Raw genomic sequence first — 65,355 nt, forward strand, 5'->3', positions numbered from 1 at the left:
TAAAGACAGGATAAAAAGGATGGTTATTAAGCGATGAAATTTTTAAAGCATAAGGTAAGTCCACGTACGTCCGTTGGTTCTCAAGGCTCCACTTATTACACTCGGCATACAGACTCTCGACAGGGCTAGTGCGAAAAGCACCCGACGCAAGCCGTAGCCCCAAGTGTAGCACTGGGTCAAGCATTCGCAACGCTGTTTTAGTTGCCGACCCATATACCACACTGCCATAGTCTAAACGAGACCCAACCACAGCAGTATAGAGCCGTAGTAGGAGTTCTTTGTCGGAACCATACGATTGATGGGAGAGAACCTTAAGTATATTCATTGTTTTCAGACATTTATGTTTAAGTTTCTTGATGTGTGGAACGAATGTGAGTTTCTGGTCAAACAAAACACCTAAGAACTTGTGCTCCTTGTTCACAGGAAGCGACACGCCATTCAGAGTAATGTCTGGGTCCGGATGGACCCCGCGCTTCCTGGAGAACACAACGCAGGAACTTTTTGCAGGATTCAATTTAAACCCATTCTTGTCTGCCCAGCCGGCAAGCTTCTTGACACCAAGCTGGACTTGACGCTCGCATATTGACATATTACATGATTTAAAAGATATTTGCACGTCGTCTACATACATAGAATAAGAGATTGTTGGTGGCAGTGCCTTTCCAAGAGAGTTCATCTTTACGATAAAGAGAGTGCAACTCAACACGCCACCTTGCGGCACGCCATTTTCTTGGACGTGAACCTTTGAAAGTGCACAACCAACTCTTACTCTGAACGCTCTCTCCGACAAATAACTAACAAGGGTGTTCAACATATTACCCGAAACACCGAATGACCTGAGGTCACTAAGGATCCCATAACGCCAAGCGGTGTCGTAGGCCTTCTCGAGGTCGAAAAAGACAGTTAAGCAGTACTGCTTATGCACGAAGGCATCCTTGATGTATGAGTCAAGTGCAACCAGTTGATCGTTCGTCGATCGCCCCACCCTAAAGCCTGCCTGGCAGCTCTCGAGAAGACCATTGTACTCGAGGAAGTACACGAGCCTGCGATTGATCATCTTCTCGAAGAGCTTGCACAGGCAGCTCGTCAGGGCTATTGGACGGTAACTTGAGGGGGACGACGGGTCCTTTCCCGCCTTCAAGAAAGCCACTACAATGGCCTCCCTCCAAGAGTGTGGAATGTGCCCGGAAAGCCATATTTTATTATATAGATGTAGAAGTGCTTCAAGTGTGTCTGCGTGTAGGTGTTGTATCATTGTGTATGTAATGTTGTCTGGGCCTGGAGCTGAGGGTTTACACGTGCTCAGAGCAGCCCTCAGCTCATGTAGTGAAAACAGGGAGTTGTAAGAAGTCTGTGATTTGTTGTTGTCGTGTAGGGACTTCTTTTCACAAGAGGCTTTATACTTCAGGAAAGTGTTCGTGTAGTGTGCTGAACTGGACACGTGTTGGAAGTGTTGTGCGAATGTGTCAGCCTGGTCTTCCAGTGTGTCCCCTGTTGTACTGACCAGGGGAAGGCTGTGTGTATGTTGTCCTTTGAGTTTGCGTATACGTGTCCATACCTTGCGCGTGTCTGTGTATGAGTTTATAGATGTTATGAATGAGCGCCAACTCTCTCGTTTTGCCTCACGGCGCACACGTTTTCCTAACGCCTTGGCCCGTTTGAACAAAATGAGGTTACCCGACGTGGGGTAAGGAAGGGCACCCCACGCCTTGTTCGGGCCTCTCGCGCCCGCCTACAGTCCTCATTCCACCACGGCCTCCGCTGGTTGCGCGGGGCACCAGAGGCGTGGGGAATGGACTTTTCGGCGGCGTCGAGGATGTGCGCCGTGAGGAGTTGTGCGGCTTCATCTACGTGTAGGTGTGCTATGGATGTGTGGTGTAGTTTCGATGTCTCTGTAAATGTGTTCCAGTTAGCTCGTGCTTCATTGAACCTATTATGGGAAGATGAACTGCTTGGGCCTTTACCTATATATCTAAGTGAGGTGGGGAAGTGGTCACTACCATATGGGTCAGTTCCCACACCCCACTCGAGAAGAGGAAAGAGAACTGCGGAGCCAATAGCCAAGTCAAGACATGAGTATGTGTTGTGTCCTATGTTATGATATGTAGGCTGTTTATTGCTGAAAAGGCATGTTCCAGAAGATGTCAGGAATTTCTCTATCAGGCGACTTCGGGCATCCGTTCTGGAAGAGCCCCAAAGAGAGTTGTGAGCATTAAGGTCGCCTGTAAGGATGTATAGTTCGGGCAGCTGGTCAACCAGCGCCTCGAAGTCGGAGCTCGTAAGTGCAACATCAGGAGGAATGTATATGGATCATACCGTTATCAACCTATTAAATATTATTGAGCGAACGGCTACAGCCTCAAGGACGGTTTTCAAGGTGACAGGGTGGCATGCTAAGGATTTGCGGGCGATTATGGCAACCCCGCCAGAAGAGTGTGTGCAGCCATCCCTGTCTTTCCTGTATACCAGGTAACTATTCAAGAAATTTGTGTGTTTGGAATTCAGATGTGTTTCCTGGACACACATTATACTTGGCTGATTGGCATGCAGAATCTCATACACGTCGTCAAGATTATTCAGAAGGCCTCTGCAGTTCCATTGAACAATATTTTCTCTTCCCATTATTATGTGTTCAGAGCTACTGGAGTGTGACTATTTATGTAGGGTCTTTTGGGGGCTTGCACTCTTGGGAGGGGTTTTCTGGCCTTCTCTACTGACCTGGACGTCGCAGCCCGTTCCTTCCGCTGCGATGAAAGCCGGAAGGGCTCGACGTCCATGTCGTCATCTGAAGGCAAGGGGGTGCCCAGCGGACTGGGCCCCCTTGACGTGGTACCCTTTCGGGTGTTCTTTGCCTGCGCTGCCAGTGCCGAAGGTGTGGGGAGCACCTTAGATGGCACAGGCAGTGAGGCGGGGGAGGGGGTCACTGCGACTGCCTCCGTCTCCATCTCGTCCGGGCCCTCGCGTGTGCTTCGGGCCGGTGGAGAGGGGGAAACGGTGGGTGCAACAGCATCCCCACCGGACGTGGATGCCACCACAGCCGCTGCTGGCTCAGCGAGCGGTGCGGAGGCGGGTTGGGCTGCCAGAGGCAACCCTGGGTGGAGCGGGGGCGGGACCAAGTCCGACTCGCGGTACTGGGTCCCCGCTGAAACCAGACGCCGCTCCGCCCCCCGGCGAGCTGCGTCGGCGTACCTCCCCAGGGGAAAAGAGGCGAACCTCTTTCGCGCCTCGGGGAAGGTGATGTTTTCTGTTACCTTTATGTTAATGATTTTTTTCTCTAGTTTAAACTTTTCACAGGCGCGAGAGTATGCTGCATATGGACCCTGGCAATTCGGGCAGGTAAGGTTGGTTGCAGTGCAGTTGTCGGATAGATGATCATGCTGGCCACATTTGGCACGTGTTGTTCTGCCACGACAGGAGTTGGTACCATGCCCGAACCTCTGGCACTTGAAACAGCGCCGCGGGTTCGGGATGTATGGCCGGACAGAACAACGGATGAAACCTGCGTTGATATGCTCGGGCAGTGTGCAGCGGTCGAAAGTCAGAATCAGATGTTTGGTGGCTATTTCTTTGTTATCTCTCCTAATGACGATGCGCCTTACTGCTGTCACGCCTTGATCTTTTAGGCCTTCGAGCAGATCGGTCTCTGTCTCGGTTAGGAGGTCTATCTCAGATATCACACCCTGGGAGCTGTTGAGGCTGCGGTGGGGTGTGACTCTGATATCCAGGTCTGCCATGCGGGTTTGGCTCATGAGAGTTGTGGCTTGCTTCTGTGAGTTAACCTCAACTAGGACCTCGCCAGTTCTTAGTTTTTTAGCATTGTATGTGTTGCCAAGGATAGATTCAAGAAACTTGGATACAAGGAATACAGATTGTGAGGAAAGAGGCTTGGATTTGTCAACCGATTCAACTATCAAAAAACGTGGGTAGTTGTCAGGTTTCGGTGAGTTGATGGCAGGAAGAGGTGGAAAAGATTCTTCGGTGCGGACCCTTTTCAAGGTCCGATCATGTTTGTGGGGGGGGGGGTTTACGATTTACCATATGGCATGTAATAGAAGCAGGGGACGGGGGTACTTTCTTCTCAAACCTTACCCTGATAGCCTGAGAGGTCCCGGAGCTCCCTGCCTGGTAGACAGACAGGGAGCCCATCCGCCGGAGCTTGACCTGGGCTCCGACGGCCACCGTTTGAGGCTTCTACCATTCACCTTTAAATACATCACCACGGTAGGTTACAGTTTATGTTGGGGGCTCGGGGTCCGCGGTGTCGCCAAGACCGTCACCATGAATACTCAAGGTGCCCCGTGCGGGGGTGACCCGACTAAGTTGTTTTAATCATCTCATGAGAAACTGCGCGCAAACTGACAACTGCGCGCAAACTGCGCTTGTGTGGTCTTCACGTGTTCCTGTCCCAGTCAATTAGCGCGCAGTTGTTTGTAAGATGGACCATTTGCAACTCGCCCAACTTTCAACCCTTGTATTTTAATCAACAAATCACAATGAACAACACTTCTAATGAAGTCATCAATAAATGGATTTTCATTTGCGGTAATAAATACAAGTTGGCGTGGAGGAGTAGGCGGGTTGCCCATTCATTCATCATCAATGAGAGCAAATGACTTCGGCTAGATAACTGAAAATTAGGCAGTACATCTATTCGTGACTAGAGATTACCAGGCGGAGTTTTTAAATAACCCAACGCTAGCGGTACGGCCAGAGCTAAAACGGGTTTTCACATACCTTCTATATTTCACACGCCCCTGAAGTAACCACAATGATTTTGCATTTACACGCAAAATCATTGTGGTTTTCTGAAGCTGAAATGATATATAGTCATTCTATAACCACTATTTTGTTAGCAACAAACCCACGCTCCCCTCTTGTAGAACTTTTTAGCGAACACTATACGTTAAAAGACCTGCTAGCCATTATGATCGTGGCTTTTCAGATAGCCAAGACGGGACAAATGCTTGCAGCGTCTTCTGATGTTTAGATAACATTTAAATGCGTTGGGATGTGGGCTCCACGAGAAAGTCTGTCTGTCTGTCTGTCTGTCTGTCTGTCTGTCTGTCTGTCTGTCTGTCTGTCTGTCTGTCTGTCTGTCTGTGCCGTCCATCCTCCCATCCGTCCGTGACGCTTGAGGCGGCACATTTTCGCCGCATAAAAAATGCTATGTATAAAATTCGTGGAAGCTTGCACTCACGCGCAAGACTTGAATGACAGGGGTGTTGTAGGCGAGCATTGCCTGACAAATAGTTAAGTTTGAGTGTCATTGCTTATTGTCATAGTTGCTGAGCTAGTAATCGTCGTCATATGCATCGAAGGGGTCGTCGTCTTATACGCGGTGAGTGTTGGATGCAAAGTCATCCTCAGCATTGTAGACTTCCACTTGCTCTTCGTCACGCACTCCAGACGTGATCTGCAAGTCGTCTCGGGAAGGATTGGCACACTCGTAGCCATGTCCCCAATTATCCATAATGGTTCTAGAGAATGCGGCGGCCGCGGTAACCTCTCCCAAGCAGGACGTTTTGTCATCATAAGCATTAGCCCTGGAGTGTTTTCTACGTGCGTGGTAGCGCTTGAAGGCAGCGCTGGAGTCTCCTGTAGTCGTCGTCATTTCACATGATACTAAAACACCGGGGCACTCGTTTTCCAACGCCTCGTGCTAGAAAGTTTCATATCCGTGAGCAAAAAACACGTACTTAAAGAACACACCGGGACACTCGATTTACAACGCCTCGCCCGAGAACGCTTCATGCTTCAAAGACAACGAGACTTTTACAGCAAAGCTGTATACCTCTACACCCCAGTGATTTTATCTCCTTGTGAAAAACGTCAAGGCGTCAAGAATACACTTATACACTGCATGCTTCGCCCCTTCCCAGGATTCACGTTAGTGGAGATGGCCCCGGATTTTCATTTACAAATACGCTGCTTGGGAAAGCGTGGGTGGCTCCGTTGCGCTTGCTCCGTTCAAATGTGAGAGGGGAGAGGTGGGGGAGGTTGATAAAAATGTATGCACTACGTGCACTGAAGCCGCTCTTCCTCGTCTTCAGCAGTTTTTTTCAACCACTGCTCACGAGTTTTGAACGCACTTTATCTCGCGCTTGAAGGCACCTAACCGGTTATGCTACTCGGGCTTTTACACCTGCCAAATCAACTACATCCTAGCACTTCCTCACATCTTCTCATCACCACAAACGCATTTATCCCCAGCCACCAAACCACTCTCACCGCATTCGACCCCACTCACTCATCTGCTCACATCGACTGACCAGCTCATCTAAACACCCCGCTCTCCTCGTTAGTGTCGACGGTAAGACGCCAAACTTCTTGGCCCTGGAGGGGGGGGGGGGGGTTGCGGGGGTGGAGAGAAGTTTGAGGCCCACTCATCAGTTGTGGTTATGGACGAGCTGGTCAAAAAACCGTGCGACGATGGCTGAACGCGAAGCTTTCTCGTGATGGATTCTTTCGTTGGCCAATCTAACACTACGAGTGTACTCTCGAGGTACGCACCACTTTTCTGGAATACCAACGGTAACTCTCGGTTGCACACTCCGTAGATCTAACGTTTGGGATTGGGGCGTGCGACGAAAATGGTAACTGTTGCTGGGCGTTCGCCGAGCCCTCACAAGCGCGTGACTCGCGGGAACCGCCGAGTCCCTGGCTCGTGCAGTGGCTCTGGTAAAAAAAAATAATAAAACAGCGTGGTCATGAAGTGCTACTGCGCATGTAAAAAAAGCACCGGCGACCGCTTAGTCCCCGGCTAACGCAGTGGCTCTAGCAAAAAAAAAAAAAACTGTAGCGTTGTCTTCAAGCGCTACCGCGCATGTAAAAGAAACTCAAGCGCTAATGCTAAAGAAGGTAAGACACTCTGCTTGGGAGAAGTCACCGCGGCCGCCGCCTTCTCTAGACGCCTTTATGGATAATTGGGGACATGGCTACGAGTGTGCTACTCCTTCTCCAGAGGACCAGCAGATCCCGCGCTGCCTCGAGTAGAGGACGAAGAGCTGGTGGAAGCCTACAATGCCGAAGACAACTTTGCATCCAGTACTCACCGCAAAGAAGACGGTGACCTCTTCGATGTAGATTACGACGAATACTGCACCGCAGCTATGCAAATAAGCAATGACACTGAAACTTGACTATACGTCCGACAATACTCATCAACAACAGTTCCGCCATTCAAGCCTTGCCTGTGAGTGCAAGCTTCCCCACATTTTAAAAATAGAATATTTTTGTCCTGTTTTTGCCCTCAACACGCCAGTTTCAAGGCCGGTCGCGTGAAACAGCTTCCATGTTTGAAAGCAGACTTCGTAATGGTTTCCGATCATATAACCGCCTCACATTTCCGGATTTTGAGATGTTCGTTCGTTCCCAACATATTTGCATAAAATTTTCGCTCCTTCTCCAAAAGAAAATTCTACCGTTTTCATCTGCATATCCTACGCCAACAAAACCTGCATTGCATCATCGGTAATGCGAAATGCGCGGATTACCTCCCAAAATTCACGCTGCCCACCCCGCTTTTATCAGAAACCCGCAAGCACCGCACGGAAGAACTGCAAAACGACGACTCAGTCGCACAAATTGCGGCGATTCCGTATGCACACCGCGTATTCCACATAATCAGAAAAGCAGCAGGCGGTGCAGGCGAATGTGCTGTTTTTTGGCATCTAGGAAGCTCTGCGGTATGTGCAGCTTGGTGAATGCGGGGGACACCGACGGCAAAAAAAAAATAGAACAAGAAGGGTGTCAATCGCTCCGGAGTATGTGTCGAGTGCTTGGTATATGAAACTGGGTTTTCGTGAAATGGAAGTTATGTGGAGAAAACGGGCCTTCGAAAGCACGCAAGCTCGCCTAGTACAGGCACAAACAGCAATTTGGTCATTCAGTGAGCAAAATTGCCTCTGCTCGTCGGCGTTTGATGGTGGTTGAGGTTCGACGTCTTTGGTTTGAGGCTTTAGGTTTAGTGCTGTGGGGCTTTTTGAGCCGCTCGGTAATATTTTTATTCTTTTTGTATGTATGTATGCATGTATGTATGTATGTATGTATGTATGTATGTATGTATGTATGTATGTATGTATGTATGTATGTATGTATGTATGTATGTATGCATGCATGCATGCATGCATGCATGTATGTAAGCATGCATGCATGTATGTATGCATGCATATATGTATGTATGTACCTATGTATGTATGTATGTATGTATGTATGTATGTATGTATGTATGTATGTAGGGTTGGCAGTCAAGAAAACCTCGGAAAGCAAAGGGGGAATGCGGTAGGCCGTACAAACAGATGAAGAATTTTTTGAGTCAGAAAGAAAGCGGGGAAAAATTGCCCGCCGGGTGGGTCGGAGCCCACGACCTCCACAATACCGGTGTGGTGCGATAACCACTACGCTACCGGTGGGGCTGTTTTCCCACCACTTTCTTGGGTTTTATGTCAAGGTATTTTTTGTTTTCTGCACTTGGGGGTGCTAGATAGCGCCACTCGGACTACTCGGGGTGAAAGGGACCTTCTTTTTCACCACTTCCTTTCTGACTCAAAAAATTCTTCATCTGTTTCTATGACCTATTGCATTCCCCCATTTGCTTTCCGAGGTTTTCCTGACTGCCAACCCTTATCCTGTTATAAATCACCGAGCCCCTCATTTCTCATTTCTGATTCGCTGTATGTATGTATGTATGTATGTATGTATGTATGTATGTATGTATGTATGTATGTATGTATGTATGTATGTATGTATGTATGTATGTATGTATGTATGTATGTATGCATTCATGTATGTAAGCAGGTATGTATGTAAGCATGCATGTATGTATGTAACGTATGTATGTATTATGTAAGCATGTATGTATGTTTGTATGTATGTGTGCGTGCATGTATGCAAGTATGTATGCATGCATGTTGCAAGCATGCATGCATGTATGTATGTATGTATGTATGCATGCATGTATGCATGTATGTACGTATGTATGTATGTAATGTATGAATGTGTGTATGAGCGCATGCAAAAATGTATTTAGTCGATTAAGTCTTTATACTAGCTAGTGCTAGGGGCCTGCACAGGTGACTTATAGTTAGTTGCCTTTGCTTCAGCATTATGAAGATTTCTCATTTTCAAAGTTCGAAGTCGTCATCTGAAACGTTACCGCCAGGAGCGAACGAGGGAATTTTTCGAGACCCCCCCCCCCAGGAATTCCGAAATGGTAGCATTTCGCTGGATATGTGCGGGATGTAGCTCTTAAACATTAGCTGATTTCACAGTTAAGGCGCGCGTTTTCGTTTCACTTGTTTTTTCTTGCACAAGTGTTTCTCCGTTCTTAATAAATGACCATCATAGGGATTTAACACGACAAAGCTGCACCTGGGCCATTAAGCGCGCCGTAGTGGAGAACTCCGTATTGATTTCGACCACCTGGGGATATTTAACGTGCGCCGATATGTCTAACACAGGGATGTTTCCTGTTCTCGCTTCCACCGGAAATGCAGCCACTGCGGCCGGGATCAAACCCGCGTCCTCGGGCCCAGCAGCATAACGCCCTGAAAGTAACAAAACGAGGTGGCTGTAAGCGTAGTGCATGTCTTTTCCTCCACCTACCTCGTTTATAGCTCTACTTCGTTGGGGCCACGGCAATTGTTCGAATCTTGTCCCCTTTACCCCATGACACTCGTTTTCCCTCAACTTCATACTTTTACCCTAATCATGCTCGCACGGATAGCAAAAGGGACCGATTTTATTCAGTACAGTCGATAAATCGATACTATGAGGAGGTAATTTTCTACGGACCAAGCCCGCTTCCTTTTTTCCTGCAAGCGGTAGCGGCCATGTGGACAACGTGATTCTCGGGTTCTTCAAATGCACTAATATATCACGCTTCGAGACTATAGCGCACTATAGGCCAATAATTATGTGCACATATACCAAAAAATGCACCTTTTGTACAGAATGAGTCGTCGCCTACCTTTACCATCTCATCTGGATGTGCTCGGCCTTTTCACAAGGCCGATCGGAAGTTCAAACACTACACTCCTTCGCATCTGATGAACAGGACCACATTCGCCGAATTCCAGCTGGCCCCGCCTTATTAGAGGCAATCGTAAAAAATCGGTTTTCATAATGGCCTCTATAAACCTCTCTGATTCGTTATTGTGTTAATCGTGAATGGGTCAGTCATGGTGCGGCTAGTGTCGAACGTACCTTATAGCGTTACAAAAGGAGTAGCAATAAGGTTTTGAAGACTTTTGTTTTCTAACCTCTTCCCAGTTTCATTTTCCCTTATTTATGACGTCCTTCAGTAAAAAGTCCTCAACTCTTAACCAAGTACCCCCCCCCCCCTCTCCCCCACCTTTTTCTTCTGTTTTCTGCGGATCACGAGGTATAAAAGCCCACAGGCTCGCACGTTTGGAATGCTGTGGTCTGATCTCACAGCCTTGAACAAAAATAACCTTGCATGGGACCTTACGATACCTGTTTCACTAGCGGCGAGATAAGAATAAAGCCGTAGTTGGCCGTAGATGACGCGCATCAACGCATGTTAGGGGCACAGTAGCGAGGAATGCCGGAGCCCTGCGAAGCGAACCCTAATCGCTTTAGAGAGCGCGCGACACTGGCCTACATCCTCGCGCCCGACATGTGCAGATCTCAAACGGAGCAGGTCGCCGAAATAGCACCAGCCCCGCACAGAAATACTCGCAGCCGCTGCCGCCGGAGAAGGCACAGCGCGGGGCGATGCCGCTGGTGCACTGTCGCGCTGCTGAACTCTGCCGCGATTTGCATGCCGCTGGCCCAGTGCGACTGCATCGATTCTGCGTCTCCGGACGGTGGGCGAGCCGCCTCACACTGTCACAATCCCCAACGAGTGCGTAAAATAGGGAGAAACCGGAAGAGAGAACGTAGAACGTTGTAGGTTCTCGTTTGAAGAGATAGTGCCAACTAACACGCGTTGCTGTTTCATGCCGTGACGTTGGCGCGGTATGGCGTGCCGTGGGCCGCTTAGCCCTTCTGGAGAAGTGTGTGGGCGTACTGATGCGTGCTTTGCATGTCAAAGAGGCAAAGTGGGAAGCTATTTCGCGACGTACACCTTGAACTTCACTCAGCGCCGTCACGAACTTCGTTTTAATGCCGCCGTGCCAAAAGACATCCGTTGCGCTTGTTTAGCAGCGGAGCTCTTGCTGCCGGCCGCAATGTGTGCGGTATCGTCAGAAAACCCCGGGTTATAGATCCCGCCGCGTACCGCGCACGTAAGCACGTGCTTTACAAGGAGCGCCCGGCGTCGTCTAGGCTTGCACGTGGCGCTCGCAAAAAAATTACAAGGAAACAGTTCACGTGCGTCCGTGTCTCAAGGGGGAGCACAAGACAGTTCGCGCTACAGACGCCCGTTTCTCGAAACCGGTTGCCGTTAATTCTAGCGCGTGCTGACGCTTTCCACTTTGAAAGAAATGTTAAAGCCTGCGGACAAAACGATCCGGGCCCGCCAGTCACGCATGAGGGAGACGACGATATAGATGGATATGACGACTACTGATACTACCACAGCGAAAAGCGTTGACGGAGCATGTAAATAGACAATTTAAAACCTAATGCACTGCGTGGTGGTGTGTCCTTCAGTGCTTACATACAAAGAAATCCTCCAGCTCTCCAATGGTTCAAGCCTTGTGCGATTTAGTGAGAGCTTCGCCATTTTTTTTTCTGTTAGATTACAGTGTAAATGGTAGTTTTTTTACCAATGCAGTTTATGGCAAAATTTTAACCCCACCAAGAACTTCTTCATTTTGTGGGAGGCGGCAGATGTTAGGTTAATATGGTTAGGTTAATATTCTCTTCCACGTAACAGTGACATTAAAAATTCTGTGGCATATTCCGACCGAAATACGGTACTATTTAACGAATCAAACCCCATAAATGAAACTTTCATTATAAATTTTGAGTTTATAGTAATGCTAGAGTTCATGATGTAGATTTCGAATAGTACAACTCAGTGGCGGAGCTACTGCAGAGGAGAAACCTTTATGAAGAAGTGTATCTTTAATGCCAGATGAGAGATAATCCTCCTATTTCAAGGCTAACCTTTGTGCGCTGTTTTCTTTTTTTTTTTTTTCTTGCCATGATTGTGAACCAACTAGCCTATTTTCGCCTTTTTGGTGCTCTTGACAGTTGACGGCCATATCAAGAGCGAGCTATGGCAGCGACACCGCTCCAGCGCCCTCCTCTTGTAGGTGGTCATGGTTAAGTCGGTGGGCACATGTTGCCCCCGGTGGACATTCTGCTTTGCGGAAATGGTGGCCCCACACACCTCGGCCCTACATGCAGATTTCTTCGCGCTGGGCGAATGCCAGCCAGGAGAGGTCTTCGCGGAGAAAGCAGAAAGGACGGTCGATATGGCGCAACCAGGGCACATGACCAAATTTCCGTTGGCCAATCGCGTGCACTTGCCAAAGTGGTTTCATTGTCTTTCAAATTAACGCCAAGGTTAGCCGACGCGGAAAGGAAGCAACTGCATTTGTCAAAGCCTGTTTTCGCGTCCATTTCGCGCCCGAGTGCCACAAGCTGCTGCTGCGCTTGCAAAAGAGTCTCCGCAGCGGGACCTCAGCCACCCGCTCCAGAGATCCAGGACCTCATTGTCACACTGCTGCTCCCTCCCCCCCATTGTTTGTTCCGGCGAGGCGAGTAGAGTGACTCGCGCATCCCTCGGGGTTTCAGAGAAGCCCGCACGACGAGGGGAAGGGGCCAAGCAGCAGCTAGCGCGCTACGCCTAGCTTGGCCTGCATTCAACGCAAATCTCCCTCTTCTTCTGCTCCGGGCCGGCGCTGCCCCTGGCGAGTGACGCCTGAGCTGCGCGACCTTCCACTCGCGGTTCCTCCTTCATCTTGGCACAAACACCAAGTCCTTGAGAAGAAGAGAGCGCGCCGGTGCTGCTATTTCAGCGCATCCAGCAGGTACCGGCCAGGAGAGCCCCGGCCTGGGACAGCCGGAGTGGCCCGCCCGCGGTATCAGCCGGCGCAACCCCCCTCCAAGCGTCTCCTTCTCCAGTCCTCTAAATACGTTCCTTATAGCTTTGTGCTGGCGAGAAATCTCGTCTGCTTCTCGTTTTGATATGCCCGCCTTTGCTGCCCAGGAATGGTGAGGGGGGCACCCGAGCGAACTGCTTCTACCGCGGCTGCTACAAAAGGATACACTGCCTGCATGCCGGAAGGAATTGCATCAGAATAATGGGGCAGGCCCGAATCATACGCACCAGGGAAGTCAGTGCAGCCACATGTGAAACGTCAAAAAAAATGCAGTCGTGCTTCTTAAGGGAACGCGGTTAAAAGGCAATATAACACGTGGTTCTTATGATGCTGGAAGCAGTACTGCCTGCGGAGCACTCTGGGGGCCGGGTTTGTCATCGCAGCGCGTCCGGGGTCACGGTATCTAACCACCGTAGTCACGGTGTCACGCACCCAAGCAGAGGCTCGGAAAAGATCGCCGCTTCCCTGGTCGGGATCGAACCTCAGTCACTCGAGCCACGCAGCAGATGGCAATCCAATTGCGCCACAGAAGCACACGTTATTCATATTCAAAGTGTTGGGGGTGACCTGCGCTGCGCCGCTGCCACGGAGGCTACCGTTGCTAGGCCGCAAATAAGTACACAATGATATAAAATAATGAAAACATCATGAACGCACGAATTCCCCCAAATTAATGAAAACTCAATTCAGTGTCTCTTTATGGGCATTTTCATGGGATGTGGCGCCCTCATCTGACTACTTTCGGTATCAACGCCGGGGTGATACTGAAACTAGTCAACAGAGGGCGCCACAGCCCCTTTGGCGAATCACTGCTCCGCATTTCCGATAGCTTTCACGTTGAGTGGAATATTTGAGGTGAGGACCGTCGATCTCAACTCGGTCGAGACGTAAGTGAAGAGGGCATTGCCCGCGAATGTCCCATTACCCGCGAATGCAAGTGAAGAGGGCATTACCCGCATTACCCGCGAAAATCAAATGAGATGTGATTTTGGTTTGTAGGCCAATTAGGTTCGCGATTACAAGTTTCACACGTGTCCCTGTATGCCTAAACTATGAAATAGTGCTTCATTATATAGATCTCTGCGGGTTAAGAAACCAAGCTTTACTTCTCATCAGAATCGAGCCATTATGGAAGCGACACGTTGAAATAAATACAAATACAGTTTGTACGCGCACTCACTGCTGCATTTTCTAAGGACGCATTATCGAGGTACTCCAATCTAATAGTTTTACTGCGAAGCAGTATGTGTTACCACCCCCCCCCCCCCCCGCCTTCCCCTCTTAGTTTTCATTCCGGTGATGCCGCTTTACTCTGTGTCGCTCCGGGGCTACTCCCAGCCACCGCCTACCTCTCTTTCACAACAGGTATTCCTCTCGCCACCCCCGATGCTTCTTTCAGAAGTTGTGCAATCGGCTGACAACGGTGGTGGCGCCGTTACCAGATGATTGCGGAGAATGCACAGAAGCGCGAATGGCCGTAAAAGTGGCCGAAAGCCACCGCCGTTGCCGCCTCAAATTCCACTTCGCGGAGTATGCCCGCACTGCGAATCCCTCCTGGTCGGCAAGCATCTTGCCCGGTTGGAACGCCGGCGTGAGCACATAATTTTTTAGCTTTATAGGTTTTCTAACTGACATTTTCGCCGGTGTAATTCACGTGTTAGTATGCGTCCATCACCGGTTGCCGATTTATGCGTGCAAGAGCTGGAGGTAAAAGGAGGAGGAGGGAGGACGCACAGCTGGGCTTCATGCCAGTTTTGAGGACATGCCCGTTGTGCTGTTAAGAGGACGTGGGAGTCTCACGGCTCAATGCGTCCTGTCAGCTGTCCTTCGCAATCAAGCGGTTTGGGCCTGGATGGGCGTGTTACACAGACAGTGAGATGCCTACGATTGGGTAGGAAAACGGACAGTCGCATGTTTGTCCGCTGGAATAAAGCTCGAGGCCTTCCATGTTTTAACTCGCTATGGGAACAGCGCGTGCCGTTCACTCGGAGAAAGAAGAGCGGGATTTGAAAACGAGTCGGCTCGAACAGAAGCGCGAATGGGTGCGAGAACAACAAAAAGCCACCGCTGCCGCATTAGCAGCCTGAAGTTCCAGCTCGTCGAGTAGCTTCGAATCTCTCCCGGTCAACGACTTGCCCACTTAGGACGCCGACGTGGGCCCATATTACTTTTTGAGCTCAGAGGTCTTTCGAAGTGACATTTTCAACGGTTTCTTTCACTTCCAAGCACGCGCGCATAAACGGTTGCCGGTTTATGCGTGCAGGGGTTGGGGGGAGAGGGGCGTGCACACGCAGCTATAGGTTTTATGTTTTATGGCCTCCCTGATGACAAGTTCGTTGTGCTGGTGGGAGGATTAAACGTGGACGTCAAACGGTCCAGTGCGACCTGTCCGGTGTGCTCTCAGTGGTCTAGCGATTGGGTTGGTTCTACACAAACGGTAAGATGCCTACGCCGGAGTGAAACAAGGAGCTGCATGTTTGCCCGTCAGAACACAGCTCGGGTCATTCCAGGTTTCGTTCAGATGATTGGCTAGGAAGTATGCTTAATCGCAAATTACAAACAAGCGTGTTTTTTTTTTTTCTTGCACTCTGTGGGCGGCATCCAGCTTCGCAAGTCACCCTTTCTCACAGAGTGAAATGGCACGAATTTTTAAAATAACTGAAGGCAAAAAACAGCGCAAAGGAACGACACGTAAGACGAGAAAAAGACAAGCACGGGCGCTGGCTGACAACTGAATGAATTTTATTGCGCGCATGCAATATAAAAAACAACAGGAAGAATACTAAAACAAGATAAAGTTAGGATTGTAGATATGCAATCTCCTTTGGCAACAAGTCGACAGACGGTTTGCTGACACATGCACCCGCACGCTCGTGCATAGAAAAAGCTTCAAAGATCTCGCGTGTTCTTTGGTCACCATAGCGCTTAAGAACATGACAATGCTCAAACAAGGGCTCACATGAGGATTTGTTCGCGCACGAAGCAACATGTGTGGCAAGGTTACTACCGGTACCGGATTTGATGTTGTTAGCGTGTTCACGAAGACGGTCATTCACACATCGTCCCGTTTGTCCGATATACGAGCCGCCACAGGACAGTGGAATCTCGTACACAGGTTTGGTTTCACACTCAATAAAACGCCTTGTGTGTCCCTTGTCGCAGACGTTGCGCCTAGGTTCATACGAGTTCACCGCCTTGCAAAGGCCGCCCAAGTTCTTGGGAGAAGAAAACACGACTCGCACCCCCGAGCGTTCTACAATTCTTTTTAGTTTGTGTGAGACGCCGTGAACGCATTTAAAATAACATTGCTGCAAATGCGAATAAGGGGTGGGGGCGATTTTTCTTCGCAACGTGCGCAGGAGAAAATCGCAAGCAATGTGCTGGTAAAGCGAGAGGAGTCAAGCTAGAGCTGGATGTTTTTTTGTTTTTCAAATGTCCGAGGACCCCAGAGCCCTTCCTAATGGTTCTGAATATAAAAGCACTATGTCCGATAGAACGCCCGAGACGCTTAGTTCCCGCCTCTCGTTTTCGGAGGGCTTGGTCCACCTCCGGCCGCTTGACGTTATGCGCTATGGAACGAACGGCCAGAAGCCCTTCCTAATGGTTCTGAATATAAAAGCACTATGTCCGATAGAACGCCCGAGACGCTTAGTTCCCGCCTCTCGTTTTCGGAGGGCTTGGTCCAACTCCGGCCGCTTGACGTTATGCGCTATGGAACGAACGGCCAAAAGCCCTTCCTAATTGTTCTGAATATAAAAGCACTATCTCCGATAGAACGCCCGAGACGCTTAGTTCCCGCCTCTCGTTTTCGGAGGGCTTGGTCCACCTCCGGCCGCTTGACGTTATGCGCTATGGAACGAACGGCCAAAAGCCGTTTCGCCGTAACAGACGCAGACGCAGGCTTTCTCGCTTAACGGACCATTTATTGCCTCCGCATAAACAGAACGCTCGCGTTATTTGCGTGCTTCGCTGCCAATGACGTAAAAAGATGATAGTGTTTCTGCTGCCCCTGTAACAAAACCCCTCCTCCTCTCTTCCTTCTCTCCCCCCCCCCCCCTTCGCCCTCTTTTGATGAGGATCACGATGGAGATAATCGCATTAAGCTCATGGTTTAGCGTGCAGAGGTAGCTTCGGCCAGACCAAGTGTCTTAGCTAAAGTTTATTGTTGCGTTTTAAAGCGAAAGCTTTTTAAAGACACAGCTTTCCTAGTGCATTTCCCCATAGACCGGTTGGTCGAACGAAAAACTAAAGTCTCTGGACGCACGCCGCATGCGTGAAGCCGGGCTTCCATTGTGTCAAAATGGTTACTTGTAAATCGCAAAAAAGGAACGGTTCTAGGTAACACAATAGACGCATCGATCATGAAGGAGTACAATAGTATACCTTCATCTCATAAACCACGTGCCGGTATATATTTAGATCTTTCTTAGATGCGGTTACTGAGGGCGCGAAAAATCGTCGCATGGGTTCATTCTTCGTTTGCGATTTGGGTCTTTGATGGTTTGACGATTTCTTGTACGCACTTTCAGCGAAGGTTGGACGCCCTTTTAGCCTTTGCGCTCCTTTCAACTTTCGTTAGGAAGAGATGGTAATATTTTTACCTTTTTGCATTACAGTTGTTCTGGAAGTGTGCGAAGTACTAACCCAACTGACATTCTCTCTTTTAAAACATCCCCTCTCATCTCGCCTTGGCGGCTTTGTATTTGGTGGGTGAGCAGTCGTTGCGAGAGAGAGAGAGAGAGAGAGAATAATCTTTATGTTATTGACTTGGGACCACTAAAATGCAGCTGTCGATAAAGTGGGCCCATCATCTGACGGACGTAGAACGGGGCTAGTTCGTGGTGCTTCACGTTGAAGCACCATAAGTCCTTTTCCAGTCCTGTTAGTGTCATATGCGTCTGTATACGTAGCGCAATTCAACATGATTCATCATGTTGAAGCACCATAAGTCATTTTCCAGTCATGTTAGTGTCCTATTCGTCTGTAAACGTAGCGCAATTCAACATGAACCATCATCTGACGCGGTTTGTAGTCCAGTTGACATATTTCGGGCTCCTGTAAAGGGTACTTCTCCTTTGACAGGTATGTCCAAGGAGAAAGCAACATAGAAACATATACGCACTCAAGAAACATGCTTCCCGGCAGCAAGGTGTAGATAAAATGACGCGTACCGATGGTGTATACTTTGTACCGTCGAGCGTGTTGGGATGGGCAAGGGCATGGCGGACCTATCCGGTCGACCAAAGGCCCTGAAATGGGCGCAAAAAAAAAAAAAAAAAAAAAAAAAAAAAACCAACCGTATGTGTACTGACCACCAATGAAGTGTGAGAAATTGAGAATGAGGAAAGGGCACCGACATCTTTCTGTGTAACCGAATATGCGAACTCGGCTGTCCGCGGCTGTATGTGCAGTGCTTGACTGTCGAATAAAAACCAGAGAAGGAACCGCCCGAAAACTTGCTTCGCTTTGCAAATTTTATTCGCTTTTTTGGGACTAACAGCACCACGACCAGCGCTCTTTTAGGCTTTGTATGATTGGAGACTTTTTGGGGGGAGGGGAAAGCGTGTATAGTAGACGCACTTGTTTACAGAGGCAAACGCAAAACAAGGCGTCAGCCTACGGGCAGTCATCCATGCGAACGAAAAACGAATCGCCTTCCGTGCTTTCACCTTGGCAAAGAAACCGGGCTGAGTCTTCGAATGACAAGCATTAGCGCAGGAAAACGGCAAGCCTTGTATTTTTATACCTGGACAGAACAGTGACTGGCAGTGGAAGCAGGAGGTGGGTCAGAGGCCGGAGGGTGCACTGGCACGACATCAAGTGCGCACACCTGCCTCCTGTAAACTGCGTGTTTGCAAGCTAAACGTGACAGATTGAGCAAACGACCGCGATAAATAAAAGGCCTGAACTGCAAGTTGCGTAGCCCTACAGTTAAATTTCGCCTCTCCATCTTCTTGGCGAACTGATGGAGGCGAAATAGGGATGTTCTTTTGATGCGCGAGCCGAGAGGACCATCTCGACTCCCTCCGATGACCGACGACCGATGCTTGGAGCGGGTGAGGGATGAGGACTGCCTTCCTTGCTGGATATTAGGTTTATTTACATTATTTACATGACTCCACGTTTACATCACGTCAGAGTGACGGCTACATTGTCACTCTGACAGCAGCAGCCTGTTCGGCCGAGATCTATGCTGAGCTAGATCCCCTCTCGACCGACCCCCGAGAAAACCCAACACTCCGGTTTTGATAACAAAAACCCCGCCTCCAAAAAGGGGGCGTACAAGAAAGAGAGAAAAACCTTTCACACAATTAATAGAAACCATTGATTGGCCACAGGAACCAGCCAATCACACACATGTCCCCACCTGCGGTCACGTGACCTAACACTCTCTCTTACACACTCATAGTGCGTTTCCTACGCACGCTGTTGCACCTGGCCAGAAAATGCAGGCCATCTGCGGCCTAAAGTGAACCATCCATTACGTTCAGCGGGCGGCATCTGCACAAACAACAGCCAAGCCGAGGGCCCGGAGCGGTCCTCGCGCGGCTGACCTCCCTCCGAGCGGCGCCTCCCACGACGTCGGGCGTCCGCGCGCGCGGCGTGACAATGAGGGTTGCTAATTCCCTCCCAGACTAAAGGGGCGCCGCGGGCCACCTGAACAGACCACGGGGAGAGACGCTGCCAGCCGAGGCGACCATCGTCGAGGCGAACGACCCGTCGACGAAGAGCGCCCGCCGCCGGAGTCGAAGATTTTCCAAACTTACACCGCGCGCGCTTTCAACACTAAGAATTACGATCATCTGATCGCCCGTCAGCTTGTTATGCCGAATGACCCTGCCACCCTCGACGCGACAGAGGTACTCAGGCTAATCGCCCCCATCCTTTGACACACAAAAGGACGGGCACAACAGCTCTCCGCGGCTCCGAACTTGGCGTCCGTGCGGCTACATGAAAGGGACACTGAATAGCCGCAACCAGCGTACGCGACGCCGAACATGAGCCACCGGCGGCTTTCCTTAATTACATGAGGAGCCCGAACATAACACCTACTTTAATGTTTCTAACAGGCAACGGAGATGGAGGCGATATCGCAGGCATTACGCATTGCGAACAGTCCGTAGCGGATCATTTCACAGCAGAATCATTATTGTAAAAGAGTGTGTTGTAAAGAATTGCGCAAATGTTTAGGCGCTACCACCTATCCGCAGGCCGCACCGCCCTTAGCGTGCTTGGTGGGTCGGCTTTCCCTATGGGCTCAAGCCAGATTGCAGGGAAGCTTCGGGGCGCGAAGAAGCGGAGAAAACTTGCGGATTGGACCTTCAGGTAAACCTATGTAGACGATTCAAGATGGGAAAGGTGGAGGCCTTCGTTGGCAGAAGGGCGGTTGTCAGACGACTAAGCCATCTGGATTAGAGAGAGAGAGAGAGAGAGAGAGAGAGAGAGAGAGAGAGAGAGAGAGAGAGAGAGAGAGAGAGAGAGAGAGAGAGAGAGAGAGAGAGAGAGAGAGAGAGAGAGAGAGAGAGTACGCGCGCGTGAGAAAAATAGAAAGAAAGAGTGATAGCCCTTGGCACACGGCTGGTATGCACGGTTACGCGTAATTACCTCGCGCTGCGGGCTTGCGGCCGCAACCCGCAGTGCAGCAGCTGGGCTGCAGCGTCGCCCACTGCTGCCACCCGAGCCATGCGGGACGCTGGGCCAAAAATGTCCCCCGCCAGTTGCGCGCGCCGTAGCACGAGGCCCTCCTGCGACACAGTCCCCCGATGGGCGCGGGAACGAATTCCTGTGCGCCTCAGAGACAAGTGCGGTGAGCGAGGAGGAGCTAGAGCTAACAGGAATAGTAAATGTCGCGCACCGCTTGGGCGACCTAATAAAAATACGATCCCGACAGTGCCGCGCGGGGACCGGGCGCTAAAATGGAACGAGTCAAATCGGGACAAACGACGCACGGCCAGTTCCGGCTGTCGATTATTCTTTCAGGTGCAGACGGCGCGGTTATGCACTCCAGCGCACTCCAGTGGTCATACCAGGCACGTTTTAGCCGCTTCAGCCAGTGGTGACTCGAAGGACCCACTCCGATCTAGGGTGCCTCGATGCCAGCGCCGCTTTCATAGAGGCGATCAGACAAGGGGCGCCCTCTCACGGCTTTGCCACGAAGCTTGACGAGGCAGGGCCTCGTTCGTTCGCCGCTCCGCGACAGAAATATCGCCTGAGATAGCGTGAAGCAGGTAGCACTGACACTTCAAAAAGGAGCTATAAGTACTATATTTTGGGCCGCTCAAAGCAACAGCAGTAAAAAATGAAAAGCCATCCTATCGTACAGAAGTGGATGATGTCCGAGGCTGTTAACGCCATGCAGCATTTGTACACGCTAGGCAGCTTAGCAATGCCAAACACTACCCAAGAGTATTTGCAACTTACCCTTACGGCTAGGTCGCAAAAATATTTTGAAATTGCACGGCACACCAGATAACGGCCGCCGCGACCAGCCCACTTTTGAGGTGCCCTTGTACATTCTGCGTCTTGCGCTTGTTCTTTATGCTACACCTTCTGCGCCTTGCTGGCAGCCAGTGTTCACGTGATCGGTGGCTGGCTGTGTGCGTGTTCGCGACACGGTCTTGAAGCTCTCGGGCTCAGTTGCTCGCGTTGTTTCCTGACGGTAGGCAGACGGAGAACTGTGCTGTCTGGTCCTGAGCGCCACGTGAGCGTCTGTGTCGCAGTCATTCTGGTCTTGCTTTTTTCTGGCTTTAAGGGGTTTCAGCTCGTTTACACCTTTTTTCACTCGGACGACGCGAAAAATCCAGACCAACTTGAGGCTAACTTCATTGGTGCTCAAAATATTCAGTGGTAATTCCCATTCATGTGAACTTGAACGCAAGCACACCTTGTTTCAACGGCAATTCAAAGCGGGAAATTTCGAGTCCAATATGAATATTCAGAAGAAACTGGCACCGAATGTCGAATCGAATGCCAAATGTTTTTTTTTATTTGCAACAGCAGTTAGTGGGATTTTTCGTGGGTTTCGAGCCATTGACTGCATTCTGTATGAATATTCGGTGGGCCATTAAACATGCGATGCCACTGAATGGCCCAATGCACGAAAAAGCCGGCGCCTTGCATACGTGTCACTCCTCACGACTGGGAGGAGCGTGGGACTTGGCAATTTTTACTGTCCCTTGGAGGGCCGGGTTGTGGATCCTCATCTTGAGAGGAGAGACCATTGACGTCATTGAAGAGCCCAATAATAGTCTTTGGGCGCAGGTCTAGATGTGCATCAATGTGGAAGGTTCATCGCAGAATTTGCACAGGGGTGTGAAGAGAGTAGGAGGTAGGACGTTAGTGTTCTCACATTCACAGATTAGTTGTTTCGAAACCCCGCAAAACTTTGTACTGGCCGCGAGTGCTACAGCGTACATCGCATACTATACTTACGAGCTATAAATTAGACAGACAGACAGACAGACAGACAGACAGACAGACAGATAGATAGATAGATAGATAGATAGATAGATAGATAGATAGATAGATAGATAGATAGATAGATAGATAGATAGATAGATAGATAGATAGATAGATAGATAGATAGATAGATAGATAGATAGATAGATAGATAGATAGATAGATAGATAGATAGACAGACAGACAGACAGACAGACAAATCTTTATTACAGAATAAAGATGAGAGGTTTGCCGGAATCTCAACACCGACATTCGGCTCGGCGGGGAAAGGGTAGGGGCTGCGAGAGGGGAGATCATTGACCATTTTGGTTTTCCTTGGTGGAAAAGGATAGGCTATCTTACTCTATCAGGGCATGCGAAGATTCCTTCACTTCGAAGCAGCCGACGACAGCGTCGTTTTCCTGTTCAATTTTCTCGTGGCAAGGACACAGCCGCAACCAGAAAGACTGCCTCTCCTCTTTATCCCGCTCCAACAATCGTCGGAGACATCTCAACGTCAGCAAAACGGGCAGAGTAATGTCTCGTGCGTGCCTCACCAAGACAATTGCACGCAAGGGAACCAAGTAACACAGGCAGGAGACGTGTCGCTGGAGCACACATACATTTATGACTTAGAATGCTCTTACAGGCTTTGAGCAAGTAGCAACAGAAAGCAACTTAAAGGAACCGACAGTCAGGTAGGTTCCTGGCAGTCGTGAGAAGCAGGGAGACAGCACGTGCGTGACCCCTACTGGGAGTGCACGTGACACATAGCTTGTGGCCACTGCTAGGGCGTGGATTGGCAGGAGACCTTGGACGTGCAATTAGCGCATCTCCTCGACTGCACAATTCCAGGCAGCTTAGGCCCAAGGCGCTGCACACAAGGGACCCAAGGCTCTGTGGGCCCTAGGCGCTGGACCTGCGCTCTTAGGCGCGGCTGTCCGCGGGGCGCACGGGCAGGCGGTCCCAGGCGTGGCTGATCAGGTCGCAGGTGGCGGCGAGCCGAGGGAAACGGCTGAACAGATGGTCCACTACGAACAGCTTCATCAGCAGCACAGTGCCTGCAAATGTAGCACGAGGGTTAGGGAAGAGCCCAGCATGAATTAGAAGCAGCGACCTTGCACGGATTCCTACCAATGTTTGGCCAGCTTTTCACTGATCACGAATTATAAGCACTTGCCTTCTGACAAGAGGTGCCGAAGGCGTGGGCATGACGATTATGAGGACACATAAAATGGCGAACTTAAAATGGCAGTGCAGTTAGTGATTTGAAAGTTAAAGGAAGCATCAAATGCATTTAACAGAGAATCCGTTTATTAGCGGGAAAGCGGGAAGTGATCTGAACGATGCTTATATGAAGACGAAATCTCTCGCTACAATTCAATTCAGCAAACCGCTGTACCTGGCAGGTAAGCGTGTTCACCTAAACCACCACCATAGCCACCTTAAATTAGCTCTGAAATGAAGATTTTCCCAGCAGCTGTGATTTCACAGCAGTATCGTTAACGGTGGCCCAAACAGGACTGCCCTACTTTTTCATACGCCATTGATGGTGTGGTGTTTGGTCACTACAACGTACTCTTTACCACAATAGGCTTGTTCAATCTTTTGGCCCGCTGCATACTCTGACCACGAAGACGACAAGACGGTAGTGGTAGACGGGGACTCGTGCCATAGAGTTTCATACTAATATATACTATTGGCCCCGAGGACATACCGTGGCGCCACCTACGAGGGACGTCACTTGTAGGACGCCGAATCGTGTTGTCGTCTGCTACAACACATTTCCCGTGCGTATGCGGAAGCGTGTTTTTTTTTGTTGTTGTGGCCACCGTCTCGCCCGCTCCTTGTGGATTTGATGCAAATTACCAAAAAAGTTGTCTGTAAACCAAATAATTCGGGCAATCAATCAGTGACTCGCTTGTTCCCGGCGACACCGCCGCGTGTAGGTAGTTGGCTACCATCGCAACGTATACAGCTCTTACATACGCAGCCAGCTAACGCCAAGGACGATGCAACTGATGCCGAGCAATGTACGCTGTAAATTCATTATGAAATACTTGTGACGGGACATGTGTGTGCAAGCAAACACCTTGTAACACCGACGGAAATGCATCGCTCACTTATGATCTCACCGCGCGAACTGCTCGTATTGCCTGGTAAATGAATGACGCGAGAACGGTGATCAGATCGCTTGGCCGCACATGCATGCTTAAAAGTATTATTATGGTCTGCAGTTTGGCTTAATCAGTGCCTATTTCCCCCACGGTGTTTTTATAGTCATGCCGGGATTTGATTAACGATCGCTGCCGTAGCCTGTACTCTGCACGGCTGATGTTTACTTTTCGCGGCTTGTCCGCAATGTATGAACGGTATGAACGCGAGTTTTTAATGCCTTCGAGTGGGTTCGGGCAAGGCTATATTTAGTTTTCATTAGGTGCTCGGCGTGGTAATTTATAATTGCAGCGTGTTTTGTATGTTTACAGTAAGCCGGAATTTCTCAAGCATCAATTTCGAAACTCAGGACTGCTCACAGAAGGCGAGGCTGCGTACGAGGCGAAACGCGTCGTTAATGATTTCGGGTACTGGGGATATTTAAAATAGGAGAAACGAGCGCTGGAGGCCCCCAAGAAGTTAGAGGAACCCAAACGCAACACGCGCGTGCGCGACAGGAGGGTCTTCGCCAACAGCTCGCAGCCGGCTTCGGATGCACGTAATCGGATGTTGGGACATCGCCTCCTTTAACGTTGGTTAGGAACTTAAGGCTGAGCGTCGCAGCAGATATTTCATCGCCGTTAGAATTGCGAGTGACAGTCCCTAACAGAACGTTTCACCGCGCTGTGAACTCTGTAAGCGCGGTGATTTCCGTTGAAGCGATCGACGATCAAGATACCTGCACGGCCTCGGCCGATTCTTTGAAAACCACAGCTGATGAAACTACCTATCAGAATTTTTCATCACACTAACATCCACTTTCCCCAATCTGTGACTTCTCTTCCACGACTTGTGTGATTCTAAAAAGCGGCGACAAGTTGTTGCTGCCGCGACCTGCGTCGGTTGGAGCCGCACCGTCGGCTGTGCGGGCAGGGACGGCGGGTACGTGTGCTTCTGCGAGCAGTTAACGCTTTACGATTTCCTGCTTTATACATTTCTTGCAAACAAGGGGAATCTAGAAACTTCACTCGGCGATCGTCGTAGTCCACATTGTTGATCGGGGAAACAAGCCGCTGCTTTCGCTTCGGTCGCATGCGTAATACACCCCCACGCTCATGGTGTTTGCGGATAATCTACCACAGTTGATGCGGTTATACAGTCACCATTAGGTCGAACTGCGCTTGACGCACTGAGAATTAACTTAAAACGAAGGAAATTAGCACGAAAATACTTTTATAACGCGCTTCCTAAGCGAAGTGTCACGCGTTGCAAGCCAACTACGCAGCAAGATACGAACGGTGATCCTACAAGTGACGTCAAAACGATCGCAGCGCCGGCCTCTCCAGTGGTGGGCCTCGCGGCCAATAGGGAGATATGGCGCTGCAGTCGCGGGCCGCCGTGGGCGGCGCCATTGCAGCTAACGACGTTCCTCGCTTACCTGGATTGGCTAGCCACATGGCTTCTTTTTTGTCTCGAAGCCAAATAGAACAAAAAAGGGTAACATTTTTTTTTCTTGTTCATCTTGCATGAAGCTTCTAAATAATCCCTGACCAATAAATCTTTCCGGAGCTTTAATTTTATAATAACAAAACAAATTTGATTAATCTTCTGCATTAATATTCTTGCTTTTTGGCAGCCAAAGCCGAGTTTTCAGTCTGCTGTTGAGCCATGCCAAGGTCAAGTGGAACGTGCCTGCCGGGTACATGACGAAACGCTCGCTGAAGCGCGGCTCCCCTAGACATTGGCGCCAGATTTCTCTCTAGTATATGTTAGTATGAAATCCGACAGGGCACTGTTCACCCAGAAACATCATCATCAGTTCCTAAACTGGCCGCATCGCCAATAAGTAGTTTTCTTCCGCCTGGAGTTTCGCTTTTCGGCACTCGTTGTTCAACAGGCTATTTTAATTTGAGCACGTGGAAACGCGACATCAGGTACGTTTTTCTTTCTCCCAACTGCCCGGCACTGCCTCTATAGGCTGGAAATGCTTGCTTCAATATCCCCGCAACATCGCTTACGTAAAGTCCACCATAATCCTGCTGCGCTAATTTTAGATCAGCACGGTCCCCTCCACCACTGATCAAATATCACATCGCAGCAGCAATCACGGTGTGGGACAACAACTGCTGCTATTGCTCCTGCATAACCCTGACTGAGCGGCCCCTTGAAAAGAGCAATTAAGTTAATGGCTCAGTAATATTACTGACTTAATGTGCCGGGGGCTTTTAAAAAGCAGCCAGAGAAAATAGTAAGTCGCATTGCAGTGCGTTGCAATACCCTTCAACGAACAACTTAACACAAATTTCCGCTCGCGTGCACTTCACGAACAACCCCCAAGGGCTACTTTTTAAGCTGTAAAGTTCATATGGAATTAAAATTTACTATAGACTCCTCTAGCAGTGATTATCGCAACGTGAAGTGAGCATTCAGTAGAAGGAGACATGCAAACACACCGGTGGCAGGTCATCTTAGCAAACTTCAATTACAAACAAAATTGTCAGGCGATTAACCTTTCAACAAACGCAATCTGTCAGAAGTGCCTGTGCAGCTGCGGGGGGACTTAAGGCTAGATATTTTTGAGTCGAGGAATCAACGCAGCAGTGCAGCCCATCGCTTTCCAGAGCAACGCCATAGGTCCTGGGCGTTACCAACGCCGCCTGTATAACATTGCCTATCGCGTCAGCTGAAAATTGGCCACGGAAACTTCCCTGTCGCTCTCTCCTGCGTTTCCCCGGTCGCTAGTCTTTCCGCATGCTGCCAAGCTTAGTACTGTTCCCCGGGCTACGCCGCTTCCCGAAAACTATGCGAAACAATTTACGGGGTTTGTCGAGCCTTCGCGATATGGTGTTCCTGCGCCTCCGCGTTTAGAGCCCCCAGGACACCTAGTTTCTCTGCTGATACGTGGTGTGGCGCGTGCCGGCGGGCATGGCTCACTTGTCCTACCGCTCCCATTGAAAAGCGGCTGACGCGACAGGCAATGTTATACAGGCAGCGACAGCCTTACAGACAAAAAATTCGGCCACCTTCGCAATTGAGATGCCAAGACTGAACAAACAGTGGAGCTGGTGGCCTTCACTATACCGGGTGACAACTTAAAAACGGCACCGGAAGTTGCCGCTGTGCCTTATCACCGTAGCCGGATGTTTCTCCGCGCGGCGCAAGTAGGGCGTTACTGGGAATATTTTGAACATGGCGTGAGCCGTTCCCGTGATTTTGTGGACTTAACATGCTTATAAACGACTCCAGTGACGACAAACAAACTGCGTGAGACAAGGCAGACGATATCACGCATTGATAGCAAACCCCTTTCAAAACGCGCGTGCACTGACGTCACGGGTCCGGCGCTTTGGCGGAGTGATACACTACATGAGGGGGTGCCGTTCTTGAGTTGTAACCGAGTATAGCCTGCCCATCGTATCGGTAGATCCTACACTGATTCCGCTGAGCGCACGCCGTCTCTGTCAACTAGGAGAACACCTGCGCGTCAGAGCTTACGTCGTCACTATAGGAGCAGCCAATCACCGACGCCCGTCTCCCCACCCGAAAATCGGCGCAGCGACGCACACTCCCCACACTTGCTCGTCAGCTCCTTGCCTCCTCCCCTCTTTCCCTCACACTTCTTGACCAAGCATTTTCCTCTTCTCCCCTTTGCTGCACCGAGTTTTGACCGACGCCCGGCACAGCTGGAACTCAAGTTGAAACAGCTGCGCTGTTAAAACCCCCAAGGGTCGGTTTGGTTGGGCTGCGGATAGGTATGCTCACCGGCAACCTGGAAGGCAAAGCCCTGCCCTTCCCAGAAGGCCAGTGCCAGCAGCCCCATCAGCGTGAGCATCAGGCACGCGGTGGTTCCAGGGTTCTTCCAAGTCAGGAGGCTGCACACAACACAAAAACATCACCAGGGAAGGCTTGCTAGCTCACCGCCTGGGCTGCCATGCCCAGCAGCTAGTCAATTTCTGTGCCGAACGAGTGTTTGTATTCATTGTATCCATGTAGTGCAGCTTGCAGAAAGTTCAGCCCGTGTGGGCTGGGGCTATGACAGAACGTGGTTGATGTCTACTCGTGGCATGCGTATCTCACACGTGGGCAATAAGGTGCACAAGCTACAATGGAAACTTCAAATACACTGGGGCCCGCTTTCTGAAGCTGCTTTGTAACATCAAGGGATGCTGCCCCCTGGGAGGCAAGTATGTACGGTAGACTCGCGTTAAAACGAACTCGGTTAAGTCGAATTCTCGGACACACCGAACAACACGGGTACGTTCGTTTGGTTTTCCGCAGGCTCAATACACTTCTGTGAAGACAAACTTCCCCAGTCAGCAAGGAGAAGGAGTGTCGCAGCTGGTCATGCGCAGGTGGGCGTCGCAGAGAAGAAAAAAAGAAGTAGAAGAAACGAGACGGCGGAGACTCCTATTTGCGAACAGAGAAACTCCTAGCCATTGCCGTGTCTCAGCGGGAGCGTTATGGTTATGATGATGATGATGATGATTATGATGATGATACAATGGCTTGTCTCTTTGTAGCAAACATTTTGAGGTCGCGTCACCGCCCCTGACCACGCCACCGCAGCTATCGGTCGCGGAGTCAGGGAGTCAACTCTTTGTGTTTCCCTCGCAAAAAGCGCTACTTGCCATGCCTTGCAATCCAGGCATTCAGCAAAAGCCTATCGCGCTTTCACTCTTCTGTAAAACGAACTTTTGATAAGACAAACAAGTTCACGTAACGGGAGTCTACTCATGTGTCTTCCACTATGGTATAGTGTATGTAAAGCCACTACAAAATTATTTCGCTGTGGCAAGTTGAAGAGGGGCGAGTCAAAAGCCATTTGCGTTTCTGCAAATAGATATACCATGTAATTTCAATTTTTAGGCGCTGTATTTACCTTCAAGGATAAAAAATGTTGCACTCTCAGATGCTGCACAAATTGTCTTTCGAAACTGCGCTTGATAACCTATTCAGTGTTGGCAATTGAACACGATAATTTATTTATTCGCTTTGTATTCGTATTGACGTAGTAACACAGTTTCATTTTGATGATAGTTGCCTTTCTGTGTTAAAAATGTCGCCGTGCCTTTTCGTGTTATTTTTTTCTTGAACACTGTTCTTCAGTGCCCGCTCCCCTCTGCAATGCTGTAAAGCCCTGAGCGTACAATAAAAAAAAGGAAATAAAACATGCAGGTTACTAACGGCTACAGGTGATGTTGCAAAGAGCCTGCAATCCACGGCCGTTTTCCGCACAACAGTGTAAAAGTCGCTTGTTGGGGTTAGAGTTCCTGTATATAGCTCCCGCAGGGAGCTAAGGGTTGCGCGACCTTTTTCCACGCGCCGCCGTGATGACGTCACTCCGGTTATCCACGCCGCGCAGAGAAGACCCCTCTACGGCTGCGCCGCAGCCGCCGAGGCGAGCGGCACCGCGCCCCGCCCAGGAACAGCAGCAGCAGCAGCAGCAGCATGAGCCAATGTTACTATATTCCGTGAGCGACATCGCAGGAATCCAGCGTAGCCGCCGTAAGGCCCCGCCGACCGAAGCGCGCCCACCGCGCGTCGGCCGCCGTCGGAAGCGCGGCGGCGCGGCTCCTACACGCGCGACGGGCGGCTTTCCCGCAGCAATCCTGATAACAAGATGGCGGACGGTGGCGCAACTCTTAGCTACCTGCGGGAGCTATATACAGGAACTCTAGTTGGGGCCAACATAGAATGACACCTACACTCTCCCAACACGCAACAATAAAGCAACCGGCTAAATCTTACCTGTGGACTTTGTCGAAAGCCGTGGAGATCTCCTGGAACGTTTTCTGCAATATAAAACACCGTTGGAAAGAAATTAAACTTAGAAATGTAACGATGTGGACATGTTTGAGGAGAAAAAACAGCCAGCTTGTTCTGACAAGTGCGAAACTGCTTTTATGCGTCGGAGTACATGATGAAACGGGTGTGCCCTTTATAGTAAGATAGCTTTCTTCAACTACGAAGACATTAATGAACAGAGTGCAGGAAAGATTTACATTTATGCGCAGCTTGTTCTTTCTTCAGCTAAACATCTGGATTATGAGAATGTAAGGGTCTCCTCAAAATGAGTGTGCCCGGACTCACAAGTTCGAGCAAGGATTTCTAAGTGGAAAAAACACCTCACCAAAATAAAAAAAAATTGGAGATATTCAGATAATTCTCTACTAATGCGTAGCATTCTTATGCCGTCTGTCTTGAGTGAGAGTTTTTTTCGGCCAAATCTTGTCCGACCAATTATCTCTAATTACGCTATTATAACGGTTACAGAAGAAAACTCGCGAAATCTTCAATATTGTGGAAATGCCATGCGTTATACGTTTTGCCATTTCCCGTAGTTTTAATATTTTCCCTAATTTTTAGTTTTTTCAAAATTTCGCCCGTCCAGTTATCTCAATTTACGCTACTATAAAGATTACATTTGGAACTTTCGCAAAACCTGCATTATTGTGGAAATGCAGGGCGTTGCACGGTTCGCCATTTTCCGTAATTATTTTATCTTTTTCTTATTTTTTAGTTTTTCAAATTTTCTTTCGACCAATGAACTCCAATTACGCTATTATAACGATTACAGGTGGAACTTTCACGAAATCTGCATTATTGTGGAACTGCCATGCGGTATGTGTCTTGACGATTTCCGTAATTTTTTATATATATTTTGGTTAATTTTTAGTTTTTAAAAATTTCGTTCGACCAATTAACGCCAATTATCTTATTATAAAGATTACATTTGGAACTTTCGCGAAATCTGCATTATTGTGGAAATGCAGGGCGTTACACGCTCCTGGCTGTGTGGGTGCTCGGCAAAGAATGCTACGCATTAAAATATATATATGAACAATATTAACAACCTGTTTCCTCCAGAAAAGGGGGTGCACCGTGCAGGTGAAGCTTGACCTCAGTGAAAACAAAATCAGTGACCGCAAAACGAAAACATTTCTGCCAAAACCAAAACGCAATGAGTGAAATGAAAAGGCTTAAACTACCGAACCAAAACAAAACCCTTTAATTTCGCTGAGCTTGGCCCGAACGCGTGTTTGGTATGCATTATTGTAGATCCTTTTTCCGCGATTATCGGGAGCGTTTGCGTCCTTCAATGGCAGCCCGTTCATATGTGGAAGGAACCCCGCGCGGCCTACTCATGCCGCGCTGGAAGATGAAATACTCGAAGAGAGCGAGCAATCGGGCCTGCGATGTGGCGTGATGCGAGTGGTGATGCTGATTGGCTCCATTTTGGCGTGATATAGCGCGACACTTGTACGCGCGCATGCGCTAGCTGCTAAAGTTGGTTTTGCCGCAAAGCGTTTCGGCCTTTGCCACCAGCAACGGCGCAAGTCAGCCAATGAAAGCTTCGCTTGAAAAAGCCATAAGTGTAGCCTGGCAATACTTATTCTCTTCGGCACCGTGCAAAGACCCGTAATTGTTTTTTTACCTGGGCAGCCTTATTTCTCGAGGGCACAATTTTCCCTATGTCCCAATTATATTCGTTTTTATTTATCTCGTTATCATGTCCACCCTACCACAGTTTTGGCCCTCCTTCCCACCGGAACCAGTAGTGAACCCTAAATTTCTCATGGTTAAACATGGTGAGGAGGTGGTGCGTGTTTCTTTTACCTTCCCCTTACCTATTTTTTTCAACCACGTTTCATATTCGGAAATTCGCTTGCAGCATTCTCTTGCTACTAAAACCATTTAAATTTTAAGCTATTTACCGTCGATATCCTTGGCTGAATTAACTGCCATTTTAATGAGCCAATAATGCTGAGGGGACGCACGTTCCCTTCCTGCTCCTGCTACCGTCCTGAACACAACCGGCATCTACAGTAGTAAATGCTATACAGTCCAGAATTCTCGCCAACAGATGGTACAGTGATGGAATTTAACCTTAGCTATCCTACCTTTACTCAATACTGGAGCAAGGGTTTAATAATTTACGGTTCCTTTGAAGCTGGCGATGTATTCAACCTTATACCAGTATATATAATTTTTGGAGCGTATGGTCTGTGTAACCCATTAAATGATGTTTAGCTTAATGAAACCTGCTTTAATGCAGTAATGGTCTGTGTAACCCATTTAATGATGTTGAGGTTAATGGACCCAGCTTTTATTTCAGTAAGAGGTGGCCGAGTACTTGCGCAAGGAAACCTATAGCCTCTTTCACAAGCTGCGTGCAAAAGGGTGGAAGGTACGAGGCATGCACGAAGTTCCACCAGCACAGGGGGGGGGGGGGGGGGGGGGGGAGGATAGATGATCTAACCAGGCCACAATGGCACTTATTCCTTTTCTTTTTCTTAAACCAACTATTGTAGAATGTCACAGTGAGTTAGACGCTTATCAGGTGGCTTGGTTGAGAGCTGTGTAGCATACGTCGCAGTGCAAACAGCTTGTGAAATGAACTCACATTTTCAGCGCAAACACAATGATTTAGCAACACAGCATTGTAGTGTCCCGTCTCACAACTCTTTAAATGTTTTTTCACGCCGCACACTCAACCCTGTTCAGTTAAGCGCTGTTTGTAACACGCAACGCCTTTTTAGATGCGCAAGGATTCGAGTTCTTAGAGTTTGGGATGGTCTGCTTTTGAGGCCATTCCTAAATCTATCAGTGAGGGTGCAAACGTATGCACAAGATGCAAAGGTTGTACATGTTACCCTACCCGCCGCGGTGGCTCAGTGGCTAAGGCGTTGCGCTGCTGAGCACGAGGTCGCGGGTTCGATTTCCGGCCGCGGCGGCCGCTTTTCTGATGGAGGCGAAAAGCAAAAACGCCCGTGTGTACGAGATCTCGGCGCACGTTAAAGATCCCCAGGTGGTCAAAATTAATCCGGAGCCCTCCACTACGGCGCGCCTCATCACCTGCGTTGCGTCGGCGCGTTAAACCCTACAATCAATGTACATGTTACCCTGATTAAGGAGAATGATTCAATCAAAAGAGAGAAATACACTCTACTTTCTCACTGCAACGCAATACGTAATGAAGTATTACACGTGTATACACCCTTGCAGTAGAAAAATGCGCTCACCATAAATATCACGGGGACCGATATCAGCCACTCGTGCCTCCCGCTATGAACGTCAGCCAAGAATACAGTGTTGTGGGTTGCTTTCTTAGCACGGGGAACGCAGCGCATTAATGATATAGCAATGAAAGAGGTTGTCGTTCAGGGGAGAAGAATAGTGATGTTCGCAGACATCTCAAATGTGCCTGAAACGTCTTCCGGTACACGCGGAGAGCAGTTAGCTCACAGCTTTACGGTGGAGCAAATATTTTGTGTTGCCCAGCTCAAAATTGTGGGGCGTATAAAGCATGCAAATGTGCTCGTGCTACCTATCAGCCCTGCCTGTATGTGCCTTTTGTTTATTTCTTTGGGAGCATTTCAATTAATGCCACTTTACGTCTGTAGGTTATCCGTAAGGAACAGCCTTTTTCAACTGAGTAGACCTGTAACTCCAGTGGTGAACGCAGGACATAATTTCGGGAGGGCGGGAGACCCTAAAGCAAAAAGAAAACAGAGGAGAAGGAAAAAGAAAAAAAACAAGAAAAACGACAAAAATATTATTAGATGAAACAACTTCAGGATGATGCCGTGCTCGACATAACTTTCTTTTTGCTTCGTTCTTTTTTTCTACAGTGAAATTACAAAATGGTTGATTGTTGTGATGAGAGCAAACATCGAAGCCTCGTTTTGATGGTGAATAGCTTGACACACAATTTTATTAGAGATCATTGTCTGATAAGTGGCATCATCCATTTACCCGTCCCCTCGGAACGAAAATTTCGGCGGCGGGTGCGGCCCCATCGCACAACACAACCCGAAGCAAACTGAATGTTGTTAATTGGGGGGACAGTACACCAAAGGTCAATCCGTGCTATCACATATCAGGTCGTATAGCCACCTATGCATTTTTTTCAACCAGGTATCGTGGGTGCCAATGTTTTTGCATCCTTCAATTAATGCAGAAGCCACGGACCAAACTTATGATTTGTGCATAGGAGTAGAATGCTTCGGAAACCACAATACAACAGCCACCTGTTTCTTACTTCAGTATAAGTGTATAGAAGTGGAAATGCGGAAAACTTGATTTTTTTTTCTTTAAAGGGACCCTGCAACTCTTTTTTCAACTTTTTTAAAAATCTCAAAAGCTTGCAGAACGTAGCCAACAAACACACTCAGTACTTAAAATAAGGGGTCGCAAAGTACCTCAGCCAAAAATTACTCCTCTATGCCCGTCAGATAACCTTGAAACTCGCTGAAAAGATTTTGCTCTCTTTGGGCGGCCCGAATTACGTCACTGAGGCCATGTAGCGGCTGTTGGCCGGTTTTCCTTCAGTTGCAGCAATCAACGCTTTTCGATAGCAACTTTAAAAGTAAAGCCACGAAAACAAAGCAGGAACTGAAGGCGTCCCTGCTGCGACGAGAAAATCACGCAGGGCCGCTCCGTGCTGGCGATAACTATAGCTTTCGCAGTGGTTCCAGACGCGAAGGAAAGAGTGAAAGCGCTTATCGAAAGTGTTGCAGGGACCCTTTAAGAGTAGGCGTGGCAGGCTAGAACAGCTGCGTACATTTCAACTTGAAGCAAGCTTAGCGCAAGGATGAGCTGCCCGCGCAAGACACGAGTACTCCTCACCGAGACGCGCATGTCCAGCTTCATGACCCTGTTCACGTCGTTCAAGACAGTCCGGCGGCGTCCACCGAAGTGACGGCGGGGCTGCAAAACACAGAGCATTCGTTACAGAGCTGCTGATACTGCGAACGTGCAGGGGTGATCGACAACTGCTTTCCGAGTGTATCAACGAAGGAAGGAGACAATGACCCTGCAGAATTTAGTTGTAACAAAAAAGACGGGATTTACTAAAGGGCAGCTTCCTCGTCTGCGACAGTCTTTTCGCTGTACCCAACATGCATGGTAGGGAATCGTTAGGAGAGAATAGAGTTATATCAGAGCGGAGAAACGGCGCCGGTACGGCACCCGGTACGCCTGCGCATGCGCGCAACCAGTTTTTACGCCTCGGCGTACGCGCAGGCGTACCGGGTACCGTACCGGTATTGTGCCTAGAATATACTACGGGTACCGTATCCGGACCGGTTCTCCGCTCTGATACAACTCTCTAATAAACATTTCCCGCGTGCTTCGCCACTCCCTTTCCAAACATCCGCAATGAAAAGAGGTTGCACGCTTTCTTATGCAGAGTTGCTAACCTCGGCCCTTACTTGCTCAACTGAATAAACTCAACCGACAACTATCAGTAAAATTGTTGTCGCGCTAGTGAAATCCGAAATTCATGCATCATTGACATGCTCTGCACGCTGTAATCGATTAGAGGACACATTGGGCACTTTTCCCGCGTGCTGTGAAGGGAACAGCTGGTGACCCCAACCCATCCTGACAAGTTGTTTACATCTGTAACAGAATGCTTACAAAATGCAGCTTTATTAGTGTACTGCTATGTTTCCCAACAACAAACACGTGAACTAGAGCTAACTGCGATGACGCCAGTAGTCATAGAAAAAGGTGCTTAACTTTAAGCTGGTCAGGTTTTGAACGCACAAAACTTGCAGCGCAAAAATAACGAACAGCGAGACAATATCCCTGTTCGAAGGGCATTGAGCTGAAACATCGTCCAGTTCTTATCAGGAGGAGGAGGAGGAGGAAGAATAAACTTTAGTTAGGCCAGCCTTAGGTGTTGATGTCTGGGCAGCCGCCTGGGGGAAAAAACGTAGTCCAGCAGTACAAGTGGAATAACCCTTTTCCCTCAAACGAAGGAAATATCGAACGAAGATTAGGTCATCCTAAGAAGTCTAATAGTCCTTGCATGCAGCAATGACTAAAATGTTTCACCTAAAGCCTAGTTCCAGAATTTTTAAGGCTAAGCCTAAACTGCAGTAGAAATTACTGTCAGTTCTTAGCTGTGCAGAGGAGTAGTTATTTATTGAGTTAAAGAATGGCGAACAATAAACGAATGCTAATGACGGACAGATGAAACGTACCTTGGTTTCCTCTTGTGTACGAAAGACCCTGAAAAAAAAAGAGAACCGCAATCATAAAATGCTTGGTTTTCAGATTCATCCAGGACACCTCAGTCATCATTCATAACAAAATATGTGCAGGCCAGGGAAGCGAGGGGCTTCACAGTGAGGTTGTTTACGCTCGCTTCATTTGTGCTGATAACATATGAATATGCTGCACTTCCCAGTTTTCCTGTGGCTAGTACGCAAGGAGAAATCAAGTGTGTTTTAAGCAATACAAGTACTTAAAGAATATCGATTCTGTTGGCCCTTCCTTCTTGGTAGCAGCAAGTTCAAAGGCAAATGAAAGCTATGATTTCCTTTGATACAGGTGCGAATTGGCCAGCTTGTCACGTCCTGGGAAGCGCTTATTAGCCACTCATTACTTCGTTATACCAGGCATACGTGCTCTTTGTTACAAAAATAAGAATGCGTGCATCCCTTTTACAGTAGCGAAGCTGGCATCGCAGAGGCAAGCACGTTCGAGTTTTTAGCAAAGATGGTGACTTAAGTTTAGAAGCTTCAACAATTCACGGACTGCGAATATTAGCCTTATATGTAGCATCACCAAGTGCGTCAGCCACCGGGTGATTATGCAGAAAATGCTTGCTACGCTGAATTAAGGAGGCAGAACATTTTACCAGTCATCAAGAGAGACACCGTTGAGGTAGAGTAGGGCTCCGGCAATCAACAGCAGTGGCAAGTAGTTCATCCACAGCGAGTGAAGCCCCACCTGTGGGAAAAAAATAAAATGCGAAATTTGTCGACATTGTCGCGTTTTCTGGCATAGCTGTCATCGATCAAGCGATACCTTAAAGATGTATGCATAAGAAAGTATGGGTTACATATTTCTCAATGGTAATATGAAGCAAAAAGTTAATTCGTTGGATAAATTGGTGACCAGGGTTCAATTTTCTACCAGTAAAAAGCTTTTCGAGTTGCTTCTGAGCATCCATAGATCTAAAAACCACATCGCGCGAGTGTTGACTGGAAGATCCGCAAAACTAGATTAATTTCTCCAAATATTGTGTTAACGTCTGCTCCTACTCAGAAGCGTCGCACAGTAAAGGCATAATATGGCGGTGCCAATTGAAGGTATAAACTTGCTTAAGTTGTTTTAGAGTTGTGTTCCTCTCTTACTCTTCATATTGTAATTTATGTTTGCATAGTGATACAATGTTCGCCCAGGGAAACAGATAGAACGCTTGAAGACATCTTGATATGGACCTGCTTCCCAGATACCAAAGTTCAGCAGTGAACCGTAAAGACACGGCAAACAAGGTGCACGCAGCAAGGAAGTTGTTGTTAATCATTCCTTCCAAGTCTTTATAACAGGAAAATACTCTACACTAACATTTCATATCACCATTATAATTGTCTAAAATGTTTGTGTTTAATGCAACGCAAAAATTGCGATACCTTCAATGCGACACAATTTTGGCCCGTTTACCGATGTCTGCGCTTGAGACCGAGAAAGCTAAACTGTGAATGCAGAAAAACTGACCATGTGGTGGTGGGGCTTTTCCCTTCACAAGACGCCCTGAACTGTTGTCCTAAATCTTTCTCCCATAAGTAGGCAAACAGTTTTCATTTTTTGTTTAAATTGGTTGCCCTGAGTGGCCACCATTAATCGCTTTGGGAGCCTTCAAATTCACGCACATGAACAGTTCGTCGGCCGTGATGACACAAAAGGCGTAGATCACTCAGCTCTCCTGGAATAGATGATTGAGTACACATTCATAATCAACCTTAAAAGTGCTTTCAGAGCCTCACCCAGCACAGCCTACCGGCTTCACACCTTGTGCGTACGTATAGTGACAATGGTCGACTACCGTGTACGGGTTCTCTGCCCCGCATTCACTGTCTAAACTTGTGATTAGCTCGCCACGGCAGGAACATTTGTGAGGCCAGGGCGTCAATTTGATCGTGTATACTCACAGACAATACCCAGGCGGAGCGGGCGGGGTGCTTCCAGCGAACCAACTTGCGGTACTCATGCAGGACATCCTTCAGCCAATTGTCCACGCGTTCTGTAAAGACGTACGCACAGCATGTTCACAACATCGTAGGCGCCGACATTTTATCCTAAACATAATCCTTGAATGAATGAATCCTTGAATGAATCCTTGAATTGAAATGTGATTGAGTAATGAGATAGTAGGGGTGGGATAGAAGAAGGCGTGCAGTTCCGGTGTCATCTAATTTCAGCTGGTCACAATGGGCAGCAAATTCTCAAGGGGTCTAATAGCTGAAATTTGTCGAGTGAAAGTGGTCCAGCCAAAGTGCCGAAACGATATTCCCGACAATGTAACGAAACATTTGTAAATGTACTTTTCAGTTCCACCGTCGTTATGTAGACTGTCTAGCAGCCAAGATGAAGTCGGGCTACCATGACAGTAAAGTCCAATGCAACGTGCTGTTATTTGTATATGAGAAAAAAAATAAAATACTGTTTCAAAATATAGCCTTAGCTGTTCTTGAAGTGCGCTGTATTAAAACTTAGACAAGGAAGGAGCACACAAAGACGGAACGTTTCACCTTTGTGTGCTCCTACAATATCTGTTTACGTTTTAATACAGCGCGCTTCAAGAACATGTATAACCAACTAGCCTAAGTTTAAGCCTTGCTTATAGTCCTAGCTGCAGAAACAACGCATACTTGCAACTTTTCAACCGAAAACGTCTCACTCCTAAATATTTGTATGTGAAACCCGTTAAAATTTTTCGTGGACATTGAAATCTCTATCAGCCCACGCAAGAGCTTAAGAGCTGAGATGAACTTAGCTGTAATGCAACGGGAAGAGAAGCCAAGGCAGTCGCTGCCATTAGCGTTTAATCAACTGGGGCCACGAATGTTATCTTCCTGGGAAAATCCTGTTCAAATAAGTGTGCTGTTGGAAAAAAAATGTTGAAACACCTATAGATAAGGTAGCTAGAAATAAATTGTTAATTGTGATAGTGGTACAGATTTCAAGAGAGACAAGTACAAGTGGGTCAAAACGTTGAATTCTGCCTTCGGTCTTTATCACATCAATATTTCTATCTCGTCGCTTTTTCCTATAGCATATCTCCATAAACGAGGCAGTTCTGTCTCAGTTAAAGTGGGACGTAGGGTAATGTTTGGCACCATGCAAGCAATGAAGAAAGGTGAAGCGTTTACGTACCGTACTTCAGCAGAGTGTCCCTGACACTGTAAAAACCAAGGAAAAGAAATAAAAACAGGTCTATTTTAGGTGTCAATGTTGCAAACTTAAAACGGGTGCCATATTTTTACGCTGAGCGGGGCGCCATTGACACTCCCGCCCCTCAAAAAAAGAAAAAAAAGAAATTTGACATTTTTCTCGCTTCTATGCAACCGTGGGTGAATGTTTTACTGCGTACAGTCAAAAAGGGATTGTACAAGTAGTAGAAGATATCTTTACGAGCGCGCAGGACACGCGAAGATATATAAACCGCGCAGACACTTGCCGAGTTTCAACTTAAATCGAGGAATTCTTGATCCCAGCGAATGGCAATGGTTGGGAAAGTAAAAAATCGTACAGAAATTTTGATGATTTTGATGGCCATGCTGCGCACAAGCATTCTTCCCAGCAGCTCTGCTAAACACCGAGCTCTTAAAGTCGGCTTCGCTACTACACAAGAAAGCATTGTTGGGAAAACATTTTACTCGGTGCAATGATTTAATGTTGCTGTTTTGTATCAAAGTTTGAAGGCCCCATTTACATTAGTGACAAGCTATACGCCGAGTTTTCCTCAAGTCGGCTTCACTAGCGTACACAAATGCGTTGCTACCGCACTGTTTACCGCGTTTTTGTTGTTGTTATTCTCGCATCGATACTAATTGCATAGAACATCTACACTTGCCCCATTAAAACAGTTGCATGCGTTAAGTTGACCACTAATGCATTTATTTTACAGATTTAAGGCGTCACACGCGGAAACGATTGTAGCAACAGGAACCACCGAATGGTGTGGCGTAGCCAGATGCGTAGTTTGGGAAGCGCTGATCGGATCTGAGTGGTTTAACTTTAAACCATCCGATCGCGGTTATTTAGTCGTTGGCGCCGCTCGAGGGGCCGACACTTTTTTTATGCCGTCTTCGAATTTCTTTTTTATTAGATTTCGCGAAAAAACAATCTACAGGTTACATTTAAATACCCCCTCTCCTCCCAAAAAAATAAAAGCTGACAGCCTCATTATCTGCTCATGCATTTACCTTTATGCATAAATCTAAGGGTAGGTGACATATAGAAGCCATGGCACTAGCTTTTTTTTTTTGGCGGGGGGGGGGGGGGGGGGAGGAGTCTCGCCATCGTATGCTTCGGGCTCGCGCTATTTGCAAGGGCAGAAATGCGTTTGCAACGGGCGCTGAAAGCAACGACGACAAAAAAAAAAAGGAAAGCTAAGGCCAGAAAGGCGAAGTTGAAGGTGGCGCCAAAAACAAAGCAAGAAAAGATAAGAAAAGGCCCCGCATCTGCCTGCGCCGCTGCAAATGTCGTTACGATAGTCTTAGGTACGATAATAGCTACGGTAACAGAAGACGACAGTCTTCTGCCGCCACTGCCACGTAACTGCCTCTCCCGCCACACGCGCCCACCAATCACGCTGTTCCCCTCCTGTCTCGCTGCGCCCATCCGATGTGTTCGGAGTTCAATTTTGCCGCGTTCGCAATGCTGGAGCGCCATATTTTGTGATTAGATATTAGCGCTCGAGCTACGAACGCGGAGGCTCGGGCGCCAGCCTTGTTTGTACGTTGTGGTTTAAAATCGCTTTCAACGCGTTTGTCTGGGAAAACATTGGGCAATATCAGCGGTTTTAGGTTCAAGTATGAATACCCCCGTGTGTCCCTATCATCTTCAGAATTATTCACAAAGCATTCCTAGCGCATCGCGTCGCGCGTTTTTTGTTTTGTTTTAACAGAGCGGTTTAAGCTTTTACGCCGTGGAGAGTTACCAGAAAACTTTGTCCAGCCGAGCGCGCGTGAGCGTGCGTCTCGTGAGGAGCGACTGGCGTAGTCTAGGCTTGCGCCACGTGAGGAGCTCGCAGAAAATACGAAGAATACCGAGCGTGTGAACGTGCGCCTTTTGAGGAGCGCCCGGCGTCGGCCAGCTCTACCTTCGAGAACACTCTGCCCAGGGTTCGTGGCGTGATCTCTCGAGTGCTCTTATACTCGTCAGTTTATGTGCGTTCCCTCCTGAAGTGTGGAGCACAGAACAGATCCCGCTACAAACGCCGAGTTGGCCGAGCTGACGTGTTCCACTTTGAGAGAGGTGGGAAAGCCTGCTGACAAAACGATCCGGGCCTGCCAGTCAGGGCGAACCTTCAGCGGCAAGTTAAAAAATCTATGTGAGGTGCAAGAGTCCGGTCTCCGACGAAAGAAGAGGGGCCGCCAGTTCTGCTGTTCTTCCAGCCTTGCACCAATGGTGCAAGCTGCGCCAATTTTTTACTTCTACTTATTGATCCTGAAGGTAATGATAATATATATTCGCTCTACAATATTAATTACGTGTACAACCTGACCAATTATCCATTATGACTTAATGAGGAGATATAACGAGAGGCATACTCGTCAGAGAATGCTTGAATGCTTACGCTTTAAAAACTTGCCAAGGTACGCTTCGCACACAAAACCCACGAACACGATGCACGTAAGAGGCCACTTACTATGGGTACGAGAAAGGGGGATCTGGCTCCACCACACGCCTCTCCTGGAGCTGCTCCCGCCGAGTGCTCAGCTGTCCGTGACGGCGACGGTTGGCAGCCGGCCGGAGTGCTTCGGGTGGATCCACGTTCCGAGTGAAGGTCAAGCCGCCTCTGACATAAGCGCTGCATCTCGAGCAAGCGGACTCCACCGGGTGGTCTTCTCCACAACCAGGGCGTGATTTGCGGCTACTGTAATACGTCATGCAGTGAATTCTCCATTACGGGAAAGATCGTTGACGACTGCTGGTTTCATGACCTAAATTATTCCATCTGCCCACTGTTTGCACAAACATGCCCACAGCTGCTCTTTAAACTCAGCCAATTTTTTTACAATATCCACAACCCTAGTTCGCCTCACCTTTCCCCTCCCCCCTCCCTCCCTTTTACTTTTAATGACGACAGTCTTTCTTGGGCTACTTAAACCCAGAAATTTCGGTCTGTCTGTGACTCGATTCAGCCACTCGGCCAAAGTAAAATTGATATTGCGCAATAGTCTTATATACTCACAGCCAAATTTAAACGTCTAATTCCGGTGTCAGTGTTCATACCTGTCAACTTTGTTAAACAAGAACAAGACATTACGCAAATATAAGACAGGAAATTAGTACACAAGGGATATTTACGGTGTTCCTTTGTTAAAAAATTTTGAGATGCTTGATTTTTCCACAGCGCATGATATTCTACATCTACTGCAGAAAACCACCGCCTGCAGTTGTTTCAAGGAAAAAAGTATCTGTTCTTTCGGCCTAGGGTGCACACTCTAAGTGACGACGAGGATGTTTGCATGTTAATGGCGCAAGGCCAACTAGGCCTGGCAAAGTGCGCCGACAATTGAAAGTACGCTGAAATGAGAAGCTCGCGCGCAGCAGTGCGCGTAAAATTGCCCAAAAAAATTGTGTTCTTGCTGAAGTAGGCTAAAAGCAGCCTCGGTGAACAAGGCAAGCAGAAAAAAACGGTAAATTAGGAGAGCTAAGGCATAACAGCTGGTAAAGGCCATACCGAAAACATTTTTGCATCAGAATATGCAAACGAATTGCTGGAGAAGAAGCACGTTTGTCATAAACTACTCCCGAGAGAAGTCAAGGCTAGTTACGCAAGCAAGTAAATCAAATAAATACTTCCAGATTCAGAGAGGAAACTTTTAAAAACCCTTAGCCATGACGTGATGATGAATAAGTAGTCATAGAAGCTACTTGTCCGATGTTGTATCACCGCTCTGTATACTTTGTGCTATGCATCCAACCAACGACGTACACCTTTGTGAGGTGTTGTGAACATTTCACTTCAGAGGACTCAGCTTGCGATATGCTAAGGCCCATCGAAGGCGCCAGTCGTCCCCGTGACCTAGAATCGCGTACCTTTTGGTGAAAGCTCCCCGCAGCTTGTTCTTCCAGCTGTTCTTGGTGGCCTTCCCAGGCTCTCCTTGGCAGGGAAGATCCAAAACCCTAGCGCTGTCCTCTGCGCCCGGCTCCTCTGCGTCATCCACGGCGGTGGCCCCGGCCTCCGCAGCATCATCCTCTGCGCCGGTATGCCCATCCGGACACGACGATACTGGCGGTGCCTCTTCAGAATCTTCCTCTACGCTCAGTATCTCGATCCGCTGGCTCTGCACACAGCGGGCACGAGGGAAATGAATCGCAAGCACTCTTGCTATATATATAAATGAATATAACAATGTTCGGAGCGACGTTTGTTGAAGAACTCCAGTCGCTAGAATGGCCAATACGCCATGATGATGAGTATGTACAAATGAAAATGAAGCGCCGGATCGGCGCACCACTTGTAGGTAAGTAAAACAACTCTCCCAATATATATATATATATATATATAGTGAAAGAAGTCGACTGACACGTTTCCCGTTTTTGTTGCCAACAGTTTCGGAGTTGGAAACTCATTCTTCAATGAAGAAGGAGTTTTTAACTTTTTAACTCCGAAACTGTTGGCAACATTTGTACTGGCCCATCGAACCTCATGAGCTATATATATATATATATATATATATATATATATATATATATATATATATATATATAAACATGGAGGAATAAAAAAAACGAGAAAGAAACAGCCGGAACCGTAAAAAGCTGATTCTCATGCCAGTGGATTTCACAAGAAGTTCCATTTCTGGTTCCGTTTACACGGTGATGCGGAAATTTTAGTTCCGATTACCGAGAGGTTTTTTTTTTACGTTATCTGATTGAATACAAAACCAACCAAATTCCAGGCAACTGTTCCGTTTAAGCGGCAATTTCGTTTAAGCGATTTCCGTTTATCGAGATTCTAATGTATATATATATTGTCATGAAGCCAAGGATGACGCAGTCGTCTTGAAGGAAAAACAAGATTATTAGAGTGAACTTGTTCTGGCCTAACTCAAAAAAATTCACAGCATATCCACGGGGTGAATGATGATGAGTGGGCGAAGCTCCTGAGGGGAAATCATCGGTAAAACCGTGACTCTTCAGTGAAAGTTCGCCCACTACATCTGTGTCCGAACGTAACGTCTAGAAAGTCTCGCTTAAACCGCGCGTCGGCACCTTGGGGCTGAGCTCGCCTGATGCGTTTTGCAGACGCCTCACGAGCTCTCACCGCATCGGGGTCTGCCTGCCGATACGCGCGCTTTCTCGCCGCTTCCCGTTCTCTGACGTTTTGGAGATCCTCTTCGCGCCGCAGCCGTGCCGCTTCGCGTACGGCAGGGTCCTCGCGCCGTTGCCGTGACGCTTGGGCCTCTCGTTCTCGAACGCTGGGATCTTGGCGGCGTCGTCGCGCAGCCAGACGACACGCTTCGGCCTCCCGCTCTCGTACGGCAGGATCTTGGCGGCGGCGTCGCGCAGCTTCACGGAGCGCTTCTGCCTCGCGGGCTCGCACATCTGCAGCCTTATCCATCGGGCGACTCCTAGCGCGCGCCAACAGCGAACGGATTTTATTACAACGCTCCCCGCCATCTAGTAAACAATCCAAGAACTAAACTAGAGGTAGCCACGCCATCTAGTAAACAATCCAAGCGCATCTTTTCATCATATACAAGTACCGCCATCTAGTAAACAATCCAACTAAACTAGAGGTAGCCACGCCATCTAGTAAACAATCCAAGAACTAAACTAGAGGTGGCTACATACATACGTCGAGGATGGACAGACCCACGCCCTAAGGAGCTTCGCCCCTAAAAAGCACGCAGGCAGCGAAGCAAGAGTCAACAAAGTGACGTGCGTGTAGGCGAGTGTCGGCAAATCGAGTGGCGCGGGTGTTTCTCGAGCCGTCCAATTATATCGAGAACACAGCAGATAAAAGAAGACTATTCTATGCTAGTAGCGTCAGGGCGAAACATTATCCCTATCAAATGAAATTACCCGTGCGGCATAAGAAAGGAAGAATGGAAGGCGCGCTTCACTCGGGGACAGATAACACAGCCCGGCCTCGGGAGGCGTCTGCACGCGACTTCTTGCGTCTTTTTGAGCGAGGGGTCAGAAGCCGGGTAGGTGCATCTTTCCCCTTTGAAGTGATGGATGGGAGGCTTTAGAAATCCCGCCTGATTTTACATCCACAAAATTGGTCGAGGCAGGCTAACCGTGTTTTCGCTCTAACAGTAAAACGAAGTAGGAAGATAGGGAAGACAAAGCTGGGATTCAATATCTATGCATTCAGTCCAAATGCGCAATAACGCAAAATCTAGCTATCCAAAAAGCCACCAGTTCCCAAAGGACTTTAACAACGATGCAACAATACTCCCATGAGCTTTTTCTTTTTCGGAAACAGGGAGCGACGTGTTACCACACCGTTAGTCTGAAATGTGCACCCACCGGAGTAAACGTGAGAACACAGAAAAAATATCGCCACATTATGCACACGTATGCCAAGATCTCAGCAAAACAAGTCAACTTCATGATGTGACGGTACTGGTGCCGCCAACCACCAACTTGTACAGTGTCAGCTCGTAACAGCTTGTAATAACGCATGATTTCATGGCAGAGGAAAAAAACGTTTGCGTAGAAGAATCACAGGCAATGCGAGACAGTGTGTTGCCAACGCGTGCTTTAATTTGGTAGCGGAGCCGATGGCTGGACTGGGGGCGCCTTGACCAGTCGACGCGAAAGTTCGGCGACCAGCTGGCTGAAGATAAGCGAGTCCACGTTCTGACCCACAAGGCTCAGGAGAAAGACGTCGCCGGTCGACAAGGCTGACACGACAGCCGATATACACCTGCTGTCCGGGTAACGCCAAGCCAGCAGGCGGCGCCTGAGTGGCGCGCTCACTAAGAGGAGCACGCGGTAGATGACCGCCGGTACGCCTGTCAATAGGAGCAGCGCGTACCAGAACCAGAGGAAGGCGAACAGCTTCTCGTTGAGGATGTTCAGTGGCAGGACGCAGATGGCCTCGAGGTTCTCGAGCGTCCCGGACTGGCCGTACTTGAGGAAGGTGCACATGGCGATGCGCGGGAACGCCACCACGGCGGGACTCACGAACTCGCGGTCAAGACCCCGATGCCAACGGACCAGGTCCCAGCCGTAGGTGAGGAAGCCTCCACCGAGCACGTAGTCCGTGAAGGCCACTTGCACGACCACGTTCAGGACGCTGAGCAGTTCGCAGGCCACGTACTTGATCAGGTACCAGCGGTTGCGGTTTATGTTGGCCACCAGGAAGTCGACCATCTGCGTCCGAAGCTCGGCGCGGTCCTGCGTGACGGCCGAGCGGATGTCGAGGGCGGCGACGATGGCCGGAACGCGGCCGCCTTCCCACACTTTCCAGAGCCAGCGGGGAGCGTAGAAGCAGATCGCTTGGGCAAACAGGAGGAAGCAGACCCACTGGTAGTAGGTGTGGTACTTCCGGTCATCACCCCCGTCGCCCTTTGGCCTGTGTCCAGTGCCGGGATAGATGACGCTGCCGTTGTAAGAGGCGTTGAACAGGCTACGGTGGCTGAACGTCGACTCTACCCAACAGAACGAGTTCACGACGCCGGCGGGCATCGTCGGGCAGTGGCAGTCGATGGCGCTGCCTACGTACTCCTTGGCCGTGAGCAGCGTGCAGAAGGCGAGCAGGAAAGCTACCGTGGCTCCGGTGTAGAGGCGGAATACGTTGCCGTCGATGTGCACGCGTCGCGCCTTGAAGAGGTTGCGCAAGTTGCCAAGGAGGTGAAGCATGGTTCGAGGCTGTTGGGACTCTGCAGAAGCGAGCTCGAAACGTTGAAAGTAGATGCAACACGCTTCGCGTCTTCTAAGAGCAGCGTTCGAAGCAGTCGGCAGGTCTAGCGCGAACCAGCCCGAAGGACCGAGAAGCGCGTGAGAGCGCGCCCCGGCGTCTGCACGTGCATGGCGTTCAGGTGGTAATGATGATAGTGGTGGTGATGAGGACATCTTTCACTCCTTTTTGCCTTTGACATAACCACAAATGTAGTTGAGCGATCGGCCAGTAAGTAGAAGAGTTTTTTTTTTCTTTGTAGAAGCGCTGCAAACAACCAAGAACATTGGCGCGCAGAGAAGCTGTTTTCGTATTTTCATTGAGAAATAGGCGTGGGCAAGTCTTTAGGGCGACTCTTCTGAGATCATCAGAAGTGATTGACACAGAGGCGCGCGAAGCTTGGCGCGGGAGGGAACTGAAAAAGATGGTGGCGCGCTCCTGCCTTCTCTAAATGCTCGACCTTCGGCCGTGGGGCACAACAGAGTCGGGTTCCCACGCCCCAGATCCTGCCAGCATTCGAATGGAATTTTTCAGGATTGACTTTCCTAACGCAGATAGGAGGGTTCATTACCATTTCGTAGGAGAGCGAATCCGTTTTATGAAGCGGGCGACCTCTGTGTAACGACAATGGCTCCTACACGGTGTTGTCTCGCACGCACGCCTTGCGTGCCATCGAGAGCTTTCTCCTTAATAAAAATTATTATTATGTAGAACTCGAGATGTGTCATGTAGTAACAAGGTGTGGGGTGAGAAACGGAAGACAAGCCCATACCCGAAGGGAGATTGGCCCGAGAAGATGATTGAAGAAAAGACGAAGAGAAAGAAGGATCAGCTTACGGGATGACTAGAAGGATTTTGAAGGGACCAATGAAGAAAATACACAGGGGGTGATCGAGGAGGGGGAGGAGGTTAGCTGTATTTTTCCTTCACACGCGTTCATTACCATCTTATTGGTGTTTTTAGGTGATGCCTGCATACAGCGCCCTTGTCCTTCAAATAAGCGAGGTAGTGAAGGCGCTAGGGAGATTTGCTCGGGGCGCTATATTTCCCTGTGGCAACGAGCAAAAAAAACGGGATGGGGGGGGGGGGGGGGGATAAATGAATACTGCATAGGAATTATTTTTCTTCGTGATAAGTTCATAGGCGACGGACTGGGCTCAGAAAGTTCCACGACAAAACATTCTAATGTTGCTTTTTATTTTCGTGAGCAGACACTAAATACAGGATTAAGGCTCAATCCTTCAAAGCACGATTATTTCCGTGCAGGTAAACGTGTACAGAAATCGTTCATGGGAAATTTTAGCAGTCCCAAATTATCGAGCGCGTGTGTGAACAGTGTGAGCGCGGGTTTCAAAAGTGAAAATTTCAGCACCGGGAGATCACAAACACGTGATCACAGCCTGCTGATGGGGTGTTTGGGTGCCTTGTAGACAAGGTTTACGTCATTGCGAAATCCCGAGGTAAAAGAACCAGTTACTGCGGTTAGTGGAATTCGCCTTAAAGGGGCCCTAAATAAGCTTCTGAAGGTCGCCATTTCAATCGCGCAATCGCTAGAGTACCCCTTCGCGACAATGTATACCAAATGTTACACCTCTGCGTAAAGTAGGGGCCGCACAAACACGCCACAAATATCTTTTTTTTTTTTTCTTTCCTTGCTCACCTACCGCTTCCTTGCCGCCACACTGCCGCGCTCTTACGTGCGAAAGACTGCTCGTGACGCACCCTGTGACGCACGAAACTCTGAACAGTACGGCTGCGCTATTGGTGGGCCCCGGTAAATGCTGTAGCCAATCAGCGTTCCCGGCTCTGGGGGAAACGCGGTTGCGCGTATGGTGCCTCGATGCGATCGAGGCACCCTAGTTGCGCGTGGCGCTCCTGCACCGGTGGCACGGCGTAGTACCCCCGTCGTATTCGTCCTGTACCGGTGGCACGGACGAATGTAGATCGTCGCCATCCTTTACACGAGCTTACCTGAGTTTGTAGATATAGCGCGTCGTAAACAAGGTATTAATAACGCTGAAAAACACGGAGCGTCTCTGCGGGCCTAAGCGCACGCTGCACGCGATACCGTGGCAAGCATTTGCCTGCACGGTCGACAAGCAGCTTACTGTGCGGTGTATGCACGATACGGCATACACCGCAGCAGCTAAAACTTGTCACCGCCAGCCAGAGCGGGACTATTGCTGAAAATCAGTTTGCGAATACGTGAACGGGGTGATAGTGCAATAAAAGATTGCGCGGGGGATCGTCGTCGTCGCGGCCTAGCAAATCAGTGTCTGGATGGATAACTGCGGCAATGCTAAGCCTTTTCCTAGATCTCGGTGAGAGCAGTTCACCGCGACAGCTCCGCATGCCGAAACGCTAGCGAGCCGCTATAGTCGTCGGTGGCTTCAGTTATTGGCTTTAGCGAGCATGTTGTGTTTGGAAATTGCCCTATGCGGCCTTCAAACGCTCGTTTCCGCTATTATAAAACTGACGTGCAGACGCGGGCCCGGCCGGCGCGAGGAGCCGTTCGATGCATGCCGGCCACCGACCGACCCCGCTGAGCGGTAGCGGATGTAGAGGCGGAGCTTAGCCGTTGTCTGCTAAAAAAAAAAAAAAAAAAAAGAAGCGTGACGTACCGCCGAGCGGACCCAATGGCGGCGCTCATCTCGAACCAACCCTGTTTCTCTAGGTGGTCTTGCGCCTGGTCGGTGACGTCACCGCTTCTACAGTGCTATGGAGGCGCGGTGAAAGAGGAAATGCGCCAGGCCTTGTTGCGGGTGCCTTTTTAATGAACGATAACCTGGCTAATACTGAACGCTTTTAAACCGTTTTTGTGGCAGGACGTTTATTAAATAGTACTCCAACGATTGCGCACGTAAAATCGCAACCTTTGAAACCCTGTTTAGGGCCCCTTTAAGTGAAAATATGAACATAAAAATGGCTGCGGCTTGGCTCAGCTAACCTTGGATATGCAAAGCAAAAATTTGGCTTAGACCGGTTGAGTCTTGGTTTCGCTTGGTTAACCTTTGATTCAGCGGTATTGGCGACCACGTCTCAAAACCGTTCGGTTCCGTGCAACGCTCACAGGAGGCTGGGCGAACGCGGCGTTCATTCATGGTGAACGCACCGTTCGTTTTCGCCGGGCGCGAGACGAATCACGTTGCCCGAAACGACCCAGCACCACATGCATGGGAGGCTGCGGGGGTGTTGGCTGCCTCGGCCGCAGCGGCGGCAGGCGCCACCAACAGCGGGCCCGGCGAATCACGCTATGCGCCTCGAGGGGTGTGTCGCCGGGGGTGTGTCTCCAGGCAAAAGGTCATGTGCGCATCCTCCAGAAATCGCTGGACGAAAGTAGTAAAGCTGTGCTTTAAAAATTCAACCCAGTTCCTCCCCGCGTAAAGTACGCTGAAACAGCGGATGTGCGATTTTCTTGCGTCTATTCGAATGTCAACGGGCGCTCGCCCGAGAAGGCAGCGGCGTTGCCGCGCAAATCCCATGGTTCGCGAAATGGAATCGGCAGCTGAACGTCCGCGGCGGGAGTTTCTCTCCCCTTTACTCCCCTAGCGGGAGGGAGAGGGGCCCACCCCTGCGGCCTCTATCGGCGGCCCTGAGAACCGGTTTCTGCAGGGCTGTCTGCGTGACGCACGACCTACAGCAGACCTACGAAAAGGCTCGACCTAGCGTCACTAAATAAAGGCTTTTAGAGTATCGTCACTCTTTTCTCCTATTGTAATGTGCCGCCAGGATTTTCATTGGTCGGTAGGAACCACGTGATATTTGTTTACATATGGGCGCAGCCATTTTGTTTTTGGACACCTCTCCTCTCTCTCTCTGCTGCGCGGACGCTAGAGCGGCCGGTCGCACTCTGCCCGTCACAACTTGCAGCGGTTTCGTTGGGAGCGATGGAGACACTGCAAGGCAGAATCAAAATGGCCCCCAGACGCTTCCGGGTGCACGAAGTGGCGGTACTCTTAAGAGCAGCTTCTTTAGTCACGCTAGCTCGACCTACAACAGCTCCTCTGTTTAAAAAAGCGTGTTGAGGTGGCTTGGCTAAGGGAGTGGCAACAACTCTCATCACGCTTGGGAGGGTCCAAGAAAGAGCGTATGTCCCACGCAACGTGCTGACAATTCAGCTACCTTGATCGTTCAGCCACAGTTCCTCTTTGCATTTTGCGCACTCGATGGCTTCATCAAGACAAAAGTCAAGGGCCTTTTTTTATTTGATTCTCATTGGTTTTGTTCCTATGCTTTGCTCTTGGCGTCCTTTTTTTTATTCCTGTCTACTCGAACTTTTTGCACAACCCTACAACTTCACCTCTTTTGTTGCAGTTTAAACCTCTTCACGCTCTTAGGGGGAAAAAAGAGCCACTAGAAACAGCTTATATAGGGACACTGAAATCAACGGGACACTGAAGTCAAAAGCCATCTTAGACATTTTTGCTGTCACTCTGAACTGCAGCCATCAATTGAAGGGCGTATTTAGTTGTTTTTTTTTAAAGCAAAGCTTTAGTGTTCTTACTGATGCCGTTGTACGCCAATATGCCATTCAGAAAAGCCAACTTTCTCTGTCGATGGTGATGAACGATCGCGGGTGAAGTGAAAGAAAAAAAAACGATTCCCGTGGCCGGGATCGAACCCTCACGTTATGTTGCCAGGGTCTATCCGATTGCTCCACCTCGACATGATCCAAGCGAATGCCCAGCATTAAATAAATTGACTGCGTTCCACTGTTCCAAGTCGGGGGCCTCGATGCCAGCGCTGCCTTACGGCGGAGACACGCGTGAAGTGAGGCACCCTACTACAATGTTTATAGGACCACGATACCCTGCAGCACGAGCGTTCCGAACGGAACGTGCAACCCATCCAGTGGAACCTTTCGTTGCTATTGCCCTTTGATTTTTTAAATGCCTCCTAGAGGTAGCGCTGGTAATGTAGTGTTACGAATGAGCCCGCCGCTGGGCTTTGTTTCAACACTCCTGGGCTGTGCGGCGAAGCCTCACTACGTGCAACTTTCAAGCAGGCCCTCCCTATCAGTGACTCACACTTGCCGCAGACAATTCAAGCAAGCTGTGACAAGCCTGGATCTCTGGCGCCTATCTATCGGCGCGATCAAACTTCGATGGCGTGCCGACGCAACAGGCCAAGACGTGTCCCAAGGACACGGAGGCCCCGCGTCCGCTGCGGAGACCTCCTCTCTCCCCTCTCTCGGATTCAGCGTGCACCGCAACTAACGACTGCTCACGAACTCTGGAAAGAGTGGTGTGTGTGTCTGTGCCGTTCGTAACGTGTACGCAATCTAGAGGGAACGCTTGTTTCGACCGTTGGCGTTTTGGGTATAAACAAAACCCCCCAAGCACTATACCTCATTCCTGTTCGAGCAGTGAATCAATTCTGTCCCTCTGATCCAGTCCTGTACTGTAACCTCGCCCTTCGGGGCATTGTTCTTTGGCTTCGCCTCATCTCTCGCTGTGAAGTAAACAAGTTACGCTTTGGCTACGGCTTCTGGACTTCCTCACGGCTGCAACATTGGCTGGCCGCTCGCTTCAAACCACGCTACCACACGTATGTCGGAGGCGACGGAGCTCGGGTCGGCCTTCCCGTACGCAACAGTAGTATTTCATTTCCTGCCACAAAAACCAAGCAGATATGAATTTTGAAATAAAGGAACACTGCAAATATGACTTCTGTATTGATTTTCTGCATTATATTGGCGTAATGTCTTGTTCTTGCTCAACAATGTTAACAACTATGAACAGGGACGCTGGGCTTAGACGTTTAGATTTGGCTGCGAGTATATAGAGCTATTGCGCAATTTTACTTCACTTTGTCCGGGTGGCTGAATCGAGTCACAGACAGACAGAACACAGACCAAAATTTCTGCGTTTTAGTAGCCGTCTTTAAAAATCAGTAAAAGCCCTCGTAGGGATTCCTTTCGAGCGATTTATACGCATTTATCCAGCTAACCTTGACTTGCACGTTTCACTCGGCGTTGCACGTGTTTTTCATACACGCAATCACGTGGTTCCGAAGAAGTAAAAACAATAGCAGCTGGCACAAGTGCTTCTATGCACAGCTTTCTCCACTTGCATTGCCTCGTGTTGCCCTTTTTATGAAAATACAGCGGCCGCATGCCGAGTTTAGTTGCCGTGCTTGCATGCGCATTGCGCACGGCACTCCGGGAGATATGCGCCACGGAGGGGAGGTGTGCGTTTTGGAGTTGCACGCTATGCAGGGGCAGTACGCGGCTTACAGAGGCGGTAATAGACAGGCAAAACATCGCTGACATAGCTAATTTTGTTTGAAAGCCATTCACACCAGCCGGTCGTAGCCATCAACAACGGTCGTTTCCAAAGAAAGCAACGAAATTTCTACACCTGCGAGTAATGAATGAAAACGAAAAGAAAACGTTGGCGGGCACATTTGTGACTTTTTTTTTTGAGGGGGCAACTGTATGGGTAACATTTTCGGGCAAAGATAAGTTCGGTATTTCTGACAGGCATAAGGCATGTTGAGGAATCCGTTAAATTGCCCAAGCAAATTCCGAACATCCCCATCTTTCCTGTTTGGTTTAGCTCAGTGCGAACAGGCGAAAACCAGTTAGGTATTAGAAATAAATATACATATTATGTATGTGGTCAGCAATGCCTGCATTACGCTTCCCACAGCGTGAATGAACAAAAGAGTAACACGCGAACACAACTGAATGCAGTGTGCTACTTCCCAACACCGGAGCCAGGTAGGATGAGGCATCCGTTTATGACCTCAAGACGATCGCAGCACCGGTCTCGCCTGTGCTGGCCCCTATCGCAGTGAAAGCTGGTTATTTCGAACTTCAATAATTCGAATTTATGGATGATTCGAACGGTATGTTTTGGGCCGGTCAAGCCCACATGAAGTCTACGTATAACGAAGCCCCTTAATTCGAACTCGAGTAGGTCCGGAACGGTGTAGGAACAAATGGCCCCGAAACAAATGGTTCCAACCCGGAAGTAGGAACAAATGGTCCTGGAACTTATGGCCCGGAACAGACGGTCCCAGGCACACCTCTTCGGGCAAAATGATTCTATATAACTCCACGTGGGTTCTCTGTTTAAATTTGTTGTATCTTGCTGGAGTGCAGTTCATAATGTCTTTATTTTCCTTATTTTTGTTTTCTTTGTTTTTTAAAGATCCCATTAAACCGGTTATCGTAATGTACGCTATTATAACGATTAAACGCGCTATTTCTGCCAACCATGCATTTTTGTGAAAGTGCAGGGCATTACACGATTGGCCCGTTTTGGGAATTTTTTTATTCGTATTCCCGCCTTTCTTCTCCGGCATTTTTTTTATTTTAGTCTTCGCGTTTGTTATACGTTGAAGACGAATATAGGTGCCGTGCAGTGAACAGAGGGCGACACTGAGCCGGGACACCGAACACCGCAATCGGGGATTAAGAAAAATACTGGGTCGGCCACCGCTCACCAGCGTGCTCGGGTTTCGGTTGCGCTCCTGCTTGGCGGCACTGGATGAAGTGTAGTATCCGCAATTTTTCAGTTTTATACCAATAAAAACATACTGCAGTATGTCTACCGTACCGGGATAGGAATAGACTGGAGTCTGAACTTTTGACTACGCGTACGGAGGAGGGGGGCAAGCGATATTAGCTTCCCAGTGCCACCCTAGCCAGAACGCAGGTGGAGCATTTCGTGCGCACGTTTTCAAGTTTCCGCATATTTTTTTCAGTGGATTTGTGTTTCCGCTAGAAAGCTCAAATTAATTAGCTGTTCACAGCATTAGAAAGAAGCAGTTTTGTTCGGATACTTGAAATCCGACCACCGTGGTTTCGCGAGTACGGTGCTCCGTCTCACAGGATCGATTGTTTGGTTGTAGTGCGGTCTGTACGCTGCGCTACGTGCTAGTAGCATTGACTTCAAAGCAAGTATAATTACCTTAAATACGTGGGCTCCAATGTAGATCAGGTGAGTGGGAAGCATTGAGAACTGCGCACCAACTGGCGGCTATTTTCAATTGATTGATTGTGCGGTTCAACGCGCCGACGCCAGACAGGCTATGAGGCGCGCCGTAGCGGAGGAATCGGGATTAATTTTGACCACCTGGGGATCTTTCACGTGGGCGGAATCTCGAACACACAGGTGTTTTCGCTTTTCGCCCGTATCGGAAAAGCGGCCGCTGCGGCCGGGAAACGAACCTGACGACGATTTTCAATTTCACGGCTTGAATTATCGCCAAAAATTCCCAGAATGCGTCTTTCTCTTCGCCCCTGACAGCTCGGTTCCGCCGGTGCCGGTTCGTCCCATCCCGAAATCACGGAGCGAGCGCGTTTTCTTGCTCCGTGCACGAGGTCAAGCAGTATCGCCCCAGGAGCGAAAGGAAGAATACAACCTCTGTGCCTTCCGGCTCCTTTTCCGTGAATAAATTCCCGCTGTACACGGGTTTCGCTGTAAGCCCCCCAGGAAATGCACGTGAAGGATTTAAGACTACCTCTTCTTTTTTACGGGGTGAGCAGGGCCTCCAAATATTAGAATCATCATAAGCTCAATTTATTTTTTGTTGTTCTCTGAAGTTGCTGTTGTGAGCCCCGTTAAAACGACTTTGTTTTATTGAACAGCATTTATTTGCAGCGCGAAAATCTACATGCGCTGCTTTTATACCGTTTACTGATGCAGGTATTATGACTTTTTGACAGCTTTTTTTTCCAAAAAAAAATGATCCTACGTTGTTTAAAAACAATCATATTTTTTTCCAAAAAAGGGGGGAGATGTTGCAGCACCAATTAGTTCTCTTACATTTAAAATGCGGGCAAGTGTTACGTGCCACATGAATTGTCATTATAAACGCCGCGGAAGACGCATGCACAATGCAGAGAAACCAACCTTCGTGCAAATACTGCCAATGCGCGCAGTATTCACTAAGAGGAGAATTTTATTGTAAGTTCATAAGTATTACCAGCTGGCAAATAGATATATTTTACTTTGACAGCAGCATGTAATCTGATTGGTAGCCATCGCCGTTGTAGTTTCTAAAAATTTCACGGAAACATACACCGCCTTGATGCTGTGAACAGCCTTCCCAACTCGGACGATTCAGGGCAGCGAAGGCGGTAGCTTTCCTTCTGTGCTTTGTTTCTTTTAAAGCTTCTCGGTGGATAACACTCCATCATGTCGCCGTTGCAGCGTATTCCGCAAACTTAAGCCACTTAAGCGCACCTAACCACTTGATAGACGTCTTTGCAAGGGCGCGTGCACAGTGCCTAAAGCAGGCGGCCGGCCAGGACGGTGCGGCTCGGCCTACCCAATGTTGCGCGGAGGCGCGGTAGATGATGCTGCGCTCGCTCGGCAAACTTGACTGCACTGAGCCTATTCTTATGTATTACTTATCTATCTCTTTCGTTACTTGATTTTTGTAATATTTTCATTTTGTCTGTTTTCGACTTTTTGGTTGGTCAAAATATCGTTATTCCAATTATCTGCCGTGTCACTATAAAACTAATGAATGTGCTACTTGCAAACACAGGGGACAAAAAGAAGCCACGTGGGAAACATGCGGCGCCATGATTTGCAGAATACGTAGAGGCATGCCTCAGAAAAAAAGAGCCATCAGTTTCTTGTGAATAAGCACTTCACGGGTGCGTGCGTAGTGAGTGCCCCCCCCCCCCCCCCCCCCTTCCCGAAGTTTTCTCAGTAAGAAACTCCACGCTCCCTTCCTGTTTAAGAAGGTAGTTTGTGAATCCGGCCGGGTTCGAGGAAGCCGCACCTGTCGCGAGACGCTATAGTAATTGAGTTTGGTGACAGACACAGTCTCGAGACATGCGCACGTCTGATCGCAAGCTATGGCTGAGCCACTGGCCTAGTTAGGCTGTCATGACAGTCAGCACCATGGCCAATTTCTTCTAAAGAGGGCAATGAGGGCCATCTCAAGCAAAGAAATATGCTACCGAATCCAACGTTACAGTTTATTCTAGTAACGTTGACCTAAGCTAGTGCACTACCCCCCCCCCCCCCCCCCCGCCCCCTCCTTCCTGTTGGGACCTTTGCATTTTATGGGGTGTCGCGAAGGGGCTGCGGTGGTACATCAACCTGCAGCAATCGCCTGCTTCTCATTGAACCATGACGCGTGATTGTCTTTGGTTCTCACAATTTTTGGCAGCGTAAAGCCGCCAGCAAGACGAGCAAAAACATGTTTATTTGTTTGCGCGAATAAACTGCATATATTTGTGCTCAAATGCAGTTGCAAACAGTAAAGTTTGCCGTCCATGGTGCCTGCTGCCCTAAGCACGACTTAATTCACGCTCCCGGAACACGGCGACAAAATGAAGAAAGCGTGGTAGCCAGCAGTCTTTTAAACCTTGCAGCATAAGAAAAGGCGTAACAATAGCTAAGTATTGCCTATTTTCGGAGGAAAACAAAAGTTTCTAAGTTCCAACGCCATCGATTTACAAAATCTTCATTAGTGTCGCTTCGCTTGACTCGAAATGCAAATATCGAAGCATTTCAGGTGGTGATCACAGCAAGGCAGCTTAGCTAACGCAATAAACCATTCATCGAGTAAAGTTTCTTTTCGAAATAGCGACAGATCGGTGAGTGCAATGCACCAGTACAACTCCCTGTTGACTGGCGGTCAGCAGTACCGACCCACTCACATTTTTGATACTTTACATAACCTAAATAGGCTCACTGTACATAGGCTCAACGAACTGGCTGAAGTGGGACTCGCTTCTCAAGCGTTAACGAAATTTTGTATCCTTGCGAGTATTGCACGTCAGCCAGCTTAATTTAAACAACAGTTGTGTTGCTACGCTTCATAAGAAAACTGCATTCATGACGAAAACTGTGGCCTCCCGTTATTCTATTCGCCTTAAACACCGGCCGAGGGCTGCCCAGTACACGCTGATTTTTATTGAAATGGCTCCACTGGCTTGCCTGGTATTCGGAATAACAACAACAACAACAAAAAAAGGCAAGCAAAGGAAGCACGCGACAACGTACACGTGCTGCAAAAAAAATGTATGCCGCATTTCATCCTTAACAAATAGATTATATATCAACGCATTCAAAATACATTGTGCAAAAATACAAACATATAAACATAAATACATTAACCCCCTTCCTTCCCTCATACAGGCGCTCATGCATTGGTGCAGTAGTGCTTGGACCTAGTGCATTTTTTCCTAGTCTGAAGTTGGGACCATTTATTCCGCGACCGGTTAATGGGGGATATGATCGTCACCGGGAACTATAGTGAAAGAAAAGAGGATTAAAGCGCGTCTTTAGCGGAGCCATGGCCTTGACTCAGGTTCCCCGACACGTTGCCCGTTTAAACCGCGTAACGAGGCCGATCCACATGCAGCGCCGCTGCATGTTTACATTGTTGGGAATGCCCGAAGGCCGACATTTTTGCCGCTTTATCTCACATTTCAAACACATCAAACATGAAGCAAAATATGTGAGGGACTGCAAAATAAGAAACGTCAACATATGCTAACAGTGACCGTTGTTAACTTGTTACAGCGTATCTAGTCCAATGAAGCCTAGGGCTACCCAGACTAGGAGGTTTCTCATCAGCGCTCGATGAACCCAAAGTTTAATCGGATACCGAGTTTCAGCAGATACCGAGCGGATACCGGGTCAGCAGGGATACCGAGTTTCAGCAGGGAATCTCGGCCACGTGGCAGCACTGCCCTCAACCGAAGACGAACAACTCCAAACCAAAAATTTAAGGGACAATCGAAGACGGTGCTAATCAGGTTTGTGCTGCACGTGCTCACACGTGGTGCGAACAACCACCGGCCCGACGAGCAAATTTTACATTAACCGGATTCTATGGACATCTTCCTGCCTGTTACGTCGCAGTATTTAAGTTAACAAAACATAAATATAAAAATAACTGCAAATATCCTCGCTGCCGCATGATACGTTCGTATGTTCGCCGCAGAACATAACTCAGGATGAGTCATCATACTCGCTGAAATAACGCGCAGCAAAAAGAAAACAACAACGTTTAATAGACACGTGCAGCAACCGGTACCTCAGCTCTCGAAAAACAAAATAACGAAAAGCTGGAAGTAATACGCGATTTGCTGTGCACTTTGATCCGCTGATTAAGCTGGCCGCGATTCAGTATAAAAAAAGAAAAAGCATTGCAATGTTGAAACACGTCTGCCGTCGTCCTGTTTCAAGGGCTACTTAACGATGTATCAACAGCACTAGCAAAACTGTCGAATTTACTGTACGTAATATTGTGGCATCTCCTTATATAACGGAGATAAGAGTGAACACTGCGCTTTGGAAAATTTTAAATCGGCGCATAATTCAAATCTACGGTCGTTTACAGAGACAGCGAAAACGCACAGCTTCCCATAATTTAGTACAATGAGGTTATGTCCGACGGATACACATTTGGCCAGCCCTCCATCGCAAAGTTCAAATTTTGTGACGGAGCCCTACGGTCACAAAGTTCAAACTTTTCCAGCGAAGCTATGCAAGCAGCGTTTTTTTACGATACAGTCCTATGCAGGCGCGCGAAGCCAGAGGCAGTGGAATGACTGCCGTGCGCTCTGCACGTGCTCGCAACGTGAATGAACAAACGAACAAAAAGAACACGCTGGAGCTGTAACGCGCAACAATCGGCGCCGTAACAATACCAGCACGTGGTCTTACCTTCATGCTGCGCAAAATCCTGCGTGCTGAGGCCATGTTCGATGCGGCTTCTGGCTCGGCTCGGCGTTCCCTGCAGGCGGACACGCCGGACAACGTCCCCCAGTGGTCTACGGCGGGCGACTCTCCTGCACTGGTTGCCTCCGCCCACGTGGTGGCCGGCACCTAGCACCGTTGACGACTGCGAAGTCAAGCGGAGATAGCGATCAGCAGAAAAAGGAAAGTGGAATGCAGGAAGGGGAGGGTGACTAAGGGACAAGTATGCTGGTGGCACGGGCGGCGAAAGAGGCGGCGTGGGGGGGATTTAGTTCAGTAGAAAAAAGGAAGGAGGGGTACTGAGCCATCAGGAGGGCAACGGCCCATGCCCTCTGTTTCTTCTCAGTCAAGGTCAACGGGCCCAGAGACTGCCTTCTGGAGGAGACGTATTCCTGGTGGCGTTTGCGAACGACCCCTTCACTCATGCCCTTTCGTGTTTTTTGTTGTTGTTCTTGTGGTTGTTGTTCTTGTGCTTAAACATGCGCAATACTTAGAAACGCACCTGCTGGCCATCTTTTTAAGAATGGGAACTCCAGCTGGCAGATTTTCTGGTGGTGCGGCACCTGAAATAGCACAGCAAAAAAAAAAAAAAACAGTCAGGGCCAAATGACTTAGCTGAAGTTGACGCACGGAGTTGACGCACGGAGAGGTCTTTAGAATTTGCAGAAAATTCGATTCCCGGCTACAGCGGCCGCTTTTTTTATTCCTCATGTAGGAACGTTCGTTTTGCGTGTTTTCGTTTCTCGAAGTGCATATGCGCTTCAGTTAAACCACGACCCGGTTGTGAGTTAAACACCGTGAACCTACATACGATGACTAACGACTCAAGAGACGGGAGCCAGGCAAGGAGATAGCACAGTAAAGATAGCAACATTGAGTGCCAACGGCAGCGGTCAGTGATGGTCCCACGATTTGAGCCTATTGCTATAGTGCCTAGAATCTGCCAGTATATTCTAGGCACTACTATTGCTTTCTTTTAGCCCCTGTCAGATAATCAGGTACTGATAAACATGTCATTCAAGGAGGCGAGTGGCGGTCGTGGGATTCGGACCTAAAATCGGTTCCCAGACAGCTTATCGAACGCCGTTTTATCGAAGCCTTGGCCATCTTAGGGATTACCGTTTCAGCGAATGCCGCTTTATCGAAACACCTACGTCCGTTTTATCGAAAGTGGTGTTGCTGCTTTCCCTGCGATTTTCATTGTTTATCTTGTTTGACTGGCCATTTCCAATAGCAGATCCAGAGCCCTTCCGGAGCAACTTTCCTGCTCCGTCTGGAGCAGACGCGTTCCAATGGCAGATCGGGAGCAACCGAATCCTGTTTCAATGACAGATCGGGAGTGCCGTCGCAGCCGAGATCGCTCCGAGGAGCAAGAAAAGTTGCTCCACCGAAATCGGCGGAGTCGGCCGGAACTCATTAGGGCGCTCACTTTTTTCGCATGACTTCGCCGCCGTCTGCGCTTCCGATCAGTGCTCGCCTTCTCTGCCCCCTCCAGTAGTATATGCTAGGCACTATACATCCAGCGCACACGATTTCGGAAAGGGGCGACGCAAGGAATGCTGGGGATTTACTGTTCCCATCACGGTTCGGCACTTTGCTCCGGCGGGAGCGGCTGCGTTCAATTCAACATCACGACATGTGCACACAGTTTCACTCGATGTATTTCCTGCCGTTCGTTACAAATTACTTGCAAGGACCTGCCTTTACATGTTGACGCGTCCGTCCCACCTTTTCGTTCTTTCCGATCACCTTTTTGTTTTATCGAAAATGTTTAATATATTTTGTGTCCATGGATAGCTAACGTACGTGCATGTTTTTATTTTTTATATTACGAAATATTCTACTGTATTAGCAACCCTAACCCCGCGCGCAACGTTCCTTAGGTGTGTGTCGGAGTATTTAGGGTGGGTATCCACTCTCTCCAGCTCCTACAGGTGGCGCTGCGGAAAACGGCAATGGCGGATGAAAGAGTGATCGGGCCCCCGTAGCAACATGCACGCCAGCATCATTAGCAGTCTAAAATGCCGCATTTTTTTCCTGTGTGCCTATTAGGCAGAAGACCATGCGCACCACGAGCGGACGATATGTGCGTATTTCGGTGCTTTGCTTGGGTATTGTAAAACCTAGTTGTGGCTTTGGGCAGTAAAACTGCTGAGGCGAGGCTCCCATTACATCGTATCATGCAAGCAAATGAACAGGTTAGCATTGTATTAAAATATATATAAGCCTACGTATTTACGCAAGCATGTAGCATACCCTGGCGTGGGATATTGAGGCGCACTTGAAAATGCAAATATCGCAAAGGGCACGCAATATAGGAGGCGTGCAAAGCGGTCCAAGATGGCTGTCCTAAGGAGGATCGGGGGGTTCCCTCTACGGACCGCTGCTTATGTGCGCGTTGTAAGCAAAGGGGGTAGCTCTACTTTTTAACGTCGTTAGGAGGCGGGGTCACCAGGTTTTAACGGCTCTCTTTAACTTATATGTTACGCGCCAAATTAGGACTAAACACGAACATTTCGGCGCACAAGCGAAGGTGAAGATGAGATATGGCAAAAGCCGCTCACGTCGCTTGCTGGGACGGTGAGGCTGCCAGCGCTCGATCTGTGACGCTACAAAGTTTCTGCCGCCAAATATCGCTGGTTCACTAGCCACCACCACAATTAGTAGAGTTCGCTCAATAGTGGTACGGACTTATCAGAGTACGCGAGCTTACTAGGCGTTTTATTAACGACTGCTTACTTGACAAATTTTGCCTGTATAAGGCATTTTCATAGTAGAGCCGAGTCCACTTATAACGATACATTTTCTAACAATATATCGGATATAACGATGAACAGCATAGGCACCGTCAACTTTTGTATTCTTTCTATCGTAAAAAACACTGCTTATTACAATGCTCCAGTGCCACGATATCGAATATAACGATTGAATCCGGTTATATTGTGCACCAAAAATGCAACAGCTAGTGAGGACTCTAATGACGCGGTTGCGCAGCCTACTCAGGTAGTGTCTTCGTAGGAGGCCCATTGCGTGACACAGTCCCTCGCGGCCTTTGTTTCCGCCGAAGACATTTACCTCAGCTAGGTGAAGCACCTATAGATGCTCTTGGAAAAGATTTGCGCTAGCTCACATGCGGCAAACAAATGGGATCGACTGTGGCTTCTTTTCCGCGAATTAGTAGTAGTACGACCTTGCTGGCATGCGAATAAAATGTTTTGAGCTCTGTATCGTCTTTTTATTTCGCAACCAGCTTATAACAATTATCGGATATAACGATGGGATTTCCTAATCACTTGGATATTGTTATAAGTGGACTGGACTGTATACATACCGCTCGGTAGTACGTTGTGTCGCTCCGTGAAGAACACGCAAGTGAACGGCTGGCCAGCATGAATAGTAACAGTTTCCCACTAGGTCTGTTTTACCACCAGCAAAGGCAACGATATGAACGTTTCCAATCAAACTACCTAAGCGTGACGCTTTCGTTTTGGTCAAAACATTACCGAGCGGTCGATGCCGTGGCAGTCGCAATCGCAGTGCCCTTGCTAAAACCAATATTTTGATAAGACACACTATTAGCAGAGCGTTGGATGCTGCTTATAAAGAAAAAAACATCCAAAGCCAGGCAAAAAAGAAACCAGCCAAACAATTTCGTGGCTCCATATTGGAGCTGATTAAACGCTTGAAACTTCTATGCACAATGTTAACCTGCTAACCAGCTTGAGCTGCTTTCTTACTATTACCTAACGCTTTCTGCATTGCTACAAGCGGCTTTCTGAAACAAGCAAATGCAAAGGAAGAAGCACAACGCTCTTCGAACGTAAATCATTAATGTTGGTTCTAAACTAGTGCGCCTGGGCAAGCCTGTTGTCTGTGAAACGTGAGGTGATGGGCAAGGTGTACCCAATATGCCTGTAACTGTGTCATGTATGTTAAAGCAGCCATGAAGACAAAACGAAAGTTTGTTTTATTTGAAGGATTAGGTTTTCATGCTACCCCAAGCGCTTTCCCTGAAGTGAACGATGCTTTATTCACTGAGAAATGAGGCAATTTAAGCCAAAATTTTAAACCTCCCGCTAAATTGTACATTTCGTGACGTGAACAATGGCGTAATATGAGCCGGTACATGAAACAGATACTTAGTATATCGACTCCATATAGCACCCACACGTGGGAATTATACAGGAACCGGAACTCGTGCCTTAACAGAGACGGCGGCCGTTTTAAAAATACTAGTAAAACCTAGTACACCCCCCGCCCTTGTCATGGAATCGCCTGATCCGGACAACAAAGCTCTCGCCAAGGAGCTCGGGCTTGCATTTAACAACCTCTGACCACTTGAAAGCTCAGTGCTTTTAAGTGCACGAGCGGCAGGAGTTGTGGGATACACGGATGGACCGGAAAGCGACCATTCCGCGATTCCCACAACAGACGAACGCCCAGCCTTCGGAACCGCTGCCTCGTCAGTCCCGTCGCGACGAACGAATACAGACTGGTACGTATGTGCCGTATTTTATTACGGTTCGCAATAGTTCAATTTTAGTAGCAGTATCGCTTATGCCAGTTGGCCCGTGTCGTGTATGGAAAGCCGTTCGCGCGAGCTCTCTGCTCCGACCAGAAAGATACGAGCGTCAATACGCGGTGTGTACGGCATTTTTTTCCAAGCTCAGAGCACTTTGACGGCGATTTGACGAAGTCGGCGACGAGCGGCGGCATGTCCCAGGAGTAACGTAAGGGTCCCTGCCGTAATCACTTCCTCGGAAATGAAGCGAGCACACTCGTACTTCCTTTAGCTCTCTTTCTCCTCCGTTTGCAAAGTTCACAAAATGTAGCCACTTGCTTCACCTAGGTTCGCCATTGGGCAGTGCATGAAAGGAGATTTCTTCACCGGCGGGGATGTCGCACTCCCTCGATGATTTGCCCGTACTACATGGGCATTTCAGAAAGCAGCAACGAAATTTCGTTGTAAAGTACTCGAACAAACTGAAGTTTTCAGTGTGTAAGGGTTGCAGGCGCCAGCGACGCCGCAAAGTCGAAAGGTGGGAAGCGGCGGTTCCCTGAAGGGCGCCTGAAGGGCTTTATGGCAGCCAGCCTGTCAACAGCAGGCGGCCTTTGGATCATGCCGCCTGCGTGGAGACGAATTGTCTTGAGCCTCAGCTAGGCTGTGGCGTTGTTTTGAGCGGCGAGT

At 48.7% G+C, this 65,355-nt stretch overlaps 2 protein-coding genes across 2 annotated transcripts; both read right to left on the reverse strand.

Annotated features, from left to right (window-relative positions):
• Window positions 1–23,235: 23,235 nt before the first annotated feature.
• Window positions 23,236–60,593, reverse strand: LOC144144631 (GRAM domain-containing protein 4-like). The gene is made up of 12 exons (XM_077676151.1): window positions 60,468–60,593; window positions 60,135–60,312; window positions 43,674–43,921; window positions 42,277–42,504; window positions 39,777–39,802; window positions 38,552–38,643; window positions 37,255–37,346; window positions 36,596–36,623; window positions 35,235–35,315; window positions 30,354–30,397; window positions 28,368–28,477; window positions 23,236–23,512 (listed from the first exon to the last, which is right to left on the reverse strand). Exons 2-12 carry the CDS (start codon window positions 60,168–60,170, stop codon window positions 23,379–23,381), a joined length of 1,119 nt encoding a protein of 372 aa, XP_077532277.1. The 5' UTR covers window positions 60,171–60,312; window positions 60,468–60,593; the 3' UTR covers window positions 23,236–23,378.
• LOC144144755 (innexin inx2-like) lies at window positions 46,350–47,547 on the reverse strand. The gene has a single exon (XM_077676267.1). It carries the CDS (start codon window positions 47,451–47,453, stop codon window positions 46,350–46,352), a length of 1,104 nt encoding a protein of 367 aa, XP_077532393.1. The 5' UTR covers window positions 47,454–47,547.
• Window positions 60,594–65,355: the final 4,762 nt, after the last annotated feature.

Source organism: Haemaphysalis longicornis, unplaced genomic scaffold, assembly GCF_048455015.1.
Source record: "Haemaphysalis longicornis isolate Haplotype H1 unplaced genomic scaffold, Haemaphysalis longicornis Haplotype H1 scaffold_7, whole genome shotgun sequence".
NCBI lineage: Eukaryota > Metazoa > Arthropoda > Arachnida > Ixodida > Ixodidae > Haemaphysalis > Haemaphysalis longicornis.

Bases quoted from the DNA above. Each gene is read 5' to 3' on its own strand.
- LOC144144755 (XM_077676267.1), bottom strand. From the start codon at position 47,453: ATGCTTCACCTCCTTGGCAACTTGCGCAACCTCTTCAAGGCGCGACGC.
- LOC144144631 (XM_077676151.1), bottom strand. From the start codon at position 60,170: ATGGCCTCAGCACGCAGGATTTTGCGCAGCATGAAG. The intron at 43,922-60,134 runs GTAAGACCACGT...CGCTGTGTGCAG, and splicing joins GGATTTTGCGCAGCATGAAG to AGCCAGCGGATCGAGATACT. The intron at 37,347-38,551 runs GTGAGTATACAC...TTTTTCCCACAG, and splicing joins GCTCCGCCTGGGTATTGTCT to GTGGGGCTTCACTCGCTGTG.